We start from the raw sequence: 72,089 nt of genomic DNA, 5'->3' as shown, positions 1-72,089 counted from the left end.
GTTGTCTTTAGGGAGGGGAGGAATGGGAGTGGACTGGGGAAGGAGGATGTTGCAGAGGACGTGGCTGTGTTGGTGATGTTTCACTACCTTAAAATCATGAGCCAATTCTAACATGATAGCAGTTACCACTTCTGGGTGTTAAGTATATTGGTGATTCTTAAATTATTCTATGTAGTTTTCTGTAAAATAAAAAATATTTTTGAAAGGTGAGGGAGTAGCTTTGGCAGCCTGATGGATAGCCAGGTGGGAAGCACAGACACACAGAAGGGCCAGCGAGGAGATACACTGCAGGTGGAGCAGACACTCTGCAGGTGGGCCTGCCTCAGGGAAAGTTGCCCATTCAGGGCCTGGGATTGACCTGCAGAGGAGGGGTCTCTGGTCCCAACACAGAAGCCCTTGTTGGTTCAAGCTTTGTTTCTGGGGAACCTAGACTTAGTGTCCAGCCCCAGCAACTCCAGCTGGGCCAACCTCCTCAGTTGGGGCCCTGGGACAGGTAGAACTGTTGCCCTGCCCTAGGATGAGGACTGAAAATCTCTGTTAGTATGTCTCCTGTGCCAGTTATCAAAGTAATGTCTCTTGACTCCAAATGCATCCCTCATTGCCTGCTCTATGATAATGGAGTGGTACCCTGTAACTATTTCTCCCTAGTCAATGGCACAATGTTATGCTTTGTCAGTAGAAGGCGCAAGAGGGATGCTGGGGAAGGAAAGGGTTTGTATTCCTGGTTGTGGTGCACTCTGCCTGGCGGCTCCTACAGTGTGTGCACTGTCTGTAGCTCTGGGCTCCCACAGTACACTGAGCCAGCAGCATCTGACTGCTTTCTCTGGAGCATTGCTGCATGGCACCTCCTTGTGAATGACTTCCTCAGCACCTTCAGGCAGCTTTGCAGCGAGTTCTGAGGGCAGAACTTTCTCATGGTTGGTTTCCCCAAGAACTCCAGAAAGCAGTTTCCCAGTGACTGCTGCAGGTGCACATTTCCCCATGGATCATTGCCCCCAGCACCCTAAGGGGTGGATTCCCCTTGAACCCTACTGTGTCATCTGAGTGAATTTCTCCACAACCACAGCCTTTTCAATAGAGCTTAAATCTTAGCCTGCAGTGGAGGTGGGGTTTTTCCAGATCTGTTCCTTGTTTGGGTGCCCTTTCTCAGCCCTGGGATAGGGTTTACTCCCTATATCTGCTCTTCCTATATTCTTTAGAGTTCTCTTTGCCCCTTACTAATCAATGTCCCTCATTATTCCAATCCTCCACTAGAGTTACTATTTCTGTATACTTTTTCCTATTTAAGTTACCATGTGGTTTCTGTCTTCCTATTGGATCCTGATTGGTACAGAATTGATACCAGAAGTGAGGTGGTAACAATCAGTAGATAGTTTCACACCATGGGTTTGGGAAATTGGTTTGTTTGTATTCTTGGCTTGAGTGCAATGTGAAGCCCCTTGCCAATGAGAAATAATGGGATGCTAGTAGTCCATGGCATACATTGGCATCACAACCAATCAAGCTATCACTGTGGTTGATGGTGCTAAGTGTTAAATGAAGCAGATGTCTTGGGAGCCCAACTGGCTACTGTTTTAATGATGGCTGTAAGACCTATAATATGGGATTGATTCTTCTGAGTTCACTTGACCTCTTTCAGGAGGAAAATGACAAGCTTGGATCTTTGGAACCCTATAGACATAAGCTTAAGCTTGTTGTTCACAGGCAAAAGGCAGGAGGATGTAGACAGAATAGAGGAATTTCAGACCTAGTGGCTGTTTGAGGTCTCTCTCTCTCAAGGAAGGCTTAAATCCTCTTACAATTGAGTCAGGCACATCCAGGATAATCTCCCTTTAGATTAATTTATAGTTGGCTGATTAGGTTTATTCCATTTGCAAAATCCCTTCATCTTTGCCAGATAGGTAACATAATTGCTGAAACAACATCTCATCACCTTTGCTATATTTATTTATTTATTTTATTTTATTTATTTGTTTATTTTTTATTTTTTTTGAGATGGAGTTTCGCTCCTGTTGCCCAGGCTGAAGTGCAATGGCGCAATCTCGGCTTACTGAAACCTCCGCCTCCCAGGTTCAAGCTATTCTCCTGCCTCAGCCTTCCTGAGTAGCTGGGATTGCAGGCAAGTGCTACCATGCCCGGCTAGTTTTGTATTTTTAGTAGAGACGGGGTTTCTCCATGTTGGTCAGGCTGGTCTCCAACTCCTGACCTCAGATAATCTACCCACCTCGGCCTCCCAAAGAGCTGGGATTACAGGCATGAGACACCACGCCCAGCCTGCTATATGTTGTTGATTAGAAAAAAGTTACACATCCAATCCACACTCATGGGGAAGCAACTACACAAACGTATGGATATTGGGGTACAGGAATCATAGGGGCCGTCTTACAGTTCTAGCTACCACATCTTCCACTACAACATACCAAGGAAGCTCTGGCATTTCAAGTTCATTTGGTGTAGGCTACCTTTGGACCTGTTTTTCATTCAGCCACACTAGCACAATGTGGATATAGTCTGCATTTGACTGCAAATTAAAGAGGTCTCTGGTTCAAATCCAGATGTCCCCTTTGAAGGTATCCTTTCAGAGTCATTCCCAGTCCCTGGAGCTAACACACTAAATCTGGAAAATCTCAGCTCAGTGGGCCTATTTAAATATATTCAGCCTGATACAACTTTATATTCCTTCTACTTTGAGCTGACTTTGGTAGTTTTAAAGTATGTTGACATTTCTCCCTTGGAGATGTGAAGCTCAATTATCTTCCATGTGCTTAGTAAGACACTAAGTTTAGTGTTACTGAGTTTAGTAACACACTTGTAATGAATAGAATGTGGTGGAAGTGACAATGTATCACTTCTGAAATAAAGTCATAAAATACACTGTGGCTCTACCTTTCTCTCTCTTGGATAACAAACTCGGGGAAGCCAGTTGTCGTGTCACAAGGACACATCAAACAGCCCTGTAAGAGGCTCACATGGCAAGGAATTGAGGCCTCCTGCCAATATCCGTTAAGGAACTGAGTCCTCTTTCTAATAGCCATATGAGTGAGTCAGCTTAGAGTGGTTCCTCTAGCCCCAGTCAAACTTTCGGATGACTGCAGCCCCAGCTGACATCTTATCTGCAATCTAATAGGAGACCCTGAATCAGAGCCACACAGCTCAGTCGTTCCCAGATTTCTGAACCTTCAAGACTGCATGATATAAAACAATAAATGTTTTTTTGTTTTAAGCTGCTAAGTTTGGGGTTATTTTGTTATGCAGCAATATATAAGTATAGGCGTACCTCAGAGATACTGCAGGTTCAGTTCCAGACTACCACAATAAAGTGAATATTGCAATAGAGTGAGTCACATGGAATTTCTTATTACCTAGTGCATACAAAAGTTATGTTTATACTGTAGTCTATTAAGTATGCAGTAACAATATGTCTAAAAAAGCAATGTACATACCTTAATTTAAAAGTACTTTATTGTTAAAAATGCTAATGATCATCTGAGCTTTCAGTTGTCATCTTTTTTACTGGTGGAGGGTCTTGCCTTGATATTGATGGCTGCTGACTGATCAACATGATGGTTGCTGAAGTTTGGAGTGGCCATGACAATTTCTTAAAATAAAACAATGAAGTTTGCCACATCAATTTCCTCTTCCTTTTGTGAAAGATTCCTCTGTAACATGTGATGCTGTTTGATAGAGTTTGACCAATGGTAGAACTTCTTTCAAAATTGGAATCAATTCTCTCAAGCCTTGCTGCTGCTTTATCAACTAAGTTTGAGAAATATTCTATATCTGTTGTTGTCATTTCAACAGTGTTCACAGCATTGTCATCAGGAGCAGATTCCATCTCAAGCAATCACTTTCTTTGCTCATCCGTAAGAAGCAACTTTTCATCTATTCAAGTTTGATCATGAGATTGTAGCAATTCAGCCACATCTTCAAGGTCCCCTCCTAATTCTAGTTCTCCTGCTATTTCTACCACATCTGTAGTGACTTCCTTTACTGAAGTCTTGAACCCCTAAAAGTCATCCATGAGGGTTGGAATCAAATTCCAAACTACTGTTATTGTTGCCATTTTTACCTCCTCCCAAGAATCATGAATGGTCTTAATGGCACCTAAAATGAATCCTTTCCAGAAGGTTTTCAATTTAGTTTGTCCAGATCTATTAGAGGGACCACATTATTTATCACAGCTATAGTCTTATAAAATGTGTTTCTTAAATAATAAGACTTCAAAGTCAAAATTATTTCTTGATCCGTGGGCTGCAGAATGGATGTTGTCTTTGCATGCATGAAAATAACATTCATCTTCTTGTTCATCTCCATCAGAGCTCATGGGTGACCAGACACATTGTCAATAAGCAGTAATATTTTAAAAAGAATATATCTGAGCAGTAGGTCTCACAGTGGGCTTTAAATATTCAATAAGCCATACTGTAAACAGATGTACTCTTATCTAGGCTTTGTTATTCAATTTCTAGAGCACAGGCAGAGTACATTTAGCATAATTCTTAAGAGCTCTAGGATTTTCAGAATGGTAAATGAGCATTGGCTTCAACTTAAATCACCAACTGCATCAGCCCCTAACAAGAGAGTCAGGTTGTCATTTGAAGCTTTTAAGCCAGGCATTGACTTCTCCTCTCTAGCTATGAAAGTCCTAGATAGCATCTCCTTCTAATAAAAGAATGTTGCATCTACATTGAAAATTTGTTTTTTATATAGCCATCTTCATCAGTGATCTCAGTTAGATCTTCTGGATAACTTGCTGCTTCACTTTGTCTTCCTATGTTCCTTAAACCTCATGAACCAACTTGCGCTAGCCTCAAGCTTTTCTTCTGAAGCTTCCTCACTGCTCTCAGCCTTCATAGAATTGAAGAGAGTTAGGGCGTTGCTCTGGATTAAACTTTGGCTTAAGAGGATCTTATGGCTGGTTTGATCTTCTATCCAGACCACTCAAACTTTCTCCATATCAGCAATATGGCTGTTTTGCTTTCTTAACATTTGTGTGTTCACTCAAGTATCACTTTTAATTTCCTTCAAGAACTTTTCCTTTGCATTCACAACTTCACTAACTGGTGCAAGAGGCCTAGCTTCTGCTGTTCCTTGCTGCCTATGTGTAAGTAATAAACCCATTTTATGGAGCTCATGTGTGTGGGAGTGTTCTGTGTCATTGGAGTTGGGCAAGTAGAGTGATGGCAGCGGCAAGCCATGCAGAGTGGCCACTTGCCTCATGCTGGCTGCAGTGGGGAGGTGTAGGCAGTGGTGGCGGTGGCACCCCGTGCCCTGTGTTCCTGAGGCAGCCGACTGTACCACCCCCGTCCCCATATGGCCGGGAAAGACCTGCTCCCAGGCCCAGAGCCTCCACTGTAGCCTCAACCTCACTCTCTGCTGCATCTTGGGAGCCTGCAAACACCCAGCCAAAGGTGCAGCCAGGACTCGTGGGACCAGCCCCAAAAGCATGGAGTTTATTCATGTGGGGTTGGCCCGGGCTGCCGTGTCACCGGCACCTCATCTATCATCACTGCAGGGAAAACGCAGAGAGGGGAAAACGCAGAGAGGAGGTGAGCAGTCCCCAAAGCCCACCCCTGGGAGCCCCCCACAGCCTGCTGCCCTGGGAGCTGCCACAATGGGGCCAGGCTGAGTCACCCGTCAGCGGGAGAGTAGTGCAACCAGGAACAGAGGGGTGGGCAGAGACGGTCCCTGAGGTGGAGTGGGGCCTGGGGTGGTGCTGCACTCCACAGAGCTGGCAGGAGCTCCCCAGGGGCAAATGCAGCCACCTAAGCCATGGCTGCAGAACTGGGCATCCCTAAGCCCTTGGGGGCCAGAAGCAGGCAACAGCCCCACCCTCCTGGGCACAGCTGCAGCCACTCAAGCTGCAGCTGCAGACCGAGGCATCTCTGCACTCTCAGAGACCCAGGAAGGACCCCCCGTCTCCTGTGGGCTTGGAAGTGTCTGATCCCATGGTCTGGCTTCTCTCCGCTGTCAACAGCCACTCCAATCACACAGCAAAGTTGAGGTCCAGCCCAAGCACTGTCATAACCTGGCTGGGTATGTGCACACTCAGGACAGTGGTGACACACCAGCCCCCTGCCCACTTGGCCCCCTCTGGACTTTGGGCACCAACAAGCACTGGAAGGAGGTTGAGGGGGAGCTGAGGGCAGCTCGGAGCTGGCCTGCAGGTGCCCTTCAGCATAAACAGCCTGGGCACCACAAACAGTGGCAAGAGGCAGACACGCTCCTGGGCAGAAAGGGGCAGGTCCCCAGTGAAGTCCCACCTTCAAGCTGGGGAGGGCCTGAAACCTGGGACCAAGCTGCCAGTCCCATGGACCACAGTGGGTACTTCTGGTGCTTTTTCTAGGCCTGCCCATGGCCACCCACGGACCCATCAGCATGCACTTTCTCCCCTCTAAGGCCCATAAAAAGCCCTGGACTCAGCCAGACCAGAAGAGATGATGGGACAACCAGCTGGACTACCCTGGGACAACCAGAAAGGAGCTACCCTCTCCGCTGAGAGCTCAAGAGATGATGGGACAACCTGCCTGCAGAGAGGAGCTAACGTCTCTGCTGAAAGCTGAACACTCATCTGGACACCGTGGCTATGGAGAGGAGCTACCAATTCTAGGTCTCCTCTGAGCCATTCTATTGTTCAATAAAGCTCCTCTTCGTCTTGCTCACCCTCCACTTGTCTGTGTATCTCATTCTTCCTGGACGCAGGACAAGAGCTCACTACCCACCAAATGGGGGTGCTGAAAGAGCTGTAACACAAGCAGGGCTGAAACATGCCCCTTGCTCACCACGTTGTGGGTGACAAGAAGAAGAGAAGAGAGAAGGAGAGAAGAGCCGTAGCCTCAGACCTAGGAGCTCCCTGAGCCAGGGCTGTGACACCCTCTTTAGGGCTCTGTGGTTCCTGGCATCTCCAAGCTTCCAGGCACCACTGCATTTTCTGGTGTGAGCTGTGGAAGCTGCTTATGGTATGCCTGGTCCAGCTGCAGCCTTGCAGGGAGCTGGCATCCATGCCAGTGCTGTGAACTGCCCGCCCCACCACAGCCTGTGTGTCTAGCTGTGGACAGTGGCCAGACCCCACTCTCACTCACAGACCCCTTGCCACTTCGTGCCTGGCTTGCCCTTGGCAAGTATGGGATCCAGGCCAGTAGTGTGAGCTGGGTGCAGCTTAACAGGCTGAGTGGGTAGAACAAGCCCAGAAGGCCAGAGCAAAACTCAGGCAAAGGCACCACTGGCCACAGAGGTTTCTGGCTGGCAAAACGACACCCCAAGGATTCTGTAACAGTGCAGCCTGCGACGCAGTGGGCTGAAGTGGTAACCAGTGCACAGTGAACCTGCTTTGTAAGGGGCGCGATATATGAGGCAAAAAAACTAAAATATTGTTTTAAAGTTCAACTGCCTTAAACAAATGTGGAATTTGAAGGAGAATTCAGGGAGGTCGTCTTGGTCCCACACTGGGGGTTATTAGAAAGTGATCTCAACTGAAAAGCTGGCAAAGAAAGTTCGAATCCTTGCTCAGTAAGCAGTGCCTTCCCTCTGGGCTTCACCTTCCGCCTGTATACCAAGCCAGGCACAGACTTTGTGGTCTCACACAGACCCTCCAGCGGGCCTCCAAGCTGATGGCAAGACATGATGGTTTCTTTTTGGAAAAGGAAAATAGTTATGGCATGAGGAGATCCACTGACAGTTGAACAGGACCAGCCACTCTCTGTTGAGTCAGAATGAGCACCTGTACATATGTGTGGAACTATAAGAAAGTACAAATTACATACTTATTCTCAATTATAGCTCAGTGGTAGGGCATTTGACTGCAGATCAAGAGGTCCCTGGATCAACTCCAGGTGTCCCCTTTAAAGAATTCATTTTCCTCCTTGAGCCGAACTGACAAAATAGAGTTTTACTTGAGTAGAGACCATAGTCTAGTTCCCTCACAGAAGGAAGCTGATGAGCTTATGAAACAGTGGCTTTATGACCCTCTTCCTACGGCCATCCCCTACAATTCAGGATCCAACCAGGTGCTCAGCACTGCCTTAAGACCAAGGACAAGACCAAGTCCATCCCAATACCCTCCTTGAAGGTATATTTCCTGGTGCCCCACAGGTAGCTATTTGTGTATCATTCAGGGTCCAGCTCTGAGACAAAAACTGCACCAATTATATTAGCAGAGAGAATTCAACATAATTGTGGAGGAATGTTTAAGTTTTTTAGGGTTGCCCTAACAAAGCACCACGAAATGTGTGCCTTACAACAACAGAAATATCTCAGAATTTCTGGAAGTCCACATTCAAGGTGTTGGCAGGGCCATCCTGTCTTTGAAAATTTAAGGGGACAATCCTCCCTGGCCCCTTCCTAGCCTCTGGTGCTCATTGGCAATTCCTGGCACTTTATGGCTTGTAGATGTGTCACCCCCAGCTCTGCCTTTTTCACATAACCATCTTCTCATAAGGACACGAGTCATATTGGACTAAGGGTTCACCCTACTCCAGTATTACCTCATCTTAACTAATTACATCAGTAGTGACCCTATTTCCAAATAAAGTCACATTCTGGGGTCCTGGGAGTTGGAACTTCAACATGCCCTTTTGGAGGATAACAGGAATTAGGGAATTGACAGGACAGAGTGGAAGACTAAGTATCACAGAGTTAGTACCTTCAAGAAGCCGCTGCCATCCTGGAGCAAGGAACAAATAGAAGAGGTTGAAATTGTTAAAATCTTAGAGGCTTGAGGAATATCTGTGGATCAGGGACCCAGACCCCCGGGGGGTGTTCATGTCTGCAGAGGCCTGGTGATGCTGCTCTTGTGAGACTAAGCTGCAGGCCACGGTCATGGTTGTTTCTGGGATGAACTGTCACTGCTACTACCAGGTGACACTGACAGGAACCCAACGCAGTCAGGAAGGAGCTTCTCCCTGCTCCGACCTTTAGTCCCTTTAGAGCCCTACTGGCAGGATGGCCAGGAAGCTGGCTGCTAAAGGAGGAGTGTGGTTTGCGGAGCCCCTGACCCAGCATCACAGAACAGAGCACAGAAGGGCGTACTTGGAACTCAGAAAATCATTTCTTCAATCATTTCTTCAGAGGGCACATCTTAGCAGATGAAAGTGTTGACTTTATGGAGATTTGGGGCAACAGAAGAGGTGGTAGCCTGCATCCCAGAGCATGGCTTTGTGAAGAGAGCTATCATCCAGTATCCAGAAAAATGTGGGTTCTATCTTTGAAGTGTTGCAGGTTTGGCCAAACCATTGGGCGTTTTGAGTCTCTGTTCGCAGGCACTCGGCCCAAAACCCACAATATAGGTGTCACTAGAGAGCCTTCCAGCTGTCGGGGGACTGCTCCCCAGATCCCTGCACTTACCCAGGAACTGAGAGCAGAGAGGTGGCAGAGCTGTGGGAGAAGGAACTGGTTGCTTCCTCTAAGACAGGGTGTTGAGTTGGCAGCAAGTCAGGCCTTGTAACTCAGAAACCCATCCTGAAGTGGAATCTAGGACAGCAGGTCTGGGTGTGGCTGCACAGGGAAAGATTATTAATTGGACCCCACTAGCATAACTGGGGGTATAGCTCAGGGGTAGAGCATTTGACTGCAGATCAAGAGGTCCCCAGTTCAAATCTGGGTGCCCCCTTGTATTTTAAACATGAAAGGTGGTAAAGGAGTTCTAGTTTATTTTCCCATTGCCGAGCCCAGTCTCTGAGTCTCCCTGCAAAGGCTGAAGAATCAGAGGACACCCTCCCCCACTGAGCTGTTGTGTTTCTCTCAGCTCCCACTCCTCTGATCTTCCCAATACCCCCTCACCTGGTCCTTGGGCTTTGCAATATATACTTTGATCTTCTGGCTATGGGTGAGAATTAGGTCCTTTACGGGGAGCTAGCGAGAAATATGAGATCACCCACTGCAGGCCAGAAGAGAGTGTGGTAACACATTCAATGAGAGGAAATAACAGTCGGGTCAGAATTCTGTTCCCTGATAAACTATTCTTCAAGAATAAACCATTGCTGAGAAAGATTACCATCAACAGATCCTTACTAAAGAAAATTCCAGGCCAGGTGCAGTGGCTCACGCCTGTAATCCTACACTTTGGGAGGCCAAGGCAGGTGGATTACAAGGTCAGGAGTTCAAGACCAGCCTGGCCAGAAGGTGAAACCCCGTCTCTACTAAAAATACAATAATTAGCCAGGCGTGGTGGCAGGCGCCTGTAATCCCAGCTACTCAGGAGGCTGAGGCAGGAGAATTGCTTGAACCAGGGAGGCAGGGTTGCAGTGAGCCGAGATTACACCACTACACTCCAACCTGGGCAACAGGGCAAGACTCCATCTCAAAAAAAAAAAAAAGAAAAAGAAAAGAAAATCCCAAAATATGTACTTTAGAGAAAAGTAAAATGATCCCAGATAGGAGGACTGAGATACGAAAGGAATGTTAAACAGAGAAATTGATAGATATGTAAGTAAATCTAAATTTCATTGACCATATAACATCACATTGATGTCTAACTTACAGGTTTTTAAAAATATAAAACTAAAATACTAGTAACAATATCATATAAGGAAAGAGCTGATCCAAGTTTAAGTATTATAATATCTTTATGTAACTTGGGAGGAGGACAAAGATGATTAACTGTAGACTTTTTAAATGTGCTTGCAGAAATTCCTAGTGTATCATTTTGTAAAGTTATGGTTTTTGCCATGCAAAGGGAGGTAAGGGGAGGGAGGGCACATACTTGAAGAGAAAATAAATGAAGTGGAAAAAAAATTGTAGTTAATCCAAAAGAAGGCTACAAATAAAAAATAAAAGAAAAATGGGACAAGTGGAAAGCAGTCAGTTGGACTAAATCCTGATAAACTGTACTGGGCGAATGCTGTATTCATTTCCCAGGGCTGCTGTGACAAAATCACACACACTGAGTTGTTGAAAACAACAGAACTGTATTTTCTCACAGTTCTGGAGGCCAAGAATCTGAAATCAAGTTGTCGGCAAGGCCACGGTCTCTCTGAAGACTCTAGGGGAGACTGTGTTCCAGGTCTTTTTCTCAGCTCCCGGTGTTGCTGGCAATCCTTGCTGTTCTTTGGCTGTAGATGCATCACTCGTCTCTGCCTCTGTTCCCATGTGACATTCTTGTGTCTGTGTCTTCACATGGCTTGCTCCTCTCTGTGTGTCCATCTCTGCCTCTTCTCCTCTTCTTATAAGAACATCAGCAATATTGGATTAAGGTCCACCCTAATGACCTCTTCTTAATTTGATTACATTTGCAAAGACCTTATTTCCAAATAAGATCACACTCACAAGTATGTAATGTGAGGAGAAGATAGGACTTCAACACATCCATTGCAGGGACACTATTCAACCCATAACAAATGGTACTCCCCGAAAATTCACATCCACCGTGAAATTCAGACTACTACATTTGTAAAATTCACACATAATGTTGCATGTAACTGAGGGTCTCACTCTGTCATCTAGGCTGGAATGCAGTGGTGTGATCATAGCTCACTGCAGCCTCTAATTCCTGGGCTCAAGAAATTCTACCACCTCAGCCTCCCAAATAGTTGGAACTACAGGCATGCACCACCACACCTGGCTAATTTATTATTGTTGTTTTTGGGGAGATGGGATGGTCTCTCACTCTTGACCTCAAGCAATCCTCCTGCTTCAGCCTCCAAAAGTGCTGGGATTACAGGTGTGCGTTACAATGCCCTGCCCCCTCTCAAGGTTTTATGCTTTTCTAAGTAGAGCATTTCCCATATTTTGTTAGAGTTATTTCTAGATGTTTGAAATGTTTATGCTATAATAAATGTTATCTTTTATACAATTTAAATTTCTCACTGTGGCTGAAATATACAAATATAATTAAGAGGTTTGTTCTCAATTTTTTATTATTGTGGTTAAAAAAATCTGTATCATTTACCCTCTTAACCATTTTTATGTGTATGATTCAGTGGTATTAAAAACATTCATGGCCCAGCACAGTGGCTCACACTTGTAATCCCAGCACTTTGGGAGGCCGAGGCGGACAGATCACCTGAGGTCAGGAGTTTAAGACCAGCCTGGCTAACATAGTGAAACCCCATTTCTACTAAAAATACAAAAAATTAGCCAGGCATCGTGGTGCATGCCTGTAATCCCAGCAAATCAGGAGGCTGAGGCAGAAGAATTGCTTGAACCCAGGAGGTGGAGGTTGCAGTGAGCCGAGATCACGCCATCGTACTACAGCTTGGGCAACAAGAGCGAAACTCCATCTCAAAAAAAAAAAAAATTCATACTATTGTACAACCATCACCACCATCCATCTCCAGAACTCCTTTCATCTTGTAAAACTGAAACACTATACCCATTAAATAATAACTCCCCATTCTCCCCTTCCCCCTGCCCTTGGCAAACACCATTTTACTTTCCAGCTCTATGGTTTTGATGACTCTAAGTATCTCATGTATGTAGAGTAACACAGTACTTGTCTTTTGTGATTGGTTTATTCCACTCACCATAAAGTCCTCAAGGTTCACCCATGTTGTGGCATATGTCAGAATTTCCCTTTCTTGTAAGGCTGAATAGCAGTCCATTGTATGGACAGACCATATTTTGCTTATCCATTCATCCTCCAATGGACACTTGGGTTGCTTCCATGTTTCAACTATAGTGAACAATGCTGCTATGAACACAAGGGTGCAAATATCTCTTCAAGACCTTGCTTTCAACTCTTTTTGGGTATATATCCAGAAGTGGAATGGCTGGATCATATGACAATTCTATCTTTGATTTTTTTAGGAAACACCATACTGTTTTCCACAGCAGCTGTGCCCTTTTACATTCCACCAACAGTGCACAAGGGTTCCATGTTCTCCACATCCTTGTCAATACTTGTTATTTTCTGTTTCTATGATAGTAGCAGTCCTACTGGGTATAAGGTGGTATCTCATTGTAGTTTTGACTTGCATTTCCCTAAAGAATAGTGATGTTGAGCATCTTTTCATGTGATTTTTAGCCACTTGTATACCATCTTTGGACACGTGTCTATTCAAGTCTTTTGCCTATTTTTTCAAGTTGTTCGTTTTTGGAGTTGTTAAGTTTTAAGAGTTCTCTGTATAGTCTGGATATTAATCCAGTATCAGATACAGTTGTCCCTTTGTATCTGCAGGGTATTTGTTCCAGGAACACCCATAGATCCCAAAATCTGTGGCCGCTCATGTCCCTTAGATAAAATGACATAGCATTTGCATATAACCTATGCACATTCTTCTGCTTTTTTTTTTTTTTTTTTTTTTTTTTTTGAGATGGAGTCTCACTCTGTCACCCAGGCTAGAGAGCAGTGGCGCTATCTCGGCTCCCTGCAAGCTTTGTCTCGCAGGTTCAAGCTATTCTCCTGCCTTAGCCTCCCAAGTAACTGGGATTACAGGCACGTGCCACCATGCCTGGCTAATTTTTGTATTTTTAGTAGAAATGGGGTTTCACCATGTTGGCCAGGCTGGTCTCGAACTCCTGACCTCAAGTGATCCACCCACCTCAGCCTCCCAAAGTGCTGGGATTACAGGTGTGAGCCACTGCACCTGGCTGCCCTCCCACATATTTTAAATCATCTGTAGATTACTTATAAAACCTAATACAATGTCTACACATCACTTCATTTGCATGGGTTCAATGTAGTACTTAGTGAGTGACAAATTCAAGTTTCGCTTTTTGAAATTTGTGAATTTTTTTTCCAAATATTCTCGACCTGTGTTTGGTTGAATCCATAGATGTGGAACCCACAAATGTGGAAGGCTAACTGTATATGATTTGCAAGTATTTTGTCCCATTCTCTGGGTTGCCTTTTCACTCTGTTGATATTATCTTTTGATGCACACAGTTTTTTAATTTTAATGAAGCCCAATTTGCCTACTTTGTCTTTTGCTGCACTCGTCTTTAATGTCATATCTAAGAAAGGATTGTCAAATATAATTCTGTGAAGATGTTGCCTTATATTTCTTCTAAAACTTTTACAGCTTAATGGCCAGGCACGGTGGTTCACGCCTGCAATCCCTGCACTTTGGGAGGCCAAGGTGGGCAGATCACTTGAGGTCAGGAGTTTGAGACCAGCCTGGCCAACATGATGAAACCATGTCTCTACTAAAAATATAAAAATTAGCTGGGCATGGTGGCACATACCTGTAATCTCAGCTACTTGGGAGGCTGAGGCAGGAGAATTGCTTTAACCCAGGAGGCAGAGATTGCAGTGAGCTGAGGTCACAGCACTGCACCCCAGACTGGGCAACATAGCAAGACTCCATCTCAAAAAAAAAAAAATAAATGAAAGTTTTATAGTTCAGGTCTTAAATTTAGGCTTTTGCTAATTTTGAGTTAATTTTTTATATTGTGTTAAGTCAGGGTACAACTTTATTCTTTTCCACATGGATAGCTAATTCCCAGCAACATTTGTTGAAAAGACTGTCTTATCCCACATTGAATGGTCTTGGCACCCTTGTCAAAAAATCAGCTGATCATATACACAAAGATTTATTTTGGGGCACTCTATTCTATTCCACTGATTATATGTCTATCTTCATGTCAATAACACACTGTTTTGGTTGCTGTAGCTTTGTAATAAGCTTTGAAATCAGGAAGCGTAAGTATTTCACTTTTGTTCTTCTTTTTCAAGATTTGTTTTGACAATTTAGGGTCCCTTGAGACTCATATGAATTTTAGGAATTTTATTTTTTCTATTTCTGCCAAAAAATTATTGGATACCAATAGGGATTGCATTAAATCCCTATCAATGCAATCCCTATTCTTAGCTCACTACAGCTTGGAACTCCTAAATTGAGCAAAAGCCTACATTGCTTTGGATAGTGATATGGTCTGGCTGTGTCCCCACCCAAATCTCATCTTGAATTGTAATCCAAATTGTGATCCCCACATGTTGGGGTAAGGACTTCATGAGAGGTAATTGAATCATTGGGGCAGTTTCTCCCATGCTATTCTCATGATATTTGAGTAAGTTCTTATGAGATCTGATGATTTTATAAGGGACTTCCTCCTTCGTTCATCTTTCATAGTTCTCTCTCCTGCTGCCATGTGGAGAAGGACATGTTTGCTTCCCCCTCCACCATAATCGTAAGGTTCCTGAGGCCTCTCCAACCATGGGGAACTGTGAGTCAACTAAACCTCTTTCCTTTATTACCCATTCTTGGATATTTCTTCATAGCAGCATGAGAACAGACTAATACAGTAAATTGATACCACAGAGAGTGGGGTGCTGCTATAAGGATACTCAAAAACGTGGAAGGAACTTTGGAACTAGGTAACAGGCAGAGGTTGGAACAGTTTGGGGGGCTTGGAAGAAGACAGAAAAATTTCTTCCTGTTCCTTCCTTCTCTAGGAACTTCCTAGAGACTTATTGAATGGCTTTGACTAAAATGCTCATAATAATATGAATAATGAAGTCCAGGCTGAGGTGGTCTCAGATGGAGATAAGGAACTTTTTTGGGAACTGGAGTAAAAGTGACTCTTCCTATGTTTTAGCAAAGAGATTGGCAGCATTTTGCCCCAGTCCCAAAGATCTGTGGAACTTTAAACTTGAGAGAGACGATTTAGGGTATCTGGCAGAAGAAATTTCTAAGCAGCAAAGCGTTCAAGAGGAAGCAAAGCATAAAAGGTTGGAAAATTTGTAGCCTGGTGATGCAATAGAAAAGAAACTCCCATTTTCTGAGGAGAATTCAAGCTGGCTGCAGAAATTTGCATACGTAATAAGGAGCCAAATGTTAATTAACAAGACAGTGCGGAAAATGCCTCCAGGGAATGTCAGAAAGCTTTACAACAGCACCTCCTATCACAGGCTTAGAGGCCTAGGAGAGGAAAATGGTTTCGTGGGCCAGGCCCAGGGTCCCTCTGCTTTATGCAGCCTTGGGACATGGTCCCCCGAGTCCCAGTTGCTTCAGCTCCAGCCATGGCTAAAAGGGGCCAATGTACAGTCTAGACCATTGCTTCAGGGGGTGCAGACCCCAAGGCTTAATGGCTTACATGTGGTGTTGGGCCTGCAGGTACACAGAAGTCAAGAATTAAGGTTTTGGAGCCTCCGTTTAGATTTCAGAGGATGTATGGAAACTCCCGGATGTCCAGACAGAAGTTTACTGCAGGAGTAGAGCTCTCATGGAGAACCTCTGCTAGAACAGTGCAGAAGGAAAATATGGGGTCAAAGCCCTCACACAGAGTCCCTACTGGGGCACTGCCCAGTGAAGCTCTGAGAAGAAGGTCACCATCCTCCAGACCCCAGAATGGTAGATTCACTGACAGCTTGGACCGTGCACCTGGAAAAGTCACAGACACTCAACGCCAGCCCATGAAAGCAGCCAGGAGGGGGACCACATCCTGCAAAGCCACAGAGGCAGAGTTGCTTAAGGCCATAGGAGCCCACCTCTTGCATCAGCATCCCCTGTAGTCCCTTCGTTTTGACCAATTTATCCCAATTGGCACAGGTGTATTTACCTAATGCTTGTACTCCATTGTTTCTATGAAGTAACTAACTTGCTTTTAATTTTACAGGATCACAGGCAGAAGGAACTTGTCTTGTCTCAGATAAGACTACAGACTTGGACTTTTGAGTTAATGGTGAAATGAGCTAAGACTTCGGGAAACTGTTGAGAAGGCATAATTATGTTTTGAAATGTAATAAAGATGAAATTTGGGAGGGGCCAGGTGGAATGATATGGCCTAGTTCTGTGTCCCCACCTAAATCTCATCTTGAATTGTAAACCAAATTGTAATCCAGTGTTGGGGGAAGGACCTTGTGCAAGGTAATTGAATCAAAGAGTTGCTTTCTCCCATGCTATTCTCAGGATAGTAAGTTCTCACGAGATCTGATGGTTTTATAAGTAACTTCCCCTTCACTAGGCTCTCATAGCTCTCTCTCCTGCCACCATGTGAAGAAGGATGTGTTTGCTTCGCCTTCTGCCATGATTGTAAGTTTCCTCAGTCCTCCCCAGCCATGCAGAACTGAGTCAATTAAACCTCTTTCCTTTATAAATTACCTAGTCTTGGATATTCATAGCAGTGTGAGAACAGACTAATACAGGCAGTATTGTCATCTTAACTATATGAAGTATTCCAATCCATGAATATGGGATGAGATTCCATTTATTTGTCTTCTTTAATTTATTTCAGCAATGTTTTGTAGTTTTCATTGTACAGGTATTTTGCTTTCTTGGTTAATTCCTAAATATTTTACCATTTTTGATACTATTATAAACTGAGTTATTTTCGTAATTTCCTTTTCAGATTGTTACTTGTTAGAAATGCAACTGATTATTGTGTGTTGACTTTGTATGCTGCTACTTTGATGAACTCATTCATTCGTTTTAACAGTTTTGTGGGATATTTGGGGTTTTCTATGTGTAAGATTATATCACCTGTGAACAGAGATCATTTTACTTCTTCTATTCCAATTTGAATGTCTGTTTTTTTTTTCTTGCCTAATTTATCTGGCTAGAACTTCCAGTACTATGTTGAATAGAAGTGGTGAAAGTGAGCCTCTTTGCCTTGTTTCTTATCTTACAGAAAAATATTTCAGTCTTTCACTATTGAGTATGATATTTGCTATAGTTTTTCACATATGGTTTTTCACATATGACTTTTATCGTGTTGAGGTAGTTTTTCTATTCCTAGTTTCTCAAGTGTTTTTATCGTAAAAGAGTGTTGAATTTTGTCAAATATTGTTTCTGCATCAATTTAGATGATCATGTGGGTTTTTTCCCTTCATTCTGTTAGTATAGTATATTATACTGATCAACTTTCATATGTTGAACCACTGTTGCATCCCACAAATAAATTCCACTTACTTATGGAGTATAAACCTTTTAATAAGCTACTTAATTTTGTTTGCTATTTTATCAAAGATTTTTGCATAAATGTTGATATGTTCTTATGGTAGTGAATAAGTCTCACAAGTTCTGATGCAGTTTTATAAGGGGAAACCCCTTGCACTTGGCTCTCATTCTCTCTCACCTGCCACCATGTAAGACGTGACTTCTGCCTTCTGCCATGATTGTGAGGCCTCCCCAGCCATGTGGAACTGTGAATCCATTAAACCTCTTTTCCCTATAAATTACCCAGTCTCAGGTATGTCTTTATCAGCCGTGTGAAAACAAAGTAATACAAATGTGCACAAGATATATTGGTCTGCAGTTTTCTTTCCTTGTAGTGTCCTTATCTGGCTTTGCTATTGCAGTAATACTGAGCTCATAAAATATTTTAGAAGATATCACCTCCTCTTCAATTTTTTTGGAAAAGTTTAAAAAGGATTGGTGTTAATACATCTTTAAATAGTTAGTAGAATTCACCAGTGAAGTCATCAGGTTCAAGGTTTTTCTATTTTGGGAGAGTTTTGATCACTGATTAAATATCCTTACTAGTCATGGGTCTATACAGATTTTCTAATTTTTTGTGATTTAGTCTTAATAAGTTATGTGTTTTTAGAAATTTGTCCATTTTATCTTGGTTATTCAGTGTCTTGGCATATAATTTTCATAATACAAAGTGTTGGGAGCAGGCCCCCCAAAATCTGGACATAAACTGGCCCCAAAACTGGCCATAAACAAAATCTCTGCAGCACTGTCACATGTTCATAATGGCCCTAACACCCAAGTTGGAACATTGTGGGTTTACGGGAATGAGGGCAAGGAACACCTGGCCTGCCCGGGGCTGAAAACCGCTTAAAGGCATTCTTAAGCCTTTAAGAATAGCATGAGAAATCGGTGCCTTAAGAACATGCTCCTGCTGCAGTTAACTAGCTCAACCTATTCCTTTAATTCGGCCCATCCTTTCGTTTCCCATAAGGGGTACTTTTAGTTAATTTAATATCTGTAGAAACAATGCTAATGAGTGATTTGCTGTTAATAAATATGTGGGTAAATCTCTGTTCGGGGCTTTCAGCTCTGAAGGCTATGGGACCCCTCATTTCCCACTTCACACCTCCATATTTCTGAGTGTGTGTCTTTAATTCCTCTAGCTCCACTGGGTTAGGGTCTCCCTGACCGAGCTAGTCTTGGCAACAAAGGATTGTAAAATACAACCCTTTTTATTTCTGTAAAACTGGTGGTAACATCCCCACTTTCATTTCTTATTTTAGTAATTTGAACCTTCTCTCTCTTTTTGTTAGTCCACCTAGCTAAAGGTTTGTCAATTTTGTTGATTTTTTCAAAGAACCAACTTTTGGTTTTATTGATTTTTCTATTCTCTATTTTGTTTCATATTTTTTTATTCTCTATTTCATTTATTTCTGCTCTAATCTTTATTATTTTCTTCTTCTAGTTTGAGGGTTAACATGTTCTTCAATTTCTAGTTCCTTAAGTTGTAAAGCTAGGTTATTAATTTGAAATTTTTCATGTTATGTAATGTAAGTATTTATAGCTATAAATTTTCCCCTTATCATTGCTTTCACTGTGTTCCATAAGCTTTGGTATGTTGTGTTTTCACATTCACTGTCTCTAAGTATTTCTGATTTTCTTTGTGATTTGTTCTTCGATTGATTGTTTAAGAGTGTGTTGTTTAATTTCCACAATTTTGTGAATTTTCCAGTTTTACTTCTGTTATTTATATTCATCCTGTTGTGATTCAAGAATAGATTTTGTATGATATCTATCTTTTTAAATCTATTGAGACTTAATATGTGGCCTAACATATGATCTATCCTGGAAAATGTTCTGTGTGCACTTGAGGAAAATGTGTCTGCTGTTGTTGTTGAGTAGTGTTCTGTATATATCTACTACAGATAATGAGTTTATTGTGTTGTTTAAGTCTTCTATTTCCTTACTTATTGTCGGTCTGATTGCTCTATTTCTTATTGTGAGTGGAATGCTGAAGTCTTTATTTTTTGAGTACTTTCTACTTCTCCCTTCAATTATGTTGTTTTGGTTCTTGCTCCATGTGCTATTAGGTACATAAATGTTTATAATTGTTACATATTCTTGTTGTATTGAACTTTTTTTAAAGAGAGATTGGGGTCTCACTCTGTTGCCCAGGCTGAAGTACAGTAGTGCAATTATAGCTCACTGCAGCCTCAAACTCCTGGGCTCAAGCAGTCGTCCCACCTCAGCTTCCCAAGTACCTAGGACTATAGACACATGCCATCATGCCCAGCTAATTTTTTACTTTTTGTACAGATTGTCACTATGTTGCTCAGACTGGTCTCAACTTCCTGACCTCAAGCAATCCTCCTACCTTGGCCTACAAAAGTGTTGGAATTACACACATGAACCACCACACCTGGTCTAAGCTTTTTATTAATATATAATGTCCTGGATCTGCTGGGGGGCATGCCCAAGATGGCCAAATAGGAAGAGCTCCAGCCTCCAGCTGCCAGCGTGAGCAACACAGAAGATGGGTGATGTCTGAATTTTCAACTGAGGTACTGGGTTCATCTCACTGGGGTGTGTCAGACAGTCGATACTGGTCAGTGGGTGCAGCCCAACCAGTGAGAGCTGAAGCAGGGTGAGGCATTGCCTCACCTGGGAAGCGCAAGGGGGAAGGGAATTCCTTTTCCTAGCCAAGGGAAACTGAGACACACAACACCTGGAAAATCGAGTAACTCCCACCCTAATACTGCGCTTTACCAAGGGTCTTAGCAAACGGCACACCAGGAGATTATATCCCACGCCTGGCCCGGAGGGTCCCACGCCCACAGAGCCTCCCTCATTGCTAGCACAGCAGTCTGAGATCTAACTGCAAGGCAGCAGCGAGGCTGGGGGAGGGGTGCCCACCATTGCTGAGGCTTAAGTATGTAAACAAAGCCACTGGGAAGCTCAAATGGGGTGGGGCCCACTGCAGCTCAAGGAGGCCTGCCTGCCTCTGTAGACTCCACCTCTGGGGACAGGGCATAGCTAAACAAAAAGCATCAGAAACCTCTGCAGATGTAAATGTCCCTGTCTGACAGCTTTGAAGAGAGCAGTGGTTCTCCCAGCATGGAGGTTGAGATCTGAGAATGGACAGACTGTGGGGAAAAGAAAGAGATCAGCCTGTTACTGTGTCTGTATAGAAAGAAGTAGACATAAGAGATTCCATTTTGTTCTGTATTTGAGATGCTGTTAATCTGTGACCCTACCCCCAACCTTGTCCTTGCAAGAGACATGTGCTGTGGTAACTAAAGGTTTAATGGATTTTGGGCATGCAGGGTGTGTCTTTGTTCCTAGAAAAGCTAGGTATTGTCCAAGGTTTATCCCCACGTGATAGGATGAAACAATGCCACTAAAAGGTTTATCTCAAGGCACAGGATTTTCCTTTCAACTTATTCATGTCACAGAGATCCTTGTTCTTATGTCTTACTGCTGATTTCCTCCCTAAAAACGATCCTATTGTCCTGCCACTCCCTTATCTTTAAGATGGTAAAGAGAATTATCTATAAATACTAAGGGAACTCAGAGACCGGTGCCAGCGTGGGTCCTCTGTAAGCTGAGCGCCGGTCCCCTGGGCCCCCGCTTTTCTTTCTCTATACTTTGTCTCTGTGTCTTATTTCTTTTCTCAAGTCTCTCGTTCCACCTAACAAGAAACACCCACAGGTGTGGAGGGGCAGGCCACCCCTTCACAGACTGCCTGCTCAAGTGGGTCCCTGACCCCTGAGTAGCCTAACTGGGAGACATCCCCCACTAGGTGCAGACTGACACCTCACACCTCACACGGCTGGGTACACCTCTGAGACGAAGCTTCCAGAGCAAGAATCAGACAGCAACACTTGCTGTTCAGCAATATTCTATCTTCTGCAGCCTCTGCTACTGATACCCAGGCAAACAGCATCTGGAGGGGACCTCAAGCAAACTCCAACAGACCTACAGCTGAGGGTCCTGACTATTAGAAGGAAAACTAACAAACAGAAAGGACACCTACACCAAAACCCCATCAGTACGTCAGCATAATCAAAGACCAAAGGCAGATAAAAACCACAAAGATGGGGAAAAAGCAGTGCAGAAAATCTGGAAATTCAAAAACTCAGAGAGCATCTCCCCCTCCAAAGGAATGCAACTCATCGCCAGCAATGGAACAAAGCTGGACAGAGAATGACTTCGATGAGTTGAGAGACGCCTTCGGTTGATCAAACTTCTCAGAGCTAAAGGAGGAACTATGTACCCAGTGCAAGAAACCAAAAACTTTGAAAAAAAAATGGAAGAATGGATAACTAGAATAAGCAATGCAAAGAAGTCCGTAAACGAACAGATAGAGATGAAAGCCATGACACGAGAACTACGTGACAAATACACAAGCTTCAGTAACTGACTTGATCAACTGGAAGAAAGAGTATCAGTGATTGAAGGTCAAATGAATGAAATGAAGTGAGAAGAGAAGTTTAGAGAAAAAAAGAGTAAAAAGAAATGAACAAAGACTCCAAGAAATATGGTATTATGTGAAAAGACCAAATCTACATCTGATTGGTGTGCCTGAAAGTGACGGGAAGAATAGAACCAAGCTGGAAAACACTCTGCAGGATATTATCCAGGAGAACTTCCCAACCTAGCAAGGCAGGCCAACATTCAAATTCAGGAAATACAGAGAACACCACAAAGATACTCCTCAAGAAGAGCAACTCCAAGACACATAATTTTCAAATTCACCAAAGTTGAAATGAAAGAAAAAATGTTAAAGACAGCCAGAGAGAAAGGTCGGATTACCCACAAAGGGAAGCCCATCAGACTAACAGCAGATCTCTTGGCAGAAACTCTTCAAGCCAGAAGAGAGTGGGGGCCAATATTCAACATTCTTAAAGAAAAGAATTTTCAACCCAGAATTTCATATTCAGCCAACTAAGTTTCATAAGTGAAGGAGAAATAAAATCCTTTACAGACAAGCAAATGCTTAGAGATTTTGTCACCACCAAGCCTGCCCTACAAGAGCTCCTAAAGGAAGCACTAAACATGGAAAGGAACAACTGGTACCAGCCATTACAAAAACATGCCAAAATGTAAAGGCCATCGATGCTAGGAAGAAACTGCATCAACCAATGAGTAAAATAACCAGCTATTATCATAATGACAGGATCAAGTTCAAACATAACAATATTAACCCTAAATGTAAATGGACTAATGGTCCCATTAAAAGACACAGACTGGCAAATTGGATAAAGAGTCAAGACCCACCAGAGTGCTGTATTCAGGAGACCCATCTCACATGCAGAGACACACATAGGCTCAAAATAAAGGGATGGAGGAAGATCTACCAAGCAAATGGAAAACAAAAAAAGCAGGGGTTGCAATCCTAGTCTCTGATAAAACAGACTTTAAACCAACAAAGATCAAAAGAGACAAAGAAGGACATTACATAATCGTTAAAGGGATCAATTCAACAAGAAGAGCTAACTATCCTAAATATATATGCACCCAATACAGGGGCACCCAGATTCATAAAGCAAGTCCTTAGAGACCCACAAAGAGACTTAGACTCCCATACAATAATAATGAGAGAATTTAACACCCCACTGTCAACATTAGACAGATCAATGAGACAGAAAGTTAACAAGGATATCCAGGAATTGAACTCAACTCTGCACCAAGCGGACCTAATAGACATCTACAGAACGCTCCACCCCAAATCAACAGAATATACATTATTCTCAGTACCGCATTGCACTTATTCCAAAATTGACCACATAATTGGAAGTAAAGCACTCCTCAGCAAATGTAAAAGAACAGAAATTATAACAAACTATCTCTCAGACCACAGTGCAATCAAACTAGAACTCAGGACTAAGAAACTCAATCAAAACCGCTCAACTACATGGAAACTGAACAACCTGCTGCTGAATGACTACTGGGTATATAACGAAATGAAGGCAGAAATAAAGATATTCTTTGAAACCAATGAGAACAAAATACAACATACCAGAATCTCTGGGACACATTTAAAGCAGTGTGCAGAGGGAAATTTATAGCACTAAATGCCCACAAGAGAAAGCAGGAAAGATCTAAAATTGACACTCTAACATCACAATTAAAAGAACTAGAGAAGCAAGCGCAAACATATTGAAAAGCTAGCAGAAGGCAAGAAATAACTAAGATCAGAGCAGAACTGAAGGAGATAGAGACACAAAAAACCCTTCAAAAAATCAGTGAATCCAGGAGCTGGTTTTTTGAAATGATCAACAACATTGATAGACCCCTAGCAAGACTAATAAAGAAGAAAAGAGAGAAGAATCAAATAGACGCAACAAAAAAATGATAAAGGGGATATCACCACCAACCCCACAGAAATACAAACTACCATCAGAGAACACTATAAACACCTCTATGCAAATAAACTAGAAAATCTAGAAGAAATAGATAAATTCCTGGACACATACACTCTCCCAAGACTAAACCAGGAAGAAGTTGAATCCCTGAATAGACCAATATCAGGCTCTGAAATTGAGGCAATAATTAATAGCCTACCAACCAAAAAAAGTCCAGGACCAGATGGATTCACAGCCGAATTTTACCAGAGGTACAAGGAGGAGCTGGTACCATTCCTTCTGAAACTATTCCAATCAATAGAAAAAGAGGGAATCCTCCCTAACTCATTTGATGAGGCCAACATCATCCTGATACCAAAGCCTGGCAGAGACACACACACACACAAAAAGAGAATTTTAGACCAATATCCCTGATGAACATCAATGCAAAAATCCTCAGTAAAATACTGGCAAACCGAATCCAGCAGCACATCAAAAAGCTTATCCACCATGATCAAGTGGGCTGCATCCCTGGGATGCAAGGCTGGTTCAACATACACAAATCAATGAACGTAATCTAGCATATAAACAGAACCAAAGACAAAAACCACGTAATTATCTCAATAGATGCAGAAAAGGCCTTTGACAAAATTCGACAGCCTTTCATGCTAAAAACTCTCAATAAATTCGGTATTGATGGAATGTATCTCAAAATAATAAGACCTATTTATGACAGACCCACAGCCAATAACATACTGAATGGGCAAAAACTGAAAACATCCCTTTGAAAACTGGCACAAGACAGGGATGCCCTCTCTCACCACTCCTATTCAACATAGTGTTGGAAGTTCTGGCTAGGGCAATAAGGCAATAGAAAGAAATAAAGGGTATTCAATTAGGAAAAGAAGAAGTCAAATTGTCCCTGTTTGCAGATAACATGATTGCATATTTAGAAAACCCCATCATCTCAGTCCAAAACCTCTTTAAGCTGATAAGCAACTTCAGCAAAGTCTCAGGATACAAAATCAATGTGCAAAAATCACGAACATTCTTATACACCAATAGCATACAAACACAGAGCCAAACCATGAATGAACTCCCATTCACAATAGCTTCAAAGAGAATAAAATACCTATGAATCCAACTTACAAGGGATGTGAAGGACCTCTTCAAGGAGAACTACAAACCACTGCTCAGTGAAATAAAAGAGGACACAAACAAATGGAAGAACATACCATGCTCATGGATAGGAAGAATCAATATAGTGAAAATGGCCATACTGCCCAAGGTAATTTATAGATTCAATGCCATCCACATTAATGACTTTCTTCACAGAATTGGAAAGAACTGCTTTAAAGTTCATATGGAACCAAAAAAGAGCCCACATTGCCAAGACAATCCTAAGTCTAAAGAACAAAGCTGGAGGCATCACGCTGCCTGACTTCAAACTATACTACAAGGCTACAGTAACCAAAACAGCATGGTACTGGTACCAAAACAGAGATATAGACCAATGGAACAGCACAGAGTCCTCAGAAATAATACCATACATCTACAGCCATCTGATCTTTGACAAACCTGACAAAAACAAGAAATGGGGAAAGGATTCCCTAGTTAATAAATAGTGCTGGGAAAATTGGCTAGCCATAAGTAGAAAGTTGAAACTGGATCCTTTCCTTACTCCCTATATGAAAATCAACTCAAGATGGATTAGACACTTAAATGTTAGTCCTAAAACCATAAAAACCCTAGAAGAAAACCTAGGTAATACCATTCAGGACATAGGCATGGGCAAGGACTTCATGTCTAAAACACCAAAAGCAATGGCAACAAAAGCCAAAATTGACAAGTGGGATCTAATTAAACTAAAGAGCTTCTGCACAGCAAAAGAAACTACCATCAGAGTGAACAGGCAACGTACAGAATGGGAGAACATTTTTGCAATCTACTCATCTGACAAAGGGCTAATATCCAGAACCTACAAAGAACTCAGACAAATTTACAAGAAAAAACAAACAACCCCATCAAAAAGTGGGCAAAGGATATGAACAGACACTTCTCAAAAGAAGACATGCATACAGCCAAGAGACACATGAAAAAATGCTCATCATCACTCGCCATCAGAGAAATGCAAATCAAAACCACAGTGAGATACCATCTCACACCAGTTAGAATGGCGATCATTAAAAAGTCAGGAAATAACAGGTGCTGGAGAGGATGTGGAGAAATAGGAACACTTTTACACTGTTGGTGGGACTGTAAACTAGTTCAACCATTGTGGAAAACAGTGTGGCGATTCCTCAAGGATCTAGAACTAGAAATACCATTTGACCCAGCCATCCCATTACTGGGAATATACCCAAAGGATTATAAGTCATGCTGCTATAAAGACACATGCACACGTATGTTTATTACGGCACTATTCACAATAGCAAAGACTTGGAATCAACCCAAATGTCCATCAGTGACAGACTGGATTAAGAAAATGTGGCACATATACACCATGGAATACTATGCAGCCATAAAAAAGAATGAGTTTGTGTCCTTTGTAGGGACATGGATGCAGCTGGAAACCATCATTCTCAGCAAACTATCACAAGAACAGAAAACCAAACACCGCATGTTCTCACTTATAGGTGGGAATTGAACAATGAGATCACTTGGACACAGGAAGGGGAACATCACACACCGGGGCCTCCTGTCGGGAGGGGCGGGGGGAGAGATAGCATTAGGAGATATACAAAATGTAAATGATGAGTTAATAGGTACAGCACACCAACATGGTACATGTATACATATATAACAAACCTGCATGTTGTGCATATGTACCCTAGAACTTAAAGTATAATTTTTAAAAAATGTGTGTGTGTATGTGTGTGTGTATATATATAAAATAGAGTCATTTTTTGTGTCTTGTAATCTTTTTAGATTTAAGGTCTATTTTTTCTGGTATTAGTCTTGCCACCCCCTCTCTCTTTTGATTACTATTTGTATGGAATATCTTTTTGCATCCTTTCACTTTCAATCTATTTGTGTCTTTAGGTCTAAAGTGAGTCCTTTATAGACAGCATATAGATGGATCATGTTTTTGTGTCCACTCTTGCAATCTCTGCCTTTTGATTAGAGAGTTTAATCCATTTACATTTAAAGTAATTACTGATAAAGAGAAAACTACTTCTGTCATTTTGCTATTCGTCTTCTGCATGCCTTATAGCAGTTTTATCCCTCATTTCTGCATTACTGTTTTCCTTTCTGTAGTGAAATGTTTAAATTTCTTTCATATATATATATATGTTGTTTTCAAGATTCTCTTTGTCTTGGGATGTTGAAAGTTGATTATAATGTGTCTCAGTGTGAGTCTTTTTAGTTTATCTTACTTGGAATTCATTGAGCTTCTTAGATATATATATATATATGTATATATATGGTTTTTTTTAATATGTACATATTATATAGCTATTTTCTTTGTGGCTTTCATGGGGATTACATTTAATATTATAACAATACAACACTCCAATTTGAATTCATGCCAACTTAACTTCAGTAACATACAAAAACTCTGGTTTGTTAACAGCTCCATCACTACCCCTTTCAGTTGCTGATGTCACAAAATCACATCTTTATATATCATATGCCCAAAAACATGAACTAATAATTCTCTTAAGTGCATTAGTCTCTTACATTATGTAAAAAAAAAAAAAAAAAAAAAGTGGAGTTACAACTGTTGTTGCTATAACACTAACTTTAACAATTGCCCATGTATTTACCTTTACTGAGATCTTTATTTTTTCATATGGCTTCATGTTACTGTCTAATGTTTGTATAAGGTGAGAGATGAGGATCCAGTTTCATTCTTCTACATGTGGCTTGCCGATTTTTTCACACCATTTTTTAAATAGGGTGTCCTTTTCCCTCAGTGTGGGTCTCTTTAGTTCATCTTACTTGGAATTCATTGAGCTACTTTGTTTGTTTGTTTGTTTGTTTTGTTTTGTTTTGTTTTCGTTTTTTGAGACAGGGTTTTGTTCTGTCACTCAGGCTGGAGTGCAGTGGCATGAGCTCAGCTCACTTTTTTGTTTTTATTAAATTACTGAGTATTCACATGTGTATTTTTGTCTCCCCACCATTTCCATGTCTAACAACCGCTACTACTATGTCCTATCATAACATTCCATACATACTTAAAACCAAACAAAGGGTGGAGTTCCATCTTTAAAAACTAAACAGGCATTTTGGACAACACATTCTTGGCAACGGAAACTGGACAACATTTATCAAACATGGTAGGGAAAGTTCTCACTCTGCATTATAAAAAAGCCAGACATCAACTGTTACAGAAATGAAATGAGATGAAAACTTTTTAATAAATTTTTTTTTTTTTTTTTTTTTTTTGAGATGGAGTCTTGCTCTGTCGCCCAGGCTGGAGTGCAGTGACCAGATCTCAGCTCACTGCAAGCTCCCCCTCCCGGGTCTACACCATTCTCCTGCCTCAGCCTCCCGAGTAGCTGGGACTACAGGCGCCCACCACCTCGCCTGGCTAGTTTTTTGTATTTTTTAGTACAGACGGGGTTTCACCGTGTTAGCCAGGATGGTCTCGATCTCCTGACCTCGTGATTCGCCCATCTCGGCCCCCCAAAGTGCTGGGATTACAGGCTTGAGCCACCGCGCCCGGCCTAATAAATCGTTTAAAGTATTTTCTTAAAGAGACTTCCTCTACTGCCAGAGATCTTGAATAACCTCCTGGTCAGTCATCTAGAAGCAATTGTTCACATAACTGATGAGCTTGGCTTCCACTTTGGGAATAGAACTACCTTTTTCTATACTTGCTTGCATTTTTGCTTTAATGTCTTCTACAGAACTAGGTCCCTTTGGTGTTTCAGGAGATTTTTGCTGTTTTTTGAAAGATTCTTGTCCATTTGATCTTGGTGTTGATGGTGGTTTTGAGTCTTTTCCATTCTGATTTGACTTTTGTGCATTTTTGACTGGAGTATCTCATATAGATTTCTTCACTGGTGCTTTTTCTTCAGTTTCCTCATCATCAAAATCATCACCATCATCATCTTCATCAGCAGCAAGTTTTACTTTTTTCTGTGGAAGCTTGCTACCACCTCCAGGGGCAGACTGCTTTCCAGATATACTTAAGAGTTTCACATCCTCCTTCTCTTCATCTTCTGACTCTGCATCTTCCTCCACAGCTACTAAGTGGTGTCCACTAATATGCACTGGCCCTGAACCACACTTCAACTGTAAGACCACTGGTGGTGTTATTTCAAAGCCCCCAAGGGAAACCGTTGGCTGTACAGACATTTTCAAAGTTGCCAGTGTTACTGTAATTGGACTGCCTTCATAATTCATTGCCTCTGCTTCAACAGTGTCCAATTCATCTGTTGCTCCAGCCCCTAAACTGATTGCTCTTAAACATAACTGGTGCTCATTTTCATTATTATCCACCTTAAAGTGATCATCTTTGTTGGCCTTTAGTTCACAACTGAAAAGATAGTTCTGGGGCCTCAGAGGCCTCATCTCCATGTCCATGAATCTTCCATCAGGTGGTGGCACGCACTTAGGTGGGAGAGAAGGCGGATGGAGATAGACAACCACTGCTCAAGAGAACAGCTGCACAGGACGGAACCACACCAGGGCGATCTCAGCTCACTTTAACTTCTACCTCTTGGTTTCAAGCAATTCTCATGCCTCAGCCTCCTAAGTAGCTGGGATTACAGGCATGTGCCACCATGCCCACCTAATTTTTTTTTTTTTTTAGTAGAGGTTGACCAGGCTGGTCTCAAACTCCTGACCTCAAGTGATGCAGCCACCTCAGCCTTCCAAAGCACTGGGATTATGTACATGAGCCACTGTGCCCAGCTGAGCTTGTTAGATTTTTATATTTATGTATTTCATCAATGTTGGGTAGTTTTCAACTATTATTTCTTCAAATATTCTCTCTCCCCCATTTTCTCTCCCTTCCTCTTCTGGGATTCTCACAGTGCATATGTTGGTCCACTTGTGGCATCCCATGGGTCCCTTAGGCTCTGTTCGCTTTTCTTCAGTCTTTTTTCTTTCTGTTCCTCTATATTAATTACCTTATCTTCTGTGTTTGCCATACTTTTGTCTTTCCATGTTTTATGATGGATAGTTTTTCCTCTCAGTGTTTTAGTTCACTGATTTTCTCATTGGCTTAATCTATTTATTAAGAAGAGCATAGATCTATTCATTGAGTTTTTAATTTTAGTTATTGTATTTTTAGACATAAAATTTATATTTTGTCTTCTTTTTAAATCTCCTAAGTTACTTTTCATGCTTTAAATTTCCTATTGAAATTTTCAAGGTTGGCTTTTATCTCCTTGAACACAGTAAGCATTGTTATTTTATAGCGTTTCTGGTAGTTCTAATATCCAAAGTCCTCTTGTTTAGTTCTGTGGTCTGTTCTTTTTATTGATTCTCATTCATAGCTTTTTGCTTCCCTGTGTATATGGTGATCTTTGACTGTATGCTAAAATTTTATTTGTAGAACTAATCTAAGGCCAGGGATAATAATATCCTCCTTTATTTGCTTTTTCCAAGTAAATAAATTATATTAAGGTGTCCTGAACAATCTTAATATAATTTCGAGATCTGAGTTTTCCTGAGCTATTCAAAAGTTTAAAAGCCTAGCCACAAAGTCTTACAGTGACTGAATTTCTTTCCATTTACTCTTATCCCTTGAGCTCCTAGTCTGAAGCCAGAGTTGGTGTCATCAATGTCTATACTCTAGTTGGGCCCAGAATTCTGACTTCTATCTCCCTAGTTTTGAGAGGCTCCCAAAAGCTCCAGTCAGGTTCTCAGCTGCCTCTTCTGAACTGAGAAATACACTCAGGGCCAAAGCAGCTTTTAGTATGGAAATTTAAATTTCTGCTTCCCATCCTTTCCAAATCTACATCTGGTATTTCCTATGTTAGTTATTTGATACTTTTAATGAGATGTTTTTCATATTTTCTGAATTTTTATTTGTCCTCATATAAAAGATTATTTCAAATTTCTTTGCTCATCAAGGAAAGTAGAGAATCCTCTGAAGATTTGTTATAGCCATTTATGTCTTAAAGATTTTATCTGAATTTTTAAGTTTAATATAAAGTATTAAACTTCTAGGTATTCTCATCAAGGAAATACTGACCCAGGGTAAGAAATAAGAAGTGTTAGGAGAGAAGAAGGGAGAATTAGGTGGCCAGAGTCTGTGGTAGAGACAGCACCCTCAAGAAATTCCCAGACAGAGAAAAGAGACAACTTTTGACAGGGTTTTCAAATCATTATAGTTGCCTCTGGGAAGTAGGAAGCCGCATATATTTCCTTCATACTTCACAGAAAGTAGTAGCAAGATCAAAGAGAGAGTCTGTGCTTTCTCTCTGGCGATTACGGTGAGGTTGAGGAAATGAGATACCGAGAAAGAGTGAGGTCCACATATAGACCATAAGAGGCAAGAGACCCAGAAGTGGGGTTTGTCTGGGCTAACTTGGTCAGCCTCTTCAATCAAATGTGACCCTAGCAGTTATTATATTATCTGGGTGATGACCAGGGGAGGATTGTTAGACCCCCATCCTGATCCAGACACTAAATTTTATCATGAAATAAAGCACACTAATGGTCGCATGTGCGGAAAAGGGGCAGAAATCTCAGCACTACTTCCGTCATTAAAAATGGGAGGGGGCACCTGGATTTGAACCAGGGACCTCTTGATCTGCAGTCAAATGCTCTACCCCTGAGCTATACCCCCAGGCCTGACTCTCTGTCTTAATTTCACCTTTACAACTGTGTAGCTGATGGCTGTTTCTGGACTCACAGTCATGTTCCTGAGGGGTGTGGGGAGCCTGCCCATGAAAGCCAGGCCCTCACTGCCATCACTCGCTCCCTGGTCTACCTGTGAACACCTACTGACCAGATTTCATGTGCCAGGCATATCCTTACCTCTGCCACCCCTATTCCATCTGCCCTGCAGTGGGCAGTCACTGGCTGTCCCAGCTTAACAGAGAAGCCTGGTTTCCCTCCTGCCTTCCTGCACTAGGGTGCTGAGGAGCGGAGAAGTCTCTGCATAGATAGACTAGCAGGTGTGAAATGAGACCTGGCCACAACCTCAAACCCTGAGACACAAGATGACCTATTGTCCCCCTTTCTACTGCATGAGTCAGATTGTGGGGTTGATCCCCCATATTAGGCTAAATATCGTGGAGAAGTAAGGTGAACAGCTTCAGAATCCTTTTCAAGAAGAAAATTGATTGGGGTGCTGGGGAAACACTGTGGTCAGCAGCTGTGAGCCATGCAAGGTATGGAGGCTGGGTTTTAAGACTCATTTCAGAGGGCGGGTGGCTCTGCATGGGCAGCAAGAATAGGGAGACAGCAGGGGTGGGAGCTTCCTCCCATCCGAACAACTGGGTCCTGCATGGTGGGCAGAGCCAAGAGAGACCCCACCACCACTGGTAGACAAGCCAAAAAAGGCTTTAACTCACCTATCAACCCTTCCCAATGCCTCACCCCATCCATCTTCTCTCCCATAGATACAGTCTCCAATAAAGTCCACGAAGCTCACAAGGACTTTGGGTAAGTAGTGAATTTGTCCAGAAATACTGCGGAGGGTCCCCAACACCCATGGGCTGCTTGTACCAAGTTTGCCTGTCTCTCTGAAGTAATGTCATATTTACCATGCTTTTTTGTTTTCTCAAGGCCACTTCAACATGCCAGAATTAGGCCGGGCGTGGTGGCTCAAGCCTGTAATCCCAGCACTTTGGGAGGCTGAGGCGGGCAGATCACAAGGTCAGGAGATCGAGACCATCCTGGCTAACACAGTGAAACCCCGTCTCTACTAAAAACTACAAAAAACTAGCCGGGCGCGGTGGCTCAAGCCTGTAATCCCAGCACTTTGGGAGGCCGAGACAGGCGGATCACGAGGTCAGGAGATCGAGACCATCCTGGCTAACACGGTGAAACCCTGTCTCTGCTTAAAAAAAAGAAAAAAAACTAGCCGGGCGAGGTGGCGGGCGCCTGTAGTCCCAGCTACTCGGGAGGCTGAGGCAGGAGAATGGCGTAAACCCGGGAGGCGGAGCTTGCAGTGAGCTAAGATCCGGCCACTGCACTCCAGCCTGGGTGACAGAGCAAGACTCCGTCTCAAAAAAAAAAAAAAAAAAAAAAAAAAATTGCCAGAATTGACCGTAGCCTCCCTCTATTGGCCCAAGGTCGTGATATTTTCAGCCAGCCAGCTCTGCTGAAGGAGCTGAAACTGGCCCCTTAGCTGAGTGTCCTGGGCCCCAACCCCTGCCTAGATGGAACCTCTCCCTCAACAGCCTTGCATGGGCACATTTCCCCTGGCAGTGAGGCCACTGGCTGACTCCTCCCCACACCTAAACCTGCAGCCCTCACTCTCCACTATGTCATCTCTTCCCATCCCTTATAACACTGAGTGGAGACTTATTGGAGTAACTCAGCCAGGAAATGGGCCTAAGGGCATGAAGTAGCCAAGGGTCTGTGCCTCAGGCTCTATGGGACAGGAGCAGGGAAGGAGCTAACATCAGCCCAGGCTGGGAAGACAAGGGAAGGTCACTTTTGTTAAAGGCCTTGTACCTTGATACATTTTGATTCACTACTACATTAAGTTTGGACATTTAGGTTATTTCCAATTATTTACTATTTGGAGGAGTGTTGTGATGAACAATGAATTTGTCAAAGGGTCTTGCTATTGATGCTCTGCCACGTCTCTGTTCAGCAGTGGCCAGATGTGTGCTGAGAAGTAAGGCAGGAACTAGAACAATTTACTTGAGTCCTGCCAGATAATATCTGCACATCATCACACTTGGCCCTGGACTTAGAGGACCTTTACCATTCAAAGGGGAGAGTGCAAGCCTGTTGGAGCTACATATGCAGGACTGCAAAAACATGAGAGGCCAAGTAAACAGGGAGAGAGAATTGCCCCCGGCACTGGCAAAATATTAACAAATATAGGCCATTAATAAGCTCAATGAAGGCTGTTTCCTTGGATCAGGTGAAAGGAAAGCTGGATTGGAATGGGAGCAAGGATGTGAAGTCGGTGAGAAGAGTTGATTGATTTGAGTGGTTTTTCAGGAAAACAATAGCAGAAAAACTGAGCAGGAACTGGAGGGTCATGGAATCAAGAGAAACTTTTAAAAGATGAATGATAGTAATGCATGTTATATGCTTATGATAATAATACCGTAGAGAGGGAGCAAATGATACAGGAGAGTGAAGACATCATCATGGTGTGGTCCTTAAGGAAGCAAGGGGTGGAATTTAATTCACAAGTAATTGGTTGGCCTTGGGTAAGAATGGGAACCCTTCTTATAACAGAGGGAAAGGCAAATTATATGAATACAGATGGAGACTGTTTGGTTGGAGTTGATAGAAGAAAGATGGAAGTGATTCTCATCTTATTGCCTTTATTTTCTGATTATTGAAGATATTTGTCAACTTAAGTAACAGAAAGTGAGACTTTGTAAAAGAAAATGATGTTTATTTGGGAGTAAGTATTGCAATGGGAATACGTGTGCCATAGTAAACTATTTGCATATTCAAGGAGGTAAAGGAAGACAAAGGTTATTAAAGGAAAAGTGAGGATTATATAATTATTTTGAGATAATTCTTGGCTACAAGGATAAATAACAAAAGCAGCACCAGTGCAAGACTGGACAGGCAGTAACTGAACAGATGTCCCTGTAGAAGCATTTTTGTGTGTGTAAGTTTGCAATGGCCTTTGTGCAAAGTTATGGGTTTTGCAGAGTCTTTTGTGATAGTTCTTGTTATCAGGCATTCATGCATAAGAACCCTCCCTTTCGCTGGGCATGGTGGTTCACACCTGTAATGCCAGCACTTTGGAAGGACAAGGCAAGAGGATCACTTAAGCCCAGGAGTTCAAGACTAGGCTGTGCAATATAGTGAGACCTTGTCTCTAGAAAATATTTTTAAAATTAACTAGATGTGGTGGCATGTGCCTGTAGTTCCAGCTACTTGGAAAGCTAAGGCAAGAGGATTGCTTGAGCCTGGGAGGCACAGGTTGCAGTGAGCCAAAATTGCACCACTGCATTCCAGACTGGGCAACAGAGTGAGACAAAATCTCAAAATTTTTTAAAAAAGAACCCTCCCTTCCTTTTTATGGCCTTCTCCAGCTCTATTTGTCAGTGTTTATTTATTTATGTATTTATTTAGAGATGGAGTCTCACTCTGTCACCTAGACTGGAGTACAGTGGTGTGATCTCGGCTCACTGCAACCTCCACTTCCTGGGTTTAAGAGATTCTCCTGCCTTAGCCTCCTGAGTAGTTAGGACTACAGGCGTGTGCCACCATACATGGCTAATTTTTTGTATTTTTAGTAGAGATGGGGTTTCTCTGTGTTAGCCAGGATGGTCTTGATCTTCTGACCTCGTGATCTGCCCACCTCGGCCTCCCAAAGTGCTGGAATTACAGGCATGAGCCATCGCACCTGGCCTGTCAGAGTTTTTAATACAAGTAGCTCCATTTTGATTCTGACAACTTCCACCTTTCCCCCTTTTGATCAAGGTCTTTCTCTAAAAGCATTGCTGATCAAATCACTCCGTAGTTAGGATTTTGTTCCTTGGTGCTGAGATGGACCTGTTCCAAATTGCTGCTCTGGTCCCATTTTGGAGGGAAATGATTGGCCACAGTGGTGTGAGCCACTGTGCCTGGCCTAAAGATTTTTATTTAGTTAATTGATATTAAAATTATTAGAAGTCTGTATTTAAGTGTACTTGTTAGCATCTCATCCATGAATCTGATTCCAAATGCTTTTAGAGAACAATCAAAACAATAACAGTGGATGACAAAAACTTAAAATAATCATGTTTAAAAATCTGATGTAAGTTCATTATCATCAGCAATTGACACAGAAATTTGGTTATTTTTGTGGCATACAACATAACCCAAATTATGTCTAGTGACATTATATCTTTAGGAGTTTAATACAATTTTGGAACATTCAGGTCAATACCATATGACAAATGTGGCTGGGTGTGGTGACTCACACCTGTAACCCCAGCACTTTGGGAGGCCAAGGTGGGTGAATTAACTGAGGTCAGGAGTTTGAGACCAGCCTGGCCAACACAGTGAAACCCTGTCTCTAAAAAAAAATACAAAAATCAGCCAGGTGTGGCAACACACACCTGTAATCCCAGCTACTCGGGAGGCTGAGGCAGGAGAATCCCTTGAACCCAGGAGGCAGAGGTTGCAGTGAGCTGAGATCACACCACTGCACTCCAGCCTGGGCAACAGAGTGAGACTCCATCTCAAAATATAAAAATTAAAATAACATATCACAAATGTGACTGAAAAAAATCTAGCGTCACTTATCATCTGGCAATGCATCCCATATAATTTGCCAAACTAGCCTAATCATTTACTATCTCTATAAAATGAGAGATACATCTTTTGATGCTCTCCTGGGGCTCAACTGGAAAAATCACAAAGCAAATTCCAGGTCAGAAAGACTTAATTTAGAATTTTTATACTGGGGAAGCCTGTCAAAGATGCCAAAAGTTTTTAAACACCTGATTAAAACAGGATCACAGGTCACTGTGAAATAATAGTCATTCATTTAACCATAGTGATAGTTAAAAAAATTCAAAAGCAATACAGAAAGTTACATGGATTTTTTTTGTAGCCTTAAAGCTTTCAAAGCTCAGTTTTCCTAAGTAATCAAAAACCTAATAAAGACAACATAGAAAATCATCTTGATAAAAGGTAAAATCTTTGTTTCTTAGAACAGTTACCAAAAAGATAAGACAAACATCCTGCAGTGTGATTGCTTATTCTTACAGGAAGCTCACTTATATAACATGGAAGTTGAACCTGATGAAAAAGTTCTTTAAACTTAAAAACACACAGAAAGATTGTGTGTCCAAGGTTATGAGTGTACAACACATTATAGAGGAATGTAAACAAAAAACTAGTACCCTGAGCAGCAGAATGCATGGCTCTTGGTAAAAGCATGGGAAGTTCCTGGTTACATGAAACAATTCAGAAACATCAAGAAATCAAGTTATATTAAACAAAAACATTTCTCTTCTAGACCTTCAAGATAAGCATTTCAGTGTCAGGCCATACCAGCAGAGTTAGAACTAGAGGACTGAGCTGATGAAAAAGTTAAAATTATCACCCCAGCCAGGCAAAACAATGAATATATTATTTTCAAATCACCTGCAGGGAGACACAGCCAAAGTTCAACTTGTGAGATATGAACCTGGGAAGTTGAATTTCTAAGATATGTACCTTGAGGTAGAGGAAAACTCTACCTCAAGAAATAAAATTACCATTCTAAATGATGAAGACAACATTTTCAACTGAAACTAGGGAAATTAAATACATCTCGGGATGAAATGTGACATAAATAGAAACTGTAAAACAGGAAGAGTCTGCAGTTTAGAATATGGCTGTTAAACATTTCATAATTAAAATCAAAACTTCTTATAATTTTACTTCAAGAAAACCTTGTTCTAACATAAGGGACCACATTTTTAGTTTTATATTAGCATATTTTTAACATAAAACCTCAATGTTTAGAAATAATTTTAATAATTGCCTTCTAATTATAGCCTACTTGATCACACACAAAAAAGTTCTTTCATAAATGCATCCTTCATAAATCTTTCACAACTTGCACAGACCTTCCATGACATGCTTAGACTTTCTGCTTTGTCCTATACTTTTTCTTTCCCAAATAAGAAGTCATTTTACTTTAGGCCAAAAATGTACCACACAAGATTATTTCTCATATAAAATTATTCTCTTTTCTTTTTAACCTTCCTTACCAAAAATACAGCTCCATATCTATTAGTTTCTTCATATCTCTCTTCTACTTACTGGTTATTTCTATATTGTTTCTGTTTCATTCCTAAACACACATCTTGAAACAGCCTTTAAATAATCTCTGAATTGGACAAAATTACTGGTTTTTCCTCAATAAAGAACACATTTTTAAAGCCTTTCTTCTAATTTTTCTCATCAAAACACATGATTTTTGTGTATTTTGTAGACAGAATCATATATATTAATTAGTATTTTTAACTATTAGTAACCTTAAATTCTAGTGAAAACCTAGGAAGCAAAAAATTTTGAACTGCCTGTCACGTATTAGTATTTTATAGATTGAGAACCATGTTATAATTGTTAGAAATATGTTTTCCCATAACATAATTTTTATTTTGTATTAGTAGACCCAAATGTATTTAGTCTTCCTATAAAATTTAAGAAGCCAAGAATAAGCTTATATTTATGTTTAGCAATTTATGTTTTAGTATTTTGTCTTATTTAAAAATAACCCAGACATTTAGTATCACTTAATTTAACATACATAATGTTAAGATTTCAAATTGCATGAAAAGTTTAATAAATGTGAATCCCATTTATATTGATTTAAACAATTATACCCAGATTATTTATGAAAACTAAAATAGTAGAAAAAACTAGTCATTATTTTAAGTTATTTCCCTTTTAGCCCTTTTCTGTAGCCTGTGAATATCAGGTATTCACCTGAGTAACAACCTTAACTTTGAATATGTGGATATTTTGCCAATACCTCAGAAGATACAACTGGTTTCACTAAATCAACAATGTTAAATTCATCTTATTTATCAAAGAGTTACAAAAACAAAGATTATTCTGTTTGGGGGCAGGGCTTCTAGTTTTATTACCTTAAACCATTTAGCAGAGGCAAATATAATCCCATTTGGCCAGGCCAGACACAGTGGTTCACGCCTGTAATCCTACCACTTTGGGAGGCTGAGGCAGCTGGATCACCTGAGGTCAGGAGTTCAAGACCAGCCTGGCCAATATGGCAAAATCCTGTCTCTACTAAAACTACAAAAATTAGCTGGGTATGGTGGCGGACACCTGTAATCCCAGCTACTCAGAACACTGAGGCAGGAGAACTGCTTGAACCTGGGAGGCAGAGGTTGCAGTGAGGCAAGATCATGCCACTGCACTCCAGCCTAGGCAACAGAGTAAGACACTGTCTAAAAAACTAATAACAAAATAATCTTATCTGGCCAGCAAACCCAGGCAAAAGTATATGCTGACCATTTTGAAGGCATTTCTATTTTTATCAACAAATTAAAACTAGCTTATTTATCAAAGATTTATGTAAGTCACATAAACTAAAAGGTATTTGGGTTAATTATTATATATTTTCTGTGACTGCTCATTTAATTGCTTTGCCCCTGTGTGGTAAAGCAATTTTTATGCTGGATGGAGACACTTTCCTTATATTATTACTCTGAGCTCAAGGTGTTGACTTGTTTGATCTGGTAGCCTAACTTTTATAAATATTTATTTAGTTATTTTCCTTTAGAATGTCAATCCTTTAATTAATTGTTCCATCACCTTGAGCAGTTGTTAGTTGGGCAAACCTAAATTTTCATTTCCAAAAGGTATCTAGGTTGTTAGTTGCCATGGAGGTATTGTAATATGTAAAGCTATTAATTTGAAAGCCCTTTAAGACTCCTTTTTAAATAATCTTGGCTGGGGGCTGGACATGGTGGCTCATACCTGTAATCCCAGCTGTGGGAGGCCGAGGCAGGAGGATAGCTTGAGGTCAGGAGTCCAAGACCATCCTGGGTAACATAGTGAGGACCCTGTCTCTACAAAGAAACAACAAAATTAGCTGGGTGTGATTGTACTCACCTGTGGTTCTAGCTACTCAAGAGGCAGGAGGATCACTTAATCCCAGGAGTTGGAGGCTGCAGTGAGCTATGATCATGCCATTGCACTCTAGCCTAGGTGACAGAGTGAGACCCTATCTTTATATATATATACACACACACACACACACACACACACACACACACCTATCTATCTATCTATCTATCGAGAGAGAGAGAGAGAGAGAGAGAGAGAGAGAGACAGAGGCTGGAATGCCATAACCAGTGAATTCATCCTAATGCCAAGAGAAGTCATCAGAGTCAAAAAAAAAAGCAGAAAAAAGTAGAGTGAGAACTTGGAAGGCTCAACCCTATAGTTGGTTGCAGTTTTCTTAGAGACTGTGAATAATGACCATTTGTGCTCTAAATTTTTATTGGTGTAATTTGCCCATTTTAAAATGTGCATGAGAATAAGCTATAATACAGCTGACTGGAATCCCAAAGGAAGGTTTTTGTGGTATGCCTTTAGAATTTGATAATCGCATTCCATTTCTTGTTAATCTCTCAAGGGCAAAAAAAAAAATCATAGAAATCCTGTCAAAGAATGTCAGTAATTTGAACTGGCGTGATAGATAGCAGTGACCACCTAGTAGCTTTTAATTGGTCATCTTATGTTCACCATTTAGAATGTTTTTTTTTTTTTCTCTCAGAACATGTTCAGAAACAAACAAGGGAGAAAAGAGCCAAATCACTTACGGATACACGTGACCTAACCAAAATGAAACCAAAAGTAAGAGTGCTCATAAAAATTTTAAGCCAGGTATGCAGACTGACATGGTTTGGATCTGTGTCCCCACTCAAATCTCATGTCAAATTGTAATCCCCAATGTTGGAGCAGGGCCTAGTGGGAAGCAATTGGATCATGGGGGTGGTTTCTCATGAATGGTTTAGCACCATCCCCTCGGTGCTGTTCTCGTGATAGTGAGTGAGTAAGTGAGTTCTCTTGAGAACTGGTAATTTAAAAGTGTGTAGCACCTCCCCCACCTGGCTTGCTCCTGCTCCAGCCACATAAGAAGTACCTGCTTCCCCTTCACCTTCCATCATTGTTGAAAGTTCCCTGAGGCCTCCCCAGAAGCCAAGCAGATGCCAGCATCATGCTTCCAGTACAGCTTGAAGAACTGTGAGCCAGTCAAACCTCTTTTCTTTTTAAATTCTCCAGTCACAGGTATTTCTTTATAGCAATGCAAGAACAGACTAATGTACAGACCAAACAAAATGTTAAACCAGGCATGGAAAACCAGACAGAACATAAATTCTGTAGAAACCAGAGTACTGAAACCAGAAGAACATTGTCCTTATACTAGAAATGGTTTGCCAGAAAAACAAAGTCTTCTGTCATCCCAGGAGAGATGCAAAGTTCCTTATTGAGGAGGCCTTATAGCCAAATCAGAACATGAATAAAATAAAAAAGAACTCACCAAAGAAAGGGAGTCCAAAAACTCAAGAGGAGATTCACCAGGGCAGAAAAGGTAACTGACAGAAGCAGAGTGCAAAGAGCTCAGGTGGTACCACACTTGATTCTGGAACCACCAACCCATTCAAGCTGAGCTCACTTCAGTCCCACTCCTGAGACACCATTTTGTCAAACTAAGAAATACAGAGGGAGACTCTAAAAAGTATGCTTATTTGGAAATAGAGCATTGCAATGGGAATATGTGTGCCATAGTAACTATGTGTGTATTCATGGTGGCAAAGAAAGGCAAAAGTTTTTAATGAAAAAAGTGAGAATTACATAATTGCTTTGAGACAATTATCCTTGACACTAAGGATCAATAATAAGAGGGTGCCAGTCCAAGGTTAGCAGTTTCTGGACAGATGTTCTCACAGAAGTATATTTTGTGTGTGTAAGGTTGCAATGACCTTTGTGGAACCTTGTGGGTTTTGCAGTCTTCTGTGATAGTCCTTGTTATCAGACACTGGTGCAGAGAACCCTCTCTTCATGACCTTCCCCAACTCTATTTGTAAGTGTTTTTTAACACAAGTGATTCCATTTTGATTCTGACAACTTTTGCATATTCAGCTACAATAGAAGATGATAAGGGCATGTTGAGGATTTGAGAAGAGAATAAAAGAGGTAAAAGAGCCATCTCGGGAGGTGATAAGGCAAGTGTATTACATAAACTAACAAGCTTGCCTGGCAATGTTAAGTGCCAAGTAGCGGTCACAGGTGAGTCTAATCAACATAGTTGTATGACTTTTCCCCAGCAATGACCTGCTGTCTCAGATTCCTGGGATCTATAGAATGGCTGCAGCTGGTGCACTGTTCCAAGGAGGGAGGAGGGAGAATGGCCACTTCCATGCATCCAGAAGGGTACTTGCCACCCTGCTATGAGCTGCTGTTGAGACTGGGATGCAAGCACACTGCACTCCCCACAGCTTCTTGCTCACACTGCTTGTCTGGGTGGTGCCCCATTCTCTCTCTGGTCCTAGGCCCAAGATGCCATTTTGAGGGTTTAACACTGGGTTGGGCCCCCCCTTCAGCCTAAATTTAAACTGATGTGGCCATGGCCACTGCCCAGTTGAGAGACAAGGAAGCCAGACTCTCCTATGCATACCTAGAACAATATCCGGTGCCCTGCCACAGACTTCTGTGAGACTGACAGTCCAGCAAACCACACTCCCCACAGCTTTTTCCCATGATTTCCTGAGAGGGGCTCCACCTGCTCCAGTCACAAGCTCACAGCTGGCACCATTTTGAGAAAGAGACATTATTTGGCAACGTGGCAGCAGTGGCCATAACAGGCATTTTAGTCTCAGCTAGGCATTGGAGCACTTGCTTTGGAATGGGGGGAAAGCCCTCCACAGCCAGAATTGAGCAGCAAATATGGAGGTGCACAGCAGTAGGTGTGGGAATTAGGCTCTCTCCTGCTGCAGGCTGCAGCAGGAGAGCGGCTGAAGCCAAGGTTTCTCCTGGATGGCAACACAGGGGCAGTTTTGTGACCTGGAACCAGTCTGCGTGTGTGAGTGCTGGGTGCCCCAGCCTACTCTCTTGGTCAGTTGGGGGGTGCCCACCACCATTTGAGAAGCTGGAGGGCAGTGCACTCCACTCCCATGGAAATCTAACTCTTGGCATGGTCCCCTCTAAGAAGGTGGGGAGCACAGTATGTCAAAGCCACCCTTAGGTCAAAGGAAATGCAAGCACCATGCTAGCTTCTGTAGAAGGCACACCAAAGACCAGAACAGACATCAAGGGGGGGTCATCTCTTACCGCTGGTGCCCCTCCTCGATGCACTGTTGCATACTCAGCAGTGGCTCCTCCTGTTGGGGTGGAAAGAGACAGTGTCTCCAGCTGCTCCACCCCACTGAAGATGAATGCATGCCTGAAGAGGGCGCCCTTTTCATTTCGACATTGCCTCTACCCCCATCCCTACCTGTCGGCTCTTACTCTTAAGCGCACCTGCTAGACAGAAGCCTGATTTACACCACCAAGCAAAATTACATCACTACTACAAGCAACATCTGAGAAAGCTACCTATCTGCATCCAAGGAACAATGTAGACAACAAGAGCCATGGTATCCTGAAAGCACCCAGAAATATAGCCAACCAATCAATCACACACAATATACACCAGAGTCATACCCCTAAGGGATAAAAGAATAAAATGTCATGAAACCGCACCCAAATGATAGCAAATTAAAAAAAAAAAAAAAAAAAAAAAAAAAAAGCATCAGCTCTCTCAGCTGAAAAGGAGCCAGCACAAGAACTCTGGCAATACAAAAAGCCAGGGTGTTTCATCACCTCCAAAAGATCCCACCAGCTTCTAAGCAATGGATCCCAACCAAAATGAAATGTCTGAAATGACAGATATAGAATTCAAAATATAGATGGCAAGAAAACTCAATGAGATCCAAGAGAAAGTTGAAATCCAACACAAAGAAGCCAGAAAAACCATCCAAGATTTGAAAGAAGACATAGCTATATTAAGAAAGAACCAAACAAAACTTCTGGAATTGAAAGACTCCCTACAGGAATTTCAAAATACAGTTGGAAGCCTTAACGACAGACTAGGCCAAGCAGAATAAAGAATTTCAGAGCTCAAAGACCACTCTTTTGACTCAACCCACACAAATTTTTAAGTATTCTTTTTAAATGAACAAAGCCTTCAAGAAACATGGGATTGCGTAAAGCAACCAAATCTATGACTTACTGGTATTCTTGAGAGAAAAGAAGAAAATGTAAGCAACGTGGAAAATATATCTGAGGGTATAAATCAGGAAAACTTCCCCAATCTTGCTAGAGAGATTGACAGGCAGATGTAAGAAATCCAGAGAACTCTTACGAGATACTACACAAGAAAGTCATCTCCAAGGCACATAGTCACCAGACTATCCAAGGTCAAAGTGAAAGAAAAAAAAAATCTTAGAGACAACTAGAGAAAAGGATTATATCACTTCTAAAGGAAAACCCATCAGACTAACAGTGGACTTCTCAGCATAAACCTTACAAGCCAGAAGAGATTGAGGGCCCATTTTTAGCATTCTTAAAGAAAAAGAATGCCAGCTAAGAATTTTATATCCCACCAAAGTAAGCTTCGTAAACAAAAGAGAAATAAAGTCTTTCTCACACAAGCAATTGCTAAGGGAATTTGTCACCACCAGACTGGCCCTACAAGAGATGCTTAACAGAGTTCTAAACATGGAAACAAACGAACGAAATTTGCCTCCACAAAGGCACATGCAAGCACATAGCCCACAGACTCTATAAAGCAACTACACAATTGAAACTACAAAGCAACTACATGGCAATGCTATGACAGGAACAAAACCTCACATATCAACATTAACCTTGAAAGTAAACTGCCTATCAGGTGCGGCGGCTCACGCCTGTAATCCCAGCACTTTGAGAGGCCAAAGCGGGTAGATCACGAGGTCAGGAGATTGAGACCATTCTGGCTAACACAGTGAAACTCCGTCTCTACTAAAAAAAATACAAAAAATTAGCCGGGCGTGGTGGTGGGCGTCTGCAGTCGCAGCTACTCGGGAGGCTGAGGCAGGACAACGGCGTGAACCCGGGAGGCAGAGCTTGCAGTGAGCCCAGATCGCATCACTACACTCCAGCCTGGGTGACAGAGCAAGACTCAGTCTCAAAAAAAAAAAAAAAAGAAGAAGAAGAAAAAAAAAAAAGAAAGTAAACTGCCTAAACACTCCACTTAAAAGGCATAGAGTGGCAAATTAGATTTAAAAAAAAAACAAAACCCTTCCTTCTGCTGTCTTCAAGACACCCATCTCACATGTAATGACACCCACAGCCTTAAAGCAAAGGGATGGAGAAAGATCTATGATGCAAATGGAAAACAAAAAAAGAACAGAGGTCACGATTCTTCTATCAGATAAAATCAATTTTAAACTAACAAGAGTAAAAAAGGACAAAAAAGGACATTACATAATGATAAAGGATTCAATTCAACAAGAAGACTTAACTATCCTGGTCCAGGCACGGTGCCTCATGCCTATAATCCCAGCACTTTGGGAGTCTGAGGCAGGTGGATTGCTTGAGGCCAGGAGTTCGAGACCAGCCTGGCCAACATGGTGAAAACCCCATCTCTACTAAAAAATACAAAAATTAGCCGGGTATAGTGGTGCACGCCTGTAATCCCACCTACTCAGAAGGCTGAGGCAGGAGAACTGCTTGAACCCAGGAGGTGGAGATAGCAGTGAGCCAAGATCACACCACCACACTCCAGCCTGGGCAACAGAGTGAGACTCCATCTCAGAAAAAAAAAAAAAAGACTTAACTATCCTAAGTATATACTCACCCAACATTGGAGCACCCAGATTTATAAAACAATTACTTCCAGACCTAAGAAAAGATTTTGACAACCATATAATAATTTGTGTGACTTCAACACCTCACTGACAGAATTAGGTCAGGGAGGTAGGAAACTAACAGAGAAATTCCAGGCTTAAATTTGACACTTGGCCAATTAGATCTAATACATGTCTGCTGAACACTCCACCGAAATTATCACGGAATGTACATTCTTCTCTTCTGCACATGAGACATACTCTAAGATTGACCACGTGCTTGGTCATAGAGCAAGTCTCACAAAATTCTAAAAAATCAAAATTATACCAAGCATTTTCTCAGACCACAGTGGAATAAAAATAAAAATAAATATCCAGAGGACTCTCAAAACCACAAGAATATACGAAAACTAAACAACTTGCTCCTGAATGACTTTTTTATAAACAACAAAATTAAGGCAGAAATTTAAAAATTATCCAAAACAAAGAAAGTAGAGACACAACATACCAAAACCTCTGGGATGTGGCAAAAGCAGTATTAAATGCCTACATAAAGAAGATAGGAAGATCTTAAATCAAAAACTTAACCTTGCACCTAAAGGAAATAGAAAAACAAGAACAAACTACACCCAAAGCTAGCAGAAGAAAAGATAACCAAAATCAGAGCAAAATGAAATTGAGACCCCAGAAAACCATAGAAAGAAACAACAGAACCAAAAATTGGTAATTTGAAAGGATAAACAAGATTGATAGACTGCTAGCTAAAGTAACAAAAGAAAAAAGAGAAGATCCAAATAAGCACAATCAGAAATGACAAAGGAGACATCACAACTGATCTTACAAAAATACAAAAGGTTCTTAGAGACTACTATGAGCATCTTTGTGCACACAAACTAGAAAATCTAGAGGAAATGGATAAATTCCTGGAAACATACAGCATCCCAAGAGTGAAACAGGAAGAAACAGAATTCCTGAACAGGCCAATATCAAGTAATGCAATTAAATAATTAAAAACCTACCAAAAAAATGCCCTGGACCAGATGGATTCACAGCCAAATTCCACTAGATGTACAAAGAAGAGCTAGTACCAATCCCAATGAAACAATTCCCAAAAATTGAGGAGGAGGGACTCCTCCCTAACTCATTCTATGAAAACAGTATCACCCTGATACCAAAATGAAGATACAATTAAAAAAAACTATAGACCAATATTATTCCTGATGAACATAGACACAAAAATCCTCAACAAAATAATATCGTACTGAATTCAGCAACACATCAAAAAGCTAATTCACCACAATCAAGAGGGCTTTATTCATGGGATGCAAGAGTGGTACAACATATGCAGTCGATAAATGTGACTCAACACATAAACAGAATTAAAAACAAAAGCCATATGCTCATCTCAATAGATGCAGAAAAAGGCATTTAATATAATCCAAAATCCCTTCATGACAAAAAACCTGCAATACACTAGGCATCAAAGGAACATTCCTCAAAACAATAAGAGTCATCTCTGACAAACCCAAGTCAATGTTATACTGACTGGGCAAACGTTGGAAGCATTCCCCCTAAGAACTGGAGCAAGACAAGGATGTTCATTATCATCTCTCCTATTTAACATAATACTGGAAGTCCTAGCCAAAGCAATCAGGCAAGAAAAGGCATCCAAATAGGAAAAGAGGATGTCAAATTATTTATCTTCACTGACAATATGATTCTATACCCAGAAAACCCTAAAGATTCTACCAAAAGACTCCTAGACCTGATAAACTACTTCAGTAAAGTTTCAGGACACAAAATCAACATGGAAAAATCAGTAGCATTTCTATACACCAACGACATTCCAGCTAAGAGCCAAATCAGGAATACAATCCCATTTATAATAGTCACACATGCAAAAATACATCCAGCCAAGGAGTTGAAAGACCTCTGCAAAGAGAACTACAAAATACTGATAAAAGAAATCAGATGACACAAACGAATGGAAAAAATATTCCGTACTCATGGATTAGAAGAATCAATATCATTAAAATGTCCATACTGCCCAAAGCAATCTATAGATTTAATGTCATTCCTATCAAATTACCAACATGATTTTTCACAGAATTAGAAAAAACTATTCTAAAATTTATATGGGGCCAGGTGTTGTGGCTCATGCTTATAATCCCAACACTTTGGGAGGCTGGGGTGGGTGGATTGTTTGAGTCCAGGAATGTCAGGCCAGCCAGGGCAACATGGCGAAACCCCATCTCTACAAAAAAATACAAAAATTAGCTGGGCATGGTTGTGTGTACCTGTAGTCCCAGCTACTCAGGAGGCTGAGGTGCGAGGATCACTTGAGCCCGAGAGGTGGAGGTTGCAGTGAGCTAAAATTGTGCCACTGCCCTCCAGCCTGGGTGACAGAGCAACACCCTGTCTTAAAAATAAATAAATAAATAAATTTAACTTAATTCATATGGAACCATAAAAGAAACAACCAAATACCACATGTTCTCACTTATAAGTGGAAGGTAAATATTAGATACACATGGACAGAGAGATGGGAACAGTAAAGTAGCCAAAGCAATCCTAAGTAAAAAGAGCAAAGGTGGAGGCATCACATTACCCAACTTGAAACTGTACGACAGTCTACAATAACCAAAATGGCACAGCACTGGTACAAAAATAGACACATAGCCCAATGGAACAGAATAGAGACCACTGAAATAAAGCTACGTCTATAACCAACTGATCTTCAGCAAAATCGATTTTTTTTAGTGGGGAAAGGATAGCCTATTCAGTAAGTGGTGCTGGGGAAACTGGCTAACCATATGCAGAAGAATGAAACTGGACCCCTACCTCTCACCATAAATAAAAATTAACTCAAGATGGATTAAAGACTTAAATGTCTTATTCTAGAAGAAAACCTAGGAAATACTCTTCTAGACACTGACCTAGGCAAACAGTTTATGACTAAGTCCTCAAAAGCAAATGCAACAAAACAAAAAGTTGACTAGTGGGACCTAATTAAACTAAAGAACTTCTACACAGCAAAAACCAAAAACAAAAACAAAAAAAACTATTAACAGAGTAGACATGCTACCAACTGGAGGAAAATATTTGCAAACTATGCATCCAATAAGGGTCTAATATTCCAGAATCTATGAGAAACATAAGCAAATCAATAAGAAAAAGACAAATAGCTGCATTAAAAAGTTGGCAAGGCCGGGCGCGGTGGCTCAAGCCTGTAATCCCAGCACTTTGGGAGGCCGAGACGGGCGGATCACGAGGTCAGGAGATCGAGACTATCCTGGCTAACACAGTGAAACCCCGTCTCTACTAAAAAATACAAAAAAAACTTAGCCGGGCGAGGTGGCAGGCGCCTGTAGTCCCAGCTACTCGGGAGGCTGAGGCAGGAGAATGGCGTGAACCTGGGAGGCGGAGCTTGCAGTGAGCTGAGATCCGGCCACTGCACTCCAGCCTGGGTGACAGAGCGAGACTCCGTCTCTCAAAAAAGAAAAAAAAAAAAAAGAAGTTGGCAAAGGACATGATAGGACACTTCTCAAAAGAAGACAAACAAGTAGCCAACAAACATGTTTTTTAAATGCTCAACATTATTAATCATCAGAGAGATGCAAATAAAAACTACAATGAGATACCATCTCAAACCAATCTGAATAGCTATTATTAAAAATTTTTTTAATAACAGATGTTGACAAGGTTGCAAAGAAAAACGAATGCTTATACAATATTGGTGGGAATGTAAATTAGTTCAGCCTCTGTAGAAAGCAATTTGGAGATTTCTCAAAGAACTACAAATAGAATTACCCTTCAACCCAGCAATCCTACACTGGGTATATACCCAAAGGAAAATAAATCGTTCTGCCAAAAATACACCTTCACTTGTATGTTTATCACAGCACTATTCACAATAGCAAAGACATGGAAAGCCGGGTGCAGTGGCTCTTGCCTGTAATCCCAGCACTTTGGGAGGCCAAGGCAGGTGGATCTCCTGATGTCAAGAGTTCAAGGCCAGCCTGGCCAACACGATGAAACCCTGTCTCTACTAAAAATACAATATTTAGCCGGACATGATGGCAGATGCCTGTAATCCCAGCTACTTGGGAGAGTGAGGCTGGAGAATTGCTTGAACCTGGGAGGCAGAGCTTGCAGTAAGCCGAGATCATGCCACTACATTCCAGCTTAGGGGAGAGAGCAAGACTTTGTCTCAAGGAAAAAAAAAAAAGACATGGAATCAACCCAGGTGCCCATCACCAGTATATAGGATAAAGAGAATATGGGGCCAGGCATGGTGGCTCACGCCTGTAATCCCACACTTTGGGTGGCCAAGGCAGGAGAATCTCTTGAGTCCAGAGACCAGCCTGGTCAACATAGCGATACCCCCATCTCTACAAAAAAATTTTAAAAGTAGCCAGGCATGGTGGTGCATGCCTGTAGTCCCAGCTACTCAGGAGGCTGAAGCAGGAGGATTGCTTGAGCCCAGGAGGTTGAGGATACAGAGACCCATGATTGCCATGATTGCACCACAACACTCCAGCCTGGGTGACAAAGCAAGGCCTTGTCAAAAAAAAAAAAAAAAAAAAAAAAAAAAAAAAAAAGTGGTACATATATACCATGGAATACTACACAGTCACACACAAAAAAGAATGAAATCACATCATTTGCAGCAACCTGGATGCAGCTGGAGGCCATTATCATAAGTGAGTTAACGCAGAAACAAAAAAACAAATACCACATGTTCTCACTTATAAGTGGGAGCTAAACATTAGATACACATGGACAGAGAGATGGGCAAAATAAGCACTGAGGAATCCAAAAGGGGAGAGGGAGGGAGGGGGAGAAGGATTGATAAACTACCTGTTTGGCAATGGGATCATTAGAAGCCCAAATATCAGCATTATTCAATATACCCATGTAACAAACCTGTACACGTACCCCTTGAGTTTAAAATTTAAAAATTTTTAAACAGGTCATAACTAGTTCATGTATTCAACAAACATTTATTGAGCTCCTACCTGTTCCAATCTGTGTCATGTTCTCTGAACCCCTAGCTGATGAAGACTTTGTTTTGGCACTCAAGGAGCTCATGGGCCAGAGAACTGTTCCCATTGCAGATATATACAGAGTACCCAAGAGACAACATGATCATCATCCTAGTCTCAGGCCTCCAGGAGAGGTCTCTGCGCCCCAGGCCAACAGCTCTTTTGGGCTTGAGTGTATGTGCAGACCACCAAAGAAAAATTTTCTTGTGATATCCTTGTCCACAGAATGGGGGAAGGGAAAGAGAAGTATATTTGTTTGTTCTCACACTGCTGTAAAGACATACCTGAGACTGGATAATTTATAAAGAAAATAGGTGTAATCAGCTCACAGTTCTGTGGGATGTACAGGCTTCTGCTTCTGGGAAGGCCTCAGGAAACTTACAGTCATGACAGAAGGAGTATGAGAAGCAAGCACATATTCATATGGCCGGCAGGAAAGAAACAGAGTAAAGCGGGAAGTGCTACACACTCTCAAATAACCAGATCTCATGAGAAATCAATCGCTATCACAAGAACAGCAAGGGAAAAATCTGCCCCATGATCACCCCCTACTAGATCCCTACCCCAACATCGGGGATTACAATTTAACAAGAGATTTGGGTGACAATACAGAGCCAAACCATATAAAGAGATTGCAAGGGCTTTGGGACTAGACCTCCAGTGAGGCTAATTGTTGAGAAGGAACAATACTCAATCCAGCTCTGTTCAGCACATCATTATTGCAGTAGTCTAGCATCTCTTCCTGTCTTCTCCTCCAACCCAGATATTGCTGGGCCAAACTAGATTTTTTTTTTTTTTCCAGATTTCAACCTGACCATATCACTCCCTCTGGTGGACAGTTGTTGATTCTTTTTACCCAGCATCCATTTCTTCATCTTCTTAACCTTTCATTGTTTCTCCTTCATCACCTTTTTTGTCTCAAATACTCTCTCCCAAAAGATGCATTCTAGAAGTGAAGAAAACTAAAAGATGCATTCTAGAAGTGAAGAAAATTAGGGGGCACCTGGATTTGAACCAGGGACCTCTTGATCTGCAGTCAAATGCTCTACCACTGAGCTATACCCCCTGTTGCCATTATAGTTTCTATTAATATTATTTCAGCTTTGGAATCATGGTGTATTAACATGATGGTAAGTGGCAGAGATTAAATTTCAGCTGATAGAAAATAAAAGATAATATAAATATCAGACAAGAAGCTGACTTCCAGGAACTCAAATGTTCTCAGGACTCTCTCCCTGTAGCTTTATTCTTTGGTTCCCTCTTAAGTTAGCTTTAATGTCTCAAACTCATCTCTCCACGCAGCTGAGACCCTGCCTCCAACATTTGTAGGTTCACAGCTCCACACTTACCAGAGAGAAAAAGACTTGAGTCTAAAAAATTCTAGAGAAGGCCAGGTGCGGTGGCTCACGCCTGTAATCCCAGCACTTTGGGAGGCCGAGGCAGGCTGATCACGAGGTCAGGAGATCCAGACTATCCTCGCTAACACGGTGAAACCCCGTCTCTACTAAAAATACAAAAAATTAGCCGGGCGTGGTGGCGGCACCTGTAGTCCCAGCTACTTGGGAGGCTGAGGCAGGAGAATGGCGTGAACCCGGGAGGCGGAGCTTGCAGTGAGCCGAGATCATGCCACTGCACTCCAGCCTGGGCAACAGAGCGAGACTCTGCCTCAAAAAAAGAAAAAAAAGAAAAAATTTTAGAGAAATTCTAGAGAAGGACTCTGGTTGGTTTGGCTTGAGTTCTGTGCCTATCCATGACCAGCCACTGCCACCAGGGGTTAAGGTACGTGAGTGGTATAACCATTTCAGGAGTAAGGTCTTCTAAGAGTATACCTGCTTACACTCAGAATATAGTCTATAGTATGAGGAGAAAAGTGATTCTCTAAAAGAAGTCAGGAGTAGCCAGGACATGGCCATGGGGGACCATCACTGCAGCCCTAGGGGTTTCTCAGCCTTCTCAGTAGAGTGGAATATATTAAGAAAGACTAGCAACCTACTGCCTCTGCTAAACAGAGCCATGGGAAGCCCTGCACAGCCAGATTCCTTGACGAGTTTCATGCTTTAATTCAACGAGCACTAGTAGGTGCCTCCTGTGTCCCAGATTCTAACAACCACACAATTCCTGGTCTCAGGAGCTAAAAGTTTAGTGGAAATGCCTGTCATGGCAATGCATGATAATAGCTCTTGGAATACAGAGGAGATGGTATATATTACACACCTGTCCGAAACTAGGGTAATGGCACGTTCCCTATTCAAAATGGTCCTTGCATTCTGAAGGACTTACTTAATAAACAAGGGAGGTGGGAAGGAATTCCATGTGAAAATGGCGGCAAGAGCAATGGATTCAGGTGCAGGCTTGACAAGAAAGTTCGAGGATGGTCATGGCGCAGTGTTGGGTGAGACTATGGGGGAGGATCCTGGAGAGGCATCGAGGCCCAAGGGCTACAGTACAGCAGGACCTCCTTGCAGAATTAATAATCAACATGGGCCCTGAGTGTGACCCCAGTGGAGAAAAGGGCCCATAAGACCTGCTGATGTGTTGGGGCCGCAGCTTAGGGCACTGGACTGTAGGTCAAGAAGTTGGGGTTCAAATCCAGGTGCCTTCTCCCTATTCTGACTTTCGCACATGAATATCTTCCCATATTTTTCATATTATGGCCCACTTAAGAAACGAACTCTGGTATTCAGGGGTGGTCTTCACTGTGCGTGTTCACCAAGAGACGAGGTCCCTGCTTTGGGTTGAGTGGGTTGCCTAAAAAGATATGTTGAAGCCCTAAACTCTGGTACCTGTGAATGGGACCTTATTTGGAAACAGGGTCTTTGCAGATATAATGAGCTCAAGATGAGGTCATTAGGGTGGGCCCTTATCCAATATCACTGGTGTCCCTGTAAGAAGAGGAAAGGAGACAGACACAAACACAGAAAGAATGTCACGGGAAGATGGAGGCAGAGACTGGAGCGAGTATCTGTAAGCCAAAGCACCAAGGAGCGAGGCCACACCAGAAGTCCGGAGGAGGCAAGGAAGAGCTCTAGCCAGCGTCACCGAGGAAGCAGGCCTGACTGGTACCTCCACTTCTGACTTCTGGTCTCCAGAACTGTCCAAGAATAAACTGCTGTTGTTTCAAGCCACCCCATTTGTAATACCCTGTATGGCAGCCCTAGGGAATGAATACAGTCCCCATGCAGAGGGTTCCTTGGTCCCTACATCCAGGGCAGACTGCAGAGAAAAGAGTGAAGCTGCCCGACTGGGCCTGATCACCTCCAGGCTGTGAAATTCCAGCTTCTCCAGCCTAGCTGGCCTGCGCAGATGTGGGGGTCCCTGGGATTGCTAGGGCTGCAGCCTCTCTGGCCAGGAAATAAATAGCTTTCCTGGAGACCTTGGCTCCCCAAGAAAGAGGGAGGGCTAAGTAAGGGAAGGGAAGGAAATAGCCCAGATCAGGAGAAAATAAGTGGACCTCCCTGCACGTGGCGAAGTAGAGAACTGTTAGGAATGCTCGGTGAAGGCTGAGACGCACACACCACACAAAACGCCATTCCTTACTTATGAAGCCAGGAGGCTGGCCCAGACCCTCATAGGTCCTGTTCACCGCCTCTCACCTGCAGAAAGCAAGTGAGGAGGAGGCCACAGTGCTCTGGGAGCAGGACGGAAAGGGCTGCTCTGCAGCCAGGTGGGAGTCCTTTGGTCCTCTTTCCTGATGGTCCAGCTGGAGCTGTGAGTGTGGCCGCCTCCTTGAGTGCTAACTGAGTCCTCTTTTCTCTTGAACCTGCCTAGGACTGTTTTACCATTTGTTAAATGGGGGTGTAAAAGCCCTACAGCGGGGCATGGTGGTTCACACCTGTAATTCCAGCACTTTGGGAGGCTGAGGCTGGAGGATTGCTTGAGCTCAGGAGTTTGAAACCAGCCTGGGCAACATGGCAAGACCCCAACTCTACAAAAAAAATTTTTTTAGATTAGCCGAGTGTGGTGGCACGTGCCTACGGTCCCGGCTACTTGGGAGGCTGAGGAGGGAGGATTGCTCGAGCCTGGGAGGTTGAGGCTGCAGGGACCCATCGTCACACCACTGCAGTCCAGCCTGGGCAACAGAACGAGATCCAATATCAAAAAGAATAAAACAGAAGGTCCTGCAATTGTGAGGATTAAATGAGAACCTTCTTTTTTTTTTAACTTTTATTTTAGGTTCAGCGGTACATGTGCATGTTTGTTATATGGGTAAATTGTGTATCGTGGGCGTTGGATGCACAGATTATCTTGTCACCAAATAATAAGCATAGTACTCAATAGGTAGTTTTCTGATCCTCACCCTCCTCCCTCCCTCCACCCTCCAGTAGGCCCTGGTATCTGTTGTTCCCTTCTTTGTATCCATGTGAAGATGTTTAGCTCCCACTTCTAAGTGAGAATATCCAGTATTTGGTTTTCTGTTCCTTTGTTAGTTCACTTAGGAGAATGGTCTTCAGCCCCATCCATGGTGCCGCAAAGGACATGATCTCATTCTTTTTTATGGCTGTGTAGTATTCTAGGGTATACGTGTACCGTATTTTCTTTATCCAGTCTAAATGAGAACCTCTGCAGCAGGCATCAGCAAGCCATGACCTGTCACAGGGTACAGCTCCACAGGCTAAGAACGGATTTTACCCTTCTCAGTGGTTTGACTGGGGGGATGGGAAATGGGACCTCATGGGACTTGGGGAAAAGTAAATGAGACAATTGGTTTTTTGTTGTTTTTTTTTTTTAATGGCACAGAGTAAGTGTTCAATAAATATTTGCTGTTGCTTTAAAAAATAGTTTGTGGCATGCAAGAATTATATGAAAATCAAATTTCAGTGTCCATAAATAAAGTTTCCTTGGAATACAGCCGCTCTGGTTCATTTCTTCAATGTCTGTGGCTGCTTTCCTGTTAAAAAGGCAGAGCTGAGTGGTTACAACAGAGACTATTTTGCCTATAGAATAACAAACATGTACAATCTGGCCCTTTTCAGAACAAGAGTCTGACTCCAGGCTTACAGCCTTAGGGTGGTGCCTGACCCATAGCAAAAGTTTCATAAACGATGGCTAGTGGTGTTATTGCAGCAGAGAGTAAGCACGGCTCACCGGAGAGCCTAGAGTTCCCTGCCTCCCATTCCCGTTTCCCTGACTTTCCGGCCTCATTCACAACAGCTGCAACCCCAGCTCCCTCTCCTCCCCCAGCCTCATTCTCCAAGACCTCCAGGTAAACTCCTTTAAGATGCTAAAAACTACAAAGTCTGATAGCACACTAGGGATTCAGGGTGTGTGGGGAACAGACAGGTTTCTGCGCTGTTGGTAGGAGTGTACACTGATACACCTCTAAGGAGGTATCTGGCAAGAACTCTTGAAATGCTAAAAGCACATAACTTTGACCCAGGAATTAGGCTTCTAGAAACTAAGAGGTCTGTGAACACAATTGTGAAATGATGTCTGTGCGAGGTAATTCCATAGCCACATCATTGTTAATTATAAAACATTAGAAGCAACCTAATTGTCCATCATCTGGGGACTATTAAATAAATTATATACAGCTGTACAACTGACTGCTAGGCACGCTTACAAATGGAGATGCTCTTTATCCACTGATATGGAAAGATTGCCAAGAGGAAACAGAAAAGCGAGCAAGGACAATGTGTTTCTGCATAGCCTGCTACTGTTCGTAGACGAGAAGAAACGGAGAGATGACATATTTGCATGTATGGCATGAAAAAGCTCTAGAAAGATGTACAAGAAACTGGGAACATCCGTTGCTTGCAAGGAGGGGACATGGGTGGCTGGAGACAGGAGTGAGAGGAGATACCATTGTTTCTGTGCCACTGGAATTTTGAACCATGTAAATATATTATTGCGTCAATATTTTCTTAACTTTCTAAAATGGAAGAGAGTGTAACTAGAACAAAACCTCACCGGAGCCTTCTCCTCTGCCCCCTTCCCATCGGGCCTCTATGTTCTCACACAAACATGTACCTTTTTTCCTAACAAAAGGTATATATAAAAGTTATTAAAACATCCACAATACTTTTTTAAAATACTAGGAGTGGCCAAACACGGTGGCTCATGCCTGTAATCCCAGCACTTTGGGAGGCCAAGGCGGGCGGATCACCTGAGGTCAGGAGTTCAAGACCAGCCTGGCCAACGTGGTGAACCTCTGTCTCTACAAAAATATAAAAATTAGCCGGGCATGATGGCAGGTGCCTGTAATCCTAGCAACTCGGGAGGCTGAGGTGGGAGAATCACTTGAACCCAGGAGGCGGAGTTAGCAGTGAGCCAAGATGGCACCACTGCACTCCAGCCTGAGTGACAGAGTGAGACTTTGTCACACAAAAAAAAGGAGTAATATGATTCCCAAACCCAGTTATCTGTATATTATAAAAAAATACAAATTAAAAAGGACACAGGCTTGCGATGTCCAGGCACCCTAAGTTAAATTTCCCGAAACACTGGCTCTAGCATGAGTGTAGGGATTTGTTTCTCACAGGCATCCCGCTGGTCTGAGCCTTGGGGACCCTTGCCTTACTTGCCTTGTAGCCCCATCACCTAACACATAGCACATGACTTGGGTTCAGTAAATATTTCTGGAATGATAAAGGCCAATCCAAGCCCCTGGAGGGATCCCTTCTCCAGCCAGCAAACAGAGTTAACACCTCCTGGGGCCCACAGCCTTCAGGAAACCCCCAGGAGCACCCACAGAGAGAAGAATCCTGTGAGGTGGTGCCGGCAGCCTCCACCCAGCCCAAAGGAAGCTGCAGCTGGTTCACCCTGTCCTATGAGCTGTTCACTCTCCATACCATCAGCAATTGACCCACCATGAATCCATTCAGGCTGCCATAACAAGATGCTACAGACTGGGTGGCTTCAACAACAGACTGATTTTCTCACAGTCCTGGAGGCTGGAGGCCCAAGATCAAGGTGTCGGTGGTGCTGGTTTCTCCTGAGGCCTGTCTGTGGCGTTCAGGTGGTCACCTTCTCGCTGTGTCCTCAAACGCCTTTCCTTTATGTGTGCCCATCCTGGTGTCTCTTCCCCTTCTCATAAGGATGCCAGTCCTCTTAGATGGGGACCCCACCCTAACAGCTTCTTTTTAGCTTCATCACCTCTCTAAAGACCTCATCTTCAAATACGGTTACATTATGAGGTACTGAGGTTTGGGACCTCAATGTATAAATTTGTCGGGGAGGCAGGGCGGTGGCTCACACCTGTAATCCCAGCACTTTGGGAGGCTGAGACAGGGCAGATCACTTGAGGTCAGGAGTGCGAGACCAGCTTGGCCAACACAGTGAAACCCCGTCTCTACTAAAAATGCAAAAATTAGCTGGGCATGGTGGCACCCACCTGTAGTCTCAGCTACTGGGGAGGCTGAGGCAGGAGAATCACTTCAGCCCAGGAGGCAGAGGTTGCGGTGAGTCGAGATTGTGCCGTTGTACTCCAGCCTGGGCGACAGAGCAAGACTCCATCTCAAAAAAAAAAAATGGGGGGAGGGGGAAATAATTCAACCCATAACACACACAGCATGAATCTGCTCATGCTGTCACCTTCCAGAAACTTTTCTTGGTTAGTGTTACGGACTGAATGTGTCCTCCAAAATTCATATGGTGAAGCCCTAATCCCCAAGGTGATGGTGTTTGAAGGTGGGGCTTTTGGGAGGTAATCAGGTGTAGATGAGGTCATGAGGGTGGGGCCCCAGGGTGGGATTAGTACCCTTACATGAAGAGAGACCACATCTCCACATCTCTCTCTCTCTCTCTCTCTCCCTCCTTTTCTCTTGCTCTCTCTCCCTCTCTCCCCAACATGTTGAGGATGTCTGCAAGCCAGAAGAAAAGCCCTAAGGAGAGCCAGGAAGGAACCTGCTCACATCTTGATCTTGGACTTGCAGCCTCCAGAACTGTGAGAAATAAATTTCTGTTATTCAAGCCGCCCAGTCCAGGGTATTTTGTTTTAGCAGCCCAGGCTGACCAATACTGTCAACACAGTACTTTTTGTTGTTGTTTTGTTTTTGTTTCTGCTTGTTTGTTATCTAGCACTAACATTTTAAGATGACAAATCTGGTAAAATGGGATTTTCCATATTTTCAATCCTCTCCAACCCTTTTCAAAAGCAGTTTTGGCAATGTTGTATTTATTATATTGACTCGGTCGTGCTGCTTCTGGGAATCTACTTTAAAGAAATAAACACCCAGGAAAAATAATAAACCTAAGAAGATTATCACTGTATTATTTTTAATTTAAAATTAGAAAAAACACTCTAAATGTCTAGTAGTAGGGGAATGGTGCACAGCATTCACTTAGTGGAATGTTATGCTGCCATTTGAAGAGATCATGTAACGTTTATGAAGTATCTCCTCTGTGCCAGGCTCGGTGCTAAACGGGATAGACGCAGAGATGAAGAACACGGTGCTTGCTTTCAAAGAATTGACATTTTAGTAGAAAGAGACACAAGGCCGGGTGCAGTGGCTCACACCTGTAATCCCAGCACTTCGGGAGGTCAAGGCGGGTGGATCATGAGGTCAGGAGATCAAGACCATCCTGTCTAACACGGTGAAACCCCGTCTCTACAAAAAAAATAGAAAATAATTAGCCGGGCATGGTGTCAGGCACCTGTGGTCCCAGCTACTTGGGATGCTGAGGCAGGAGAATGGCGTGAACCCGGGAGGCGGAGCTTGCAGTGAGCCGAAATCGTGCCACTGCACTCCAGCCTGGGCGACAAAGCGAGACTCCATCAAAAAAGAAAAGAGAAGAGAAGAGAACACAAAACACTCATTCCATAATTCAAATATTTAGTAAGCACTATGTGCCAGGCATTCATTATTCTAGGTACTGGGCATACAGCAGGAACAAAACAAAATCCCCATACTCACAGAGTAGATAATAATCAAACATTCAGGGCACAGTGGCTCACGCCTGTAATCCCAGCACTTTAGGAGGCCAAGGCAGGAGGATCATGTGAGTCCAGGAGTTCAAGACCAGCCTGGGCAACATGAGGGACCCCATCTCTACAAAAAATTTAAAAATTAGGCATGGTGGCATGTGCCTGTAGTCACAGCTACTTGACAGCTGGGGTGGGAGGACTGCTTGAGCCCAGGAGGTCGAGGCTGCAGTGAGCTGTGTTTGTACTACTGCACTCCAGGCTGGTGGCAGAGGGAGACCCAGTGTCAAAAAATAAATAATTTTTTTAAAAAGATAATAATCAAATAATTAATGTCAGATGCAAATCTGTGCTGTGAAGACACATAAGGCAGAGTTGGGGGAAGAGAAGGGGTCCCAGCAGCAGGGGGGTGCTATTTTAGATGGAGCATTCAGGGGTGACATCTGCAAGTGATTTGAAGAGAGCGGGGAGTGAGCCGTGTGGATGTCTGAAGGGAAGGGCTCTCAGGCAGAGGACCAGCGACAGCAGAGGCCTGGAAGCATGGCCAGCACGGCCAGGTAGAAGGATGGGCCCTTTGCCCTGGCCATGAGGGAGGCCCCCAGTGGGCAGTGCAGACTGCAGGGAGCCAGGGCAAGGCCTGGCTGTGGAGCACGATGTTCGAGGCAGGATGGTAGCAGAGGAGGTGGCAGAGGTGGGTGGCTGAGGACTTTGGACGGGATTCACGCCTTTGGAAGTCCCTGAAGACACTTATTCTTTGAGACCCAGCACAAGCGTCATGCTCCCTTGAGCTCATCCCTGATTCTCTTGACAGCCGGTCTCCGCCTGCCCCGGGTTCCCACATCAGCATGTAGTCTATTTCATTATTGCTGCTTTGTATTGGATTTGAGCCATTCAAGCCCTTCACACATCTAACACATGCACAATCACACACATCTCAGAGCATGGACTCTCACTGCAGATCCCACGGATTTGATATTTCTAATATACAGGACTTAGCATGGAAAATGCTACTGAATACATGAGTTATTGAATCCATAAACTCACATCCCCCAACTGCACTGTGATTTCATAGTAAAAGAGCAGGACTCTGTCTGGAACTGCTGCTCTATTCAGCAGTGCCTGGAACAGGCAATACTAACACCTCCCAAGCACCACTTAGATCAGGAGCGCTTCATGGGCATGAACCTGTGCAGTGGCACAGATCCCCGTGCTTAGAAAGACCCAAGTTTGCTATCATGCTCTGCTGTCGCCATCAGGAAACTCATAATCTTACCTTTGAACTTGTGTTTTACAGGTGAAATCCAACAGGACAATGAGCATGTTAGGAGCAGAGATGAGCACAGCATGTTCCTTGCAGCTCAATTTGCATATAGAGTGCTTGTGGTGCCCCATTGCATAGAATTCCGGAGGCCCACAATGCATGGAGTCCAGCAAGACCCAGTGGGATAGATATAAGGTAAGCACATTCCATCTATGACTGAGAAAGTAGGGTGCTGACAGCCCAAGAGGTCCTACTTTCCTTTGGGACCAGAACTCCGTTCAAATACAGAAAGAATACCATGGTGTATTAGTCCATTTTCACGCTGCTGCTAAAGGCATACCCAAGACTGGGCAATTTACAAAAGACAGAGGTTTAATGGACTTACAGTTCCATATGGCTGGGGAGGCCTCACAATCACGGCAGAAGGCAAGAAGAAGCAAGTCACATCTTACATGGATTGCAGCAGGCAAAGAGAGAGCTTGTGCAGGGAAACTCCAGTTTTTAAAACCATCAGATCCAGATCTCATGAGACTTATTCACTGTCACTAGAACAGCACGGGAAAGACCGCCCCCATGATTCAATTACCTCTCACCAGGTTCCTCCCAAAACACATGGGAATTGTGGGAATTACAATTCAAGATCGGGTGGGGACACAGCCAAACCATATCACCTGGTGTTCTGAGAAACACAAGCAACCAAGGAAATGTATCAGACACTTTCTTCCCCATGCTACTCGTATTATCATACATGTGCTAGCCAATCACTTACTCTGAAAATGTTGGGCTAGAAGGAAGAAGAGAGGGCAGCCCATGGCTCCTTTTCCCTCAGTCCTTCGCTCCTGGTTATACTGAAGATAGAGAGTGTTGGTAGAACGGGCACGGAGCAGGAAGTGAAATGAAAACAATGAAGTTAGTTTTGGGCAGTTTCCACGGTTCTTGTAAGAATGAAATGCATATGCATGTGTGAACTACAAATATTGTTTACTTGTGTGGAATCATGTGATTCCAGTGGTTCTGCATCCCAGTAAATGTTCTTCTATTTGCATTTAAAACTATCATTTCATAATACAAAGATGAATGGTACATACACTCATAATGTTTTCAGTTATCATGTTACATTAACAATTAATGTTTTAACTTTACTCAGAATGACATTAAAGAGCAAACAAAAAACACCATGACAGGTCAAAAGAGAGTGTGTGGAAGAAAGGAGAAGCTTGATATTCTAGTACCCTCCATGGTAGTTTCTTTCTGCCTTTGAATGAGAGGCCCCACAGTTTGATTTTGCACTGGGCCCTGCAAATTACACAGCTGCCCAGAGTCGGCTCGAAGCTGCAGTCGCCAATGCCTGGTGTAGGGCAATGATAAAGATGAGGATGGTGAGGGGTCTGGCTTCCATTCACAACATGAACACTTTGCATAAATGAAACAGCAGGCTCAGGACGCCAACCACCGACTGAGACAAACTGAATACCAGAAGGTCATTAAAGGCGCTTTGAAAGAGGCTCTCACATCCTCTAGCCACAGGGCAGTCTGCGCAGAAGGCTAGAAGAAGACAAGGGACAGCAACGGGCTGCCCAGGTCAGAGTCAGAGTCCACATGGGACAGTGGGACATGGGGTCCAGGATGGGGAGATTTGGATAGACAAGCCTGAGAAATGGGGACCCCACCCCCACCCAATCTCCCTGCATTTTCCAGATGGTAAAGCAGGGCTGAGGGCGGAAAAGCTATTCTGTTTTCTCCTTACTCCCGCCAGGAGAAAATGGAACAGCTGCCTCTCACCTGGAGAACAAGTAATAGCCTCTTCTGGAGCAGGGCCCAGCCTCGCCCTCCTCCTCAAAGCTGTGCCTTACTGCCCCATTCATCCCAGCCCAGTGGGGAAGCACAGTCTCCACCCCAGGAGTGTCCTGGGGCCACTGAAACAAAGCACCACACCCTGCGGGCTTAAAACAATGGAAATGGATTCCCTCGCACTTCCAGAGGCTGCAGGTGTGGTATCAAGGTGCCAGGAACGCCGTGCTCCCTCTGAAGGCTCCAAGGGAGAACCTGTTCCACATCCCTCTCCTCGCTTCTAGTGTCGCCGGCAACCACCCTTCCTTGACCGCAGACACGTCCCTCCAAACTCACTCCACCATCACATGATGTCCTTCTGCGTCTGTGCCCTTCACATGGCACTCTCCTCTTACATGGACACCAGCCATACTGGATTAAGGGCCCATCCTACTCCAGTGTGACCTCATCTTAACTTACATCTTAATTATATCTGCAAAACCCCTATTTCCAACCTAGCTCACATTTACAGGTACTGAAAATGAGGACTTGAGCATATCTTTGGGAGGACACAACTGAAACCACAACCCCGAGCCAGCTACCCTCAGAGCAGCGTGGGGCTCTGGATCGTCAGGGACAGGATGGATGTGAGCTGGAGAGGGTGCTGGTGTGGATGCCTTCCCCCAGGACTCTGGACTGTGCTCTAGGAAGGAGACCCAGAACAGGTCCTAATCAATAAATTGGCTACATGAGACCAGAGGACCTAAAGGACCAGAGGCTCCTCCCTGCAATAGGTGCCTCACCTTATAAGGTGAGGGAGGCTCAGGTGTCTCCAGGTGATTTGTCTGTAGCTGGGGTTGACGATGGGAGCTGCTGTCACAAAACTGAGCTCCCTGGTACCAACAGAAATGATGGGATTCCAAATTCAAGAGCTGTCTAGGATATGATGTATTGGTAGCCCATCTTGATAGGACCCAATGCTGTTCTGGGTTCATTTTTACACTTCTAGGACCTTTGTTAAAAATGAATCATTGGCCAGGCATGGTGGCTCACGCCTGTAATCCCAACACTTTGGGAGGCCAAGGCAAGCGGATCACAAGGTCAGGAGTTCAAGTGAAACACGTCTCTACTAAAAATACAAAAGTTAGCTGGATGTGGTGGCATGTGCCTGTAATCCCAGCTACTCAGGAGGCTGAGGCGGAATTGTTTGAACCCGGGAGGTGGAAGTTGCGGTGAGCTGAGACCATGCCACAGCACTGTAGCCTGGGTGACAAAGCAAGACTCCATCTCAGGACTAAAAAAAAAAAAAAAAAAAAAAGAATCATTTGGCTGGGCACAGTGGCTCACTCCTATAATCCCAGCACATTGGGGGGATGAGGTGGGCAAATTGCCTGAGCCCAGGAGGTCAAAACCAGCCTGGGCAACATGGTGAAACTGAGTCTCTACCAAAAAAAAAAAAATTAGCCCAGCATGGTGGTGTGCACCTGTAGTCCCAGCTACTCGAGAGGCTGAAGTGGGAGGATCACCTGAGCCCTGGGAGGTCAAGGGTAAAGTGAGTCGTGACTGTGCCACTCCACTCCTTGTCTCAACAAAGAAATGAATCACTTGATCTGACATTGTCAAGAATAGTAACAGTGGCTCACACGTCACCACCTAGCTAGTTATCATCCCGCATTGAGAAGAGTCATGGTGAAACTGACACATTTTTTCCCTTGCTTAGTGAAGTAGAAAATAAGGGTGTGTCTTACAATCAATGGATCTTAGATTCAACGAAATACTGGAAATGTATTAACAACTATTATTGAAGGCAGGAAATGGTAAAGATGTGTTGTTAAAATTTGCATTATCAGATCAATGACATTAAAATTGAGAATTGCATCACTTATGAAAACATTTTTATTCATTCATTCCACAAACATAGGGGCTTTCCACGTGCAGGGCACAGTGGCGGACACTGAGGCGTCTGCCCTCCAGGCGTTGACACTGAGGCCTGTGCCCTCCAGGCGTTGACACTGAGGTCTCTGCCCTCCAGGTGTTGACATAGGCCTGTGCCCTCCAGGCGTTGATACTGAGGCCTCTGCCCTCCAGTGCCCATCCAGGCCTTGGTCCTCCAAGCCCACCTGGACTCTGCCTTTCTTTGGGACATTGCCCTGGACTTCAGTCCATCCAGTACTTCTTTTCAGAGCTTCAGAATGGAAGCACAGGTGAAAATCACTATATTTCACCCCTGATCATGGGAACCTAGAGTGGAATATCATTACTGCATCACAAACAAGATCACAGACAGGATAAGAAGGGGGAGAGAGGAAATTTACAATTCCTCATACATGGTTCCTTATTTACAGAGGTTGTAAGTGATTATGTAAATCACAGAGCTTCCAATAAAAACCAACTCAAGCTACAAACATGAAAGTCCAAGGGCAGTGCCAGAGCCACCTCACTTGCCCGAGTGCTGCTCTCCAGGGCTTGCTACCATCTGCTCGTGTGTCCCTTAAAGCGAGGGCAATGATAGAGACAGCACCGGCCTCTAGTCCTAGGAAGCACACATGCATTCATGTCAAGCACTGGGGGTTTAGTGGGGAGGAGGAGGGGGACACGGGATTATCTGACAGCTGAGGATCTAGAGAATCCTGGCAGAGTCTGGGTCACAGCTAGAGCCCAGTTGTGGCTGAGATCTCCAGTAGCTGAGGGGGAACTAATGTATCAAAATGGGAGGGTCCCAAACTGGCGAGCCACCATAAGGGCCTGCCTGAAAAGCCCTAGTGATTGGCCTAAATCTTCAGATGGTGGTGGGGTCACCAGGATCTCAGGGGGGCTTCTTAGCTGCTGGCAGCCCACGTCCAGGTTTCCTACCTCCCTTCTGCTCAACCTTTAGGTGCTTCTGCAACATTTACTGCAGCCCTTGCTGCCTGCTGGTGTCTGTGTGTCCTCTGCCAGGTGCCACCATTGACGTCAGATACCCCTCTCAGCCCCACAGCTAGGAACCAGGCCTCAGTCTTCTTTGTGTCCCAGTGACTAGCACAGGTTGGATCCTCAGAAAGCCCCCTTTGCCTGCCTGCTCCAACAACGGCTTGAAGGCAAATACTACACCAACTGGACAGTGCCCTATAAGAGCCAAGATGGCTGGTCCTGAGCACTGGGCCACAGCCAGCCCAGGCCCTTCTGGGACACATGTCCCACAAAGCTGCCTTTCCCAGGTAATAGGGGGCAAGGGGGAGGCAGAAGTCAGTGAAAGTTTCCATGAAACATTTTACAACTCACCAAGGCTATTGGATTCACATCTGAGGGATGCTTGGGCTTAGCCTATTAAACAGGAGGCTGGGCCTGGCCTGGACTCCGTCCAAGGCCTCCTGCCACCACTGCCCACCCTAGGAAGCACTTTAGAATCTTCACAGTCAGTATCCAGGAAACCAACGGCTATGGCTAAGGGTGAATACCTTGGATATCCCTTCAAAGCACTGAGTAATCACATCTCCTAACTGGAACCTTTGTCTCTGAAAATCAGTCCCCTAATAGAACAAGGCAAAGCCGGCCACTCCTGCCCACCCCATCTCCCAGCCCAGGTCTTCCCCTCAGTGAGGCTCAGGTGTTTGGGACTGGCCTCTATCCCGGCCACATCCCTGCCTCCCTGCATGCCTCCCTGCGACGAGAAGCCCCGCGGGCAATCGCAGCGCCGGGGAGAACAGCCCTCCCTTGGGAAGCCATGACCATGGCCAGAATACTTCGACCTGGTCAAGAAGTGACCCCCAGGAGAGCTGCTTGGATTTAAGGGGCACCAACTGCCCCTGTGCCCTCAGAGCCCCTTTAGGGAGCTCTCTGGGTGCTACCCACATTCTCCATCTTCACACGAGAAAAAGAACTGTCCAAGGGACTCCCCGCAACACCTTCCTGATCACCACTGCTCCGCTGCCTGTCCCCAGGGCACCTCCTGAGGCTCAGCTCTGTACCGGTGCCCTCAAATCTGAATGCGGCAGAAGGATCACTAGTGGCGCTCCCCCGCACTGCATCCCTGAGGCCCGTGGGCGGCTCGTCGATCGGGGAGTCCCTCTCACAAACCAGGCAAGGTGGAGAAGCATGACCAGCATGGCTGTCCTGGTGACACATAAGCCAGGAGGGACAGGTAAAGCTCTCGCCACACCGGCTGCAAGGATAGCGCTTCTCCTGCGAGTGGCCGCACAGATGGCGCAGGAAGCCGGGCTTCTGCGCAAATCGCCTGCCGCACTGGGCGCACTGGAAGGCGCGCTCGCCCGAGTGCATCCTCTGGTGCACGGTCAGGTTGGCCAGGTGCGTGAAGCGCTTGTCGCACTGCGCACACTGGAAGGGCTTCTCACTGATGTGTGTGTGCCGGTGCTCCAGCAGCGTGGACAGGCCGCCGGCCGCCGAAGACCTTGGCGCACTCGGCGCACTCGTAGGGCTTCTCCCCGATGTGCGTGCGGTAGTGGGTGTGAGCGTCGACTGGCGGACAAAGGTCTTACTGCATCTGGCGCCGGTGTAGGTGCGCTGGGCCACATGCGCCTGGTGGTGGCTGGTGGGGGTGGCCCAGTGCGGAAAGCTCTTCGGACACTGAGCACTAGCGAAAGGCCGTGGGGCATGATGCGCGCACTCCTGCTGCGGGCTGAGCTCCTTCCAGCCGAAGCTCTGGCCCCACTGGGCGCAAGGTGGGCACTGCTCCATGCCCCTAGCAGCTGGCTCAGCCTGGCTTGGAGGGCCTGGAGGGAGGAAGGCCACCTCTCGCTCCCTGGGGTCAGGAAGCAGACCCCCACAGGTGCTTCCCCGAGAGCTCTCCTTGCCAGGCCCCCCCTCCAGCAGCCCAGGCTGGCTTGTGTCCCTCGGACCCTCCCTCCAGACTCCTCTTTGCAGCTCAGACAGGTCTCTGCAGGGAAGGGACACAGAAGGGTACAGCGAGTGAGGCCTCCCTGCCACAGGCTCTGCAGCCAGGCCACCCGCCCTTGGCTCTCCTGGAGTCTGAAGCCCGGGGCTCGAGCATCACTAAAGGCCCTGCTCTAGCCTAGCCTCCTTCAGCTCCCATTGTCCTCTGCCGGGTTCCACCCTGTGCTGTTCCACCTAAGGCTACCCCGTTCATCCACCTCTGAGCCTCGGCCCGAGGGTCCTCTCCACCCAGAACACCTCTGGCCTCCTCTTTGCCTCTCACCCAGGCTCTAAGCCCCTCTCAAGTCCCACCTCCCTCTCACGGAGCCTCCCAAGACCAGTGTGGTGACATTTTCCCCAGCAGCACCTTCATCCGGGCCGCCTGTGGCCACCAAGACACCCCTTTTACTACAGTTGAAAGAACACCTTCAGCTATTTGCACATCGTAAGCATAGGTGCTTTTAGAATACTGGCCGTCGGCCGGGCACGGTGGCTCAAGCCTGTAATCCCAGCACTTTGGGAGGCCGAGACAGGCGGATCACGAAGTCAGGAGATCGAGACCATCCTGGCGAACACGGTGAAACCCCGTCTCTACTAAAAAATACAGGTGGCGGGCGCCTGTAGTCCCAGCTACTCGGGAGGCTGAGGCAGGAGAATGGCGTGAACCCAGGAGGTGGAGCTTGCAGTGAGCTGAGATCTGGCCACTGTACTCCAGCCTGGGAGACAGAGCAAGACTCCGTGTCAAAAAAAAAAAAAAAAAAAAGAATACTGGCCGTCTTTTGGATCAGATCCTGAAAGGGCTCTCTGGCTGTAGACACAACGGTGCCCCTTCCCACTGTGTACTGTGTGTTCGTCTTCTCTCTCCTGAGTGGAATCTGTGTCTCACACATTAATGAGCCCCTGTGGCGCCCAGCACCATGCTGCCTACAGACGAGTTCATGAAATGAACAGGAAACAGGTTCAGGAATAAAAGAACGATTTCATACAACTGCATGGGAGGACACCACGCAGCAAGCACACAAGATTCTGCAGAGACACAGCCAAGGCTGCGCACTGCCTTCCCTCAGGAGCCTGGCGCAGGAGGAGGCCCTGCTAGAGGCGCTGGGAGGCCCCCCGGGGGACGCCATGTCTCCTAAGGCCCAGGGATACAGGCCTGGGGAGACACAGCCCAGCACGCCTTACCTGAGCACAGGTGTGCCACAGTGGTCTCCTGTGGGCCCTGCTGGCTCCTCCCACTTGCCCCTGCCTCTTGCTTGATCCAGGCCGGAACTCCTGGGGTGTTTCCAGCTGGCCTGTGTCTAAGGGAAAGAGGAAGAGGCCCTGAGGGCAGCAGGTATCACGGGGCATCTTTCCTCTCACAGCCTCTGTTGGGACCACGACCCCAAAGAGACTCCCAACAGAACTGTAGGTACCAGCAAAGGCACAGCACATCCTGGGGACGTGTGACATGGCAGCGAGGGGAGCTTGGCCTGTGAATGATGGGCTGTGAGCTGTGACGGGGATGACCAGCCATCTTCCAATGCTATCCACCCCGCTTCAACACTAACAGAGCACTTGGTGTCTTGCTGGGCATGTGGCCACCTAGACTCTAGACTTGTTGCCAGGCCTCCCTGTAAGGAGATGTGCCCTGTGGCTGGTCTGGCTAATGGATGTGAGGGCGCTGCCTCCTCCAGCTATGGGATCTTTGACACTGGATTCCGCCTCTCTGTGCCTCCGTTTCTTCATCTATGATATGAGGAAACTGAGAGTTGGAATAAGCTTAAATGGGTCAATGTTTATAAAGTAAACATTGCACAGTAAGTACTAAATGTACAAGAAACCAAAGTGGGCCGGGCACGGTGACTCAAGCCTGTAATCCCAGCACTTTGGGAGGCCGAGACGGGCGGATCACAAGGTCAGGAGATCGAGACCATCCTGGCTAACACGGTGAAACCCCGTCTCTACTAAAAAATACAAAAACCTAGCCGGGCGAGGTGGCGGGCGTCTGTAGTCCCAGCTACTCGGGAGGCTGAGGCAGGAGAATGGCGTAAACCCGGGAGGCGGAGCTTGCAGTGAGCTGAGATCCGGCCACTGCACTCCAGTCTGGGCGACAAAGCGAGACTCTGTCTCAACAACAACAACAAAAAGAAACCAAAGTGTTTGGTTAAAGGGAAAGGCATCAACTAAAACGAAAAGGGAAAGGGCACCCCCCCCCCCGCCGCCCCAGCCCATCCCCTTGCTTCCTTCAACAGGGCCACAGGCATGGTTGCGGGCCATCTCCAACCACAGTAACAAGGCCTGGCCCCAGGAAAGGTGGAGCAATAGGCTGGAAGGAGCCTGGGCCTGTGAGCTGCTCTGTCGGGAGGAAGACCATCCCCGGCCACGTGGAAGCTGCGGTTTTGGTTTCATTGTTTTCTTCAGTCTCTGTTACAGCAGCCACAGATCCTACAGTGCCCTCAGGTGGGTGTCCTTCAAGGACTGGGCGACCTCACCAATCTGTGCCCACCTCTAAGGCCTATCTTAAGATCAGGGAATAGTTACTGCTCCTCTTCCTGCTCCAGGCTTGACACAGGGTAGGCACATTTTTTGTTAAATAAATGAATGAATGGAGAACATTCCAAGTCACCCATATCTAACTGCTGTCCAATCGCCCAATGCTGCCAGGTTTTATAGCCAGGGCACAGCCCACTTCTTTCTGTCATATACGAGGCACTTCTGACACAGCCACTCTGAAGACACCAGCCCAGCCCGGCTGCCACACACCAGGCTGCCTTCACAATTAACCAGGGCCCTGGAAACCGTTTCAGAGAGGAAGTTGATCAAAATGTATCAACGCGAAAAGATCCTTAAGACATATTGTTGAGTGAAAACAGCAAACTGCAGAAGATATGTAGACTATATCTGTGTGTTCTTAACCCTTGTATTTTTCTACAGTACACACAAGTATGTATATGCATGAGAAAATAGCCTGAAAGGTTATGCAGCAAAATCATAACAGTGGCTACCCTGGGAGGGGCCTAGGGTTGGGCGAGTGGCCAGCAGGAGCCGCTTAGCTTTGCCCATGACCTCCACATTGCTTAGTAAGAACTTACTCGTGTAGGAATCTATTTGCATAATCAAAACACAAACACTTTCAACGGCCAGAGGCGGGTCACTTTCTGTTCAGAGGGATCTCTGAGCCTTGGTCCTCAAACTAACGACACCAGAATCACGGGAGGAAAGTGTTGAAAGTTCAGTGCCCAGACCCCGCCCAGACCTAATGAATGAGCAGCCCGTTTACACTGCTTCTAGAATTCTGGCAGGAACAGCCCGCCTATGGAAACATCCAACAGATAAAGCTGTCATGCACCCACACCGTCTGGGGCCTGCAGGATGTCTTGCACCGACACTGTCTGGGGCCTGCCCGCAAAGGGTTTAGAAGCAGCTTTTAGGAGTGAGGCCTAGTCCTGGGGGTAAACAAAGCTCTCTCCTGGAGAAATCTGGAAAAGCTTACGGAGAGTGGAAAACAAGAAGTGACTGCTAGAATGGCAAGGACTACCCAGACTGCAGGGCAACCCTAACCCCCCTGAACAGCCCTCATTCCTCCACCCACCACACTTCCTTGAGCTGCCTTCAGGTGCAAGCCCAGCCTCATGGCAGAGTCGTGCCTGGGGCTCTTTGGCCAGGCCCTGCCTGCTGCTTTGCATCCCCCTAGGAGCTGCTCAGCCCTGGGGACTGTGGCACCAGCCACAGCCTCTGAACATACCCCAGTCCTGCCCACACCTGCTGTGGGGGGCCAGTCCAAGAGCCGGGGTGGCTGCAGTGCCTGGGCCCAGCTCCCCTCCCTGCACCACAGGGGAGGAGCTGTTGGCCAGGCTGCTGCTGTAATAGCCCTCAGTGCTGGAGTAGCTCTCACAAGAGCCACACTCCACCCAGCTGGCCTCTCGCTCAGGGCTCCCCAGCTCAGGCTATGTGACCTGCATCCTGCCACACCCGCCCCTTACGCAACCCTGCTTTCTCTGTGGTGCCCCCGTCCCCTGCAGGTGCCTGGAAATGCCACTTTCAGCCTTGGACCTACATGCCAGCCACTCAGTACCCTTGTCAACTCCCACCTTCTTCCCCACTCTAGGCTCACTGTGACTTAATTTACCTACTCAAAGAGTCTGCTTCACAGGGGAGCCTTCCTCCCCAAATCTAAGAATCTAGAAAGCAAGGAACAGTGTCTTGGCATGACCCGCTGTGTTCCAAGCAACCAGCTCCAGGGTTCCTGTCCTTCAGCCAGAATAGTCCCATTGTCCCCCATGTTATATGATTCTGGTTGTCACTGGAATAAAGGGTTCTCGCCTTAAAAAAATGAAAAATAAAAAATAAAAAACTGCATTCTGATCCAATGCTATTATTTGAAAAATGGAGAAAACTGAGCTCCTATTCTGGTTCACCATTCATTTCATAATTATTTATTATTTATAATCCCAGTACATGCCAGGCACTGTGTAAGGTGCCGGGGGAGGGGGATATTACAGCAAGACTCAGTCCCTTCACCCAAGGAGAGGAAGCAGGAATTAGGCTGCAAAGCGAGGAGGACACACATGCAGGCACCAAGGGCCCTGGGAGCAGACGCAGCGTCAGGGCAGGTCTCACAGAGGCCGCCAGCCTGTCGCTCCTCCCGGGACCCTGCACGCACCACGACAGCCTGCCTCAGGTTCCCTGGTATCTGCTATGCCCTCTGCCCTTCCCCTTAAGCCCCCAGAGTGGTCTCAGGCCA

At 44.2% G+C, this 72,089-nt stretch overlaps 1 protein-coding gene and 2 non-coding genes across 3 annotated transcripts; all 3 read right to left on the bottom strand.

Annotated features, from left to right (window-relative positions):
* Nucleotides 1-28,882: 28,882 nt before the first annotated feature.
* Nucleotides 28,883-29,665, bottom strand: LOC112621124 (nucleophosmin-like). Its single transcript, XM_025380332.1, has 2 exons — nucleotides 29,132-29,665; nucleotides 28,883-29,044 (listed from the first exon to the last, which is right to left on the bottom strand). Exons 1-2 carry the CDS (start codon nucleotides 29,663-29,665, stop codon nucleotides 28,883-28,885), a joined length of 696 nt encoding a protein of 231 aa, XP_025236117.1.
* A 2,143-nt stretch (nucleotides 29,666-31,808) lies between these two features.
* Nucleotides 31,809-31,880, bottom strand: TRNAC-GCA. Its single transcript has one exon. It is a non-coding gene; the product is annotated as a tRNA-Cys (tRNA).
* Nucleotides 31,881-51,600: 19,720 nt separating this feature from the next.
* Nucleotides 51,601-51,672, bottom strand: TRNAC-GCA. Its single transcript has one exon. It is a non-coding gene; the product is annotated as a tRNA-Cys (tRNA).
* Between the last annotated feature and the right edge of the window lie 20,417 nt (nucleotides 51,673-72,089).

This window comes from Theropithecus gelada, chromosome 3 (assembly GCF_003255815.1).
Source record: "Theropithecus gelada isolate Dixy chromosome 3, Tgel_1.0, whole genome shotgun sequence".
Classification (NCBI taxonomy): domain Eukaryota; kingdom Metazoa; phylum Chordata; class Mammalia; order Primates; family Cercopithecidae; genus Theropithecus; species Theropithecus gelada.
This window is presented reverse-complemented; position numbering and strand designations above follow the sequence as displayed.

Coding starts and splice junctions, on each gene's coding strand:
- LOC112621124 (XM_025380332.1), bottom strand. CDS start 29,665: ATGGACATGGAGATGAGGCCTCTGAGGCCCCAGAACTATCTTTTCAGT. Junction 29,045..29,131: donor AAAAAGCACCAGTGAAGAAA/TCTATATGAGAT, acceptor CCAAGATCAAAT/GGACAAGAATCTTTCAAAAA.